Source organism: Eucalyptus grandis, chromosome 4 (assembly GCF_016545825.1).
Source record: "Eucalyptus grandis isolate ANBG69807.140 chromosome 4, ASM1654582v1, whole genome shotgun sequence".
In the NCBI taxonomy this organism is placed as follows: Eukaryota; Viridiplantae; Streptophyta; class Magnoliopsida; order Myrtales; family Myrtaceae; genus Eucalyptus; species Eucalyptus grandis.
This window is the reverse complement of record NC_052615.1, coordinates 14,397,511-14,469,025: the sequence shown is the minus strand read 5'-3', so window position 1 is coordinate 14,469,025 and position 71,515 is coordinate 14,397,511. Positions and strand designations below refer to the sequence as shown.

The 71,515-nt window shown below is 39.8% G+C and overlaps 4 protein-coding genes and 1 pseudogene across 9 annotated transcripts; all 5 read right to left on the bottom strand.

The window, feature by feature from the left end:
* Positions 1–4,096: 4,096 nt before the first annotated feature.
* On the bottom strand, positions 4,097–7,387 carry LOC104442773 (annotated as a pseudogene).
* A 4,649-nt stretch (positions 7,388–12,036) lies between these two features.
* LOC104441124 (G-type lectin S-receptor-like serine/threonine-protein kinase RKS1) lies at positions 12,037–14,255 on the bottom strand. 2 transcript variants are annotated; one of them, XM_018872580.2, is made up of 3 exons: positions 12,963–14,255; positions 12,644–12,763; positions 12,037–12,237 (listed from the first exon to the last, which is right to left on the bottom strand). In XM_018872580.2, exon 1 carries the CDS (start codon positions 14,233–14,235, stop codon positions 13,267–13,269), a length of 969 nt encoding a protein of 322 aa, XP_018728125.2. In that variant the 5' UTR covers positions 14,236–14,255; the 3' UTR covers positions 12,037–12,237; positions 12,644–12,763; positions 12,963–13,266. The 2 variants fall into 2 exon arrangements, with proteins under 2 accessions (XP_018728125.2, XP_039167304.1); XM_039311370.1 differs by having other exon boundaries at positions 12,037–12,234.
* A 1,140-nt stretch (positions 14,256–15,395) lies between these two features.
* LOC104441170 (G-type lectin S-receptor-like serine/threonine-protein kinase At4g27290) lies at positions 15,396–51,409 on the bottom strand. 4 transcript variants are annotated; one of them, XM_039311363.1, is made up of 7 exons: positions 50,007–51,407; positions 17,461–17,595; positions 16,810–16,961; positions 16,459–16,669; positions 16,134–16,371; positions 15,906–16,056; positions 15,396–15,803 (listed from the first exon to the last, which is right to left on the bottom strand). In XM_039311363.1, exons 1-7 carry the CDS (start codon positions 51,250–51,252, stop codon positions 15,495–15,497), a joined length of 2,442 nt encoding a protein of 813 aa, XP_039167297.1. In that variant the 5' UTR covers positions 51,253–51,407; the 3' UTR covers positions 15,396–15,494. The 4 variants fall into 4 exon arrangements, with proteins under 4 accessions (XP_039167297.1, XP_039167296.1, XP_039167299.1 ...); XM_039311362.1 differs by lacking the exon at positions 50,007–51,407 and adding an exon at positions 18,068–19,406; XM_039311364.1 differs by lacking the exons at positions 15,396–15,803; positions 15,906–16,056; positions 16,134–16,371; ... (1 more) ...; positions 16,810–16,961; positions 17,461–17,595 and adding exons at positions 47,326–47,797; positions 47,900–48,050; positions 48,128–48,365; ... (1 more) ...; positions 48,812–48,963; positions 49,398–49,532 and having other exon boundaries at positions 50,007–51,409.
* Positions 41,996–45,340, bottom strand: LOC104442711 (G-type lectin S-receptor-like serine/threonine-protein kinase RKS1). Its single transcript, XM_039311371.1, has 7 exons — positions 44,953–45,340; positions 44,634–44,753; positions 44,021–44,226; positions 43,294–43,504; positions 42,971–43,208; positions 42,623–42,773; positions 41,996–42,520 (listed from the first exon to the last, which is right to left on the bottom strand). Exons 1-7 carry the CDS (start codon positions 45,293–45,295, stop codon positions 42,287–42,289), a joined length of 1,503 nt encoding a protein of 500 aa, XP_039167305.1. The 5' UTR covers positions 45,296–45,340; the 3' UTR covers positions 41,996–42,286.
* A 16,307-nt stretch (positions 51,410–67,716) lies between the features above and the next one.
* Positions 67,717–69,324, bottom strand: LOC120292867 (receptor-like serine/threonine-protein kinase SD1-8). 2 transcript variants are annotated; one of them, XM_039311368.1, is made up of 5 exons: positions 69,166–69,324; positions 68,863–69,073; positions 68,524–68,761; positions 68,289–68,439; positions 67,717–68,138 (listed from the first exon to the last, which is right to left on the bottom strand). In XM_039311368.1, exons 1-5 carry the CDS (start codon positions 69,307–69,309, stop codon positions 67,830–67,832), a joined length of 1,053 nt encoding a protein of 350 aa, XP_039167302.1. In that variant the 5' UTR covers positions 69,310–69,324; the 3' UTR covers positions 67,717–67,829. The 2 variants fall into 2 exon arrangements, with proteins under 2 accessions (XP_039167302.1, XP_039167303.1); XM_039311369.1 differs by having other exon boundaries at positions 68,863–69,068; positions 69,166–69,303.
* Positions 69,325–71,515: the final 2,191 nt, after the last annotated feature.

Here is a 71,515-nt window from a genome sequence, read left to right as displayed (position 1 = left end):
GTACAATAGTAAACTTCTTTCTGAAAAAAAATAATTAAAACTCGATTAGGCTAGAGAGCCTATCCAGTCAAGTGTCGCGAAATCGAACTCAAGCTCCTATTGATAAGATACACGAGTGGCTCAAGCTGGACCTCAACTTAAAATCAAGCATTTTGATCTAGAGAATAATCGTCAAACGGAGTCCGAGCTACTCCTGAGTAGCCTCTCGGTCGCTCATTGTATGCATGAAAGTGAGTCCTTTAGTTCTCTCAAAATCAAAAATTTGTGGGTACTTTCAAAATGATATGTAACTACCGTTTTCTCAATTAATCATGAGAAATCATAAAGTATTACAGGCTTTCATTTATTCCTCTGGAAAAAAATATTTTAAAGACACCATGATCAGATGGATGGATGGATGGATGGCACTACTTAGATGGCCCCAGTTCACCACAGACCAATGATCGTTACCGCCAAAAGTAGTGAGATCTGCGACGTCAGATTGAATTTTGCTTGGTCCAACAGATAAGAATATGTCGTGTACAATTATGTGACATTCTGATAGCACCTGATTATATCTCTCTTTTTCACCGCTTGAGAAATCACAAGCATATTGTAATATACTAGTTACGTTATTAGTTATTCAAAATGAAAAGTTATATACCGTTACAGTGAAAACAATCGACTGTTGTAATTATTCCTTTTTTCGTTTGCAATTGTATTAATTCATTTAATTTTATTAGAAAATTTTACTTTTCCCTCTTCATTAGGTGATTTGACTGTCATTTCCCAAGCGAAACAAGAAGTTAACAGAACTTTTTACATTGATAAAGATATCTGACCACCCAAAAGAAAACACAGGCCAAGAGAAAACTGATTGATGGTTACTTTTATCAATCCTTGATCAATTTTTGTGGAATTCCAAGCATGCTTCACAATGTCTTGAACTTGACTCGTCGAAGCGCTTTAGTAAACATGCCTGCGATTTGATCCTTGGTTTTGCAATACTTGAGCTTGATATCTTCATTATCTTGCGCTTCTTATTTGAAGTGATATTTGAAATAGGAATGGTGGACTTGTTGTCACAAAATATTGAAATAAGTACTATGTGTGTTCCTTGTTTGCCCTTTAAAATTCATCAAAGCCATAATGCTTGACTGGTGGTAGAAGCGGCTGTGACATACTCAGGGGTTTTTTTTAGGCGATTAACTTTGCCACTAAGTCTTGTTTTCAGAATGCCCATAAACATCGCCTTATTCCAAACCCCCGCCCAAAAATATATATATATATATATCCTTTGGACTCTGATGAAGATAGCAGCCCCAGTAACATCAAAGTCAAACCTCTTGCTGCATCTTTCCTCATGAGCCACATTTGGTACTTGGTTGCACACCATGCAACTTCAAAATTGATACATTTGATGGCTCTTCCTATCCAGTTAGCACAGGTCCCTTGCAGCTCCGCAATCCCAACTCATCAATATTAGATTAACTTTAGCTCCCTGTGCCCTAAAAACTTATGTTCACAAATCCTGACTGTCACACTTCAATTCCACAAGAATAAGGGCATGACAAAGCCATCTTTTCTCCAAAGGATGCAACCTGAACATAATAAAAATTCAATTTGATATCAAAATATATACATCCATACATATATATATGTATATGTATATATATATATATTCTTATATTTTTCTTTTTTAAAAGTCATTTGGTTATAATATCAATGTTTCTATAATCCACCAACACGATATACACACATATTCAAAAAACCTAACTCAAAAGCTCTTTAGCTGCATGTAATCTATACCCAAAAGTTTCCACTATCCAAAAGTCTTCCTGCTAACAATAGTGCTCATGACCTACTAGTAGTTCGCTGAAGAACCTGAAAACAAGTAAATGAAAGGAATGAGCTACTACGACTCAGTAAATAATGCATTTCTTCTAAATGGATTGAACAATCACTATGCAATGTTATAAATCAATATCAAAACTCATCATTTCAAATTCAATATATGATATACGAAAAATATTGAAAATGTATGATAACTTTCCAATAAAACTACATATGTACAAGATTAGTCAACAAGACCTACTTAACAATAATAAACAACCATCATAGTCTAATCCATTGACTAATCTCATCAAATCACACGTTGATGGTCAATTCATTAACTAATGTAATGCTCATCATTAAACTATGGTCACGTTTAACACCGTGAAAAGGGTGACCGACTTTTGCCCCTTAGCTAGGTCACCCATATCAACCGTGGTTTGGCCTAGAAGAACATCCCAAAACACTATGCATACCCCTCAATGGGCTCTCATCACAGTGATATGATGTGAAGGGAAAAATAAGATGTTTGGTTCATAGGAGACATGGGCTGGGCTGAAGGCTTGGAGACAAAATATGTGGGCCGAATAGAAGGGCTGAGTTTGGTTTATAGGAGACATGGGCTGGGCTGAGGGCTTGGAAACAAAATTTGTGGGCTGAGGGCCCGATATTACAATTACAAATTTCACAACCAAGAAAATGTAATCTTTTTACTCAGAAAAGGAGCCACAAAAGAGACAGCATAATTTAAAACAGGATTCCGTTTCTTCAAGCTCTTCCTGATAGGCAACTTACTCAAAATGGCCAATCAGCCAATGAAACTATGTTCAGCGATATTAGAAGTGAACCACACCATTTTGCTGAGGCAGTTTCGCAGAGAATCTTGGATCTTGCTCCTAGAACTATCTGTAGTAAACTGCCCTGAAGAAGAAGCTTTCGGATGACCTTATCAGTCAACTCCAAATTAGGAGAAATGTTCCCACATAAGGCTGCTTGAACTTGTACCGGTCCTTCAGACCTTACCGCATGCCATTGCCACACTCCATTGTCAATGACATCAGCAACTTTTTCTTTGTGAGGAAATCCAATACCATAAATAATTCTGCAAGAAAAAAATCCAGAAGAGATCCTAAGGATGCAATGGATCCAGCCTTAAAACTGTCTTCTTTCCATCACGAGGGACATATCGTAGTAAAAAATGCAGGTATATCTTACCTCAAGGAAGGCTCCTGTGACATGGAAATATGGGGCTTATCACAAAAATTATGCCGGAACATATTGAAAAAAATAATAATAATACCATTCTATGAAATAATAGACTTAAAGAAAGAGATTATATTTTCATCATCATCAATCCTTGATAGGACGTGAGCACGGACCAACAGAACACATTCCCCAAAAATAAGTAGAATGCTACTAATTTTTCTTTAATGATTAATCAGTCAGATGTTGAAACTCTCTAGGGTTCCAAAAAGGTAAGGTTGACCAACAAAATTGTCAATTAGGTGCATGACTTATTCACTTATGTCTGTTACGGTGACATTATCAACTGTCCACCAAAGAAGTGATTGAAAAGGGCTAAAAGGTATGATTCTAGAAGACCCTTTGCCTGAAGGTAGTTTCAGTGTCACCCTTCGATCTCAATTCATTAATTTCCATGCTCAAGTTTGTGGATGAAGCAAGGATCCCTGTCTTCTTGAGAACAAGATCTCTATTATCAACTTGTAATGCAAACATAAGGTGAAAAAGGAAATGGTAAAGGGTCTTCTTTTTCATCTCTAGATGCAATTTGATAACTTCCTGCCGACATAGTGAACAATTAGTTGGTTGTGGGAGAAGGAGAATGCCGCAACAACAGTAAGTTACGTGTACCAGACTCTGTTTAAGAGACAGAGAATTAGCTCAATGAATGAATCAGGGAAAATTTAACGCAAGTCTATTACATCTAATCTACATATGAACTTTTCTTGTAAGCACAAAATCGACAAGTTAACTCATATACCAGACTATTAGCCTTTAGGTGTCATCTATCTACTGATACAGGAAACATCTTAATTTCTCAAGTTCAGTAGATTACACAGTTCACTTGTGGCGGCATACTTGTGATGGCATGTCACTAGCGAGCTTCAACTACAGTAGTCGTAACTACATTGACAGAACGTGTTCTGCTACATCTTGTCTAATTATCTCCATTGTAGGCACTCTCGTCGATGAACATGGGCTCTTTCGAGGATGGACGTACCACAACAGCATTCCCCAACATGAAAACCACCGTGGACATGGTCTATCCGATGCATATCTTTGCATGCACAAAACCAATTTGAATGCATCTCGATACCATTAACTCAGAATATGTCTTGTCTATTGATTTGTCAACAACGTCTATGCATTTTCCTCCTTTCCACAGCTCCCATACCTGGAAATAACACATACCAAACACTCGGATTTTGACAATGCGAATGTAGAGCCTGGTCAATTGCATAGCGTTGAATTACGTAAGAGTTTCGTACTTACATGGCCAATTAAATTGCAGAAGGGGTTCATATGATAGCACCCACTACTTCTTTGGCCTGTAATGATCTCTAATAACAAAACTCCGTAACTGTACACATCTGATTTTATTAAAAACCAGCCTTGTAGGGCATACTCTGGAGCCATGTAGCCGCTAAAGAAGCCAGATTGGAGAGAAGTAATAATCTCATTCACCGTATAAACTTCCTTGTTGAAATTTGGGACACATAACAGAAGGTTAGAACTTTAGTATGAAAAAATGAAAATAGTTGGTCCTAGTTCTTATTCTTTGTTCTGATTTCTCATTGTTTAATCAGGTGAAGCAGAATTAAATTCTCCAAAAAAAAAAAAAAAAAAAAACACTTACTATGTCCCAACCATGTGCTTCATTTGTCCTTCAATTTGGTCTCCGCCACATATCCTCATAACCCGAAATCTGAAATCTTGGGGTTCAATGCACCATCCAGTAAGACATTACTAACTTTCAAATTTCTGTGAATTATCCTCAAGGTCAAATCCTGATGTAAATACATTAGTACCCAGCTACCCCATATGCAATGTCATACCTTTTACCCCAATCTAGAAGTGATCTCTTTGTTTCATCTGGACCAAATTTGCGGGTTTCTGCAAGTTGTTATCCTAATTCTAGCTGTAGAACTGTAATTCTTGCCACTGGAAGAGAGGACATACCAAAAAGTAATGAATCCAAGCTTTTATTGGGTAAGTACTCATAAATGAATAGTTTTTCCTCTTCTTGAATGTAGCAACCTAAGATTTCCACTAGATTCCGGTGTCAAAGTTTGGCAATCAATCTGACTTCATTCTTGAACTCTTCATTTCATTGTCCAGAATATTTGAGTCTTTTAACTGCTATTTCTGTTCTGTTATTCATCACATCCTGTGAAAATGACAACATCACAATAATAAATATTAAGACCTGTTAGATGAAGCCAGTCACTTTAAAGCTGCCATGAGTAGATTTTAAGATTTATCACGTAGTTAAACTCGTCAGGAGGACGTGTCTGTTTACGCTCATTACGTGTTGTATGACCTAAAAGATAAAGAAGCAACATGACTTGTGCTGTTCTCTACTTCTCCCTCATCTTTTGTTAGTCGCTTCCGGGGTTTGTGATGACTGGAGGATCAGAATTGCTACAGAGACGCCTCCATAGAATAGTGGAAGTAGCCCGATCGCAATAGCTTTTGGAAATTCCAAAATAGAAGAAGGTGCTTCACAATAAAACTGGCTCACTTCCGAGCATTTCATTTGAGGACATCAATCCCCCTAAGTGACAGACAAATGAAGTTGGTAGAATACACATATTAATATCCAATAACCGTTTGGATTCAGTTGAATAGGGAGATTGATTACCTTATATACAGATCCAAAACCGCCTTGGCCAAGCTTATTGACAGAGGAAAGATTGCTTGCAGCTGCAGCTACAGTACCAAAATCGAAGACTGGAATTCTGTTATTTGTCTACTTTCGCTGTCAAGGTCTTCCAGACTCAGAAGTTCGTTGAAATATGTTGGACTTGTAACAACCCTAACAAGATTATTACGCCCTCTGCTATCTGCCGTCACTCAGTCAAATAAAATGCTTGATAAAGAAAAAACAAGCAACTCGGCAGCGCATTCTTTTGTTGCCATTCTGGCCAATTTGGGAAATTTTTTGTAGAGGCAGGGGCAACAAAAAATTTTCCCTTCAACAATGACCTTATTGCTCGTTCCTTAAGGTCAATTCACATAAGCTCGATTTCAAGATGAGTTACAGTACAGCTTTATTTGATTATCAAACACTGTTTGTGCAGCTTTGTTGATCAAGGTTTCCAGTATTGAAATAAACCACCCTTTAGCCTAAAATCCTGGCTAGATTAGCTCCAGTAGTCTAATCAATTTCTCATCCCTAAACATCAAAATAATTACTTACTTATAAAACAGACTGAGAAATTTTCTATACCTCTTTTCCTCTTCAGCGGAAGGTAATACATAAGGGGGCCAAAAAGCGGCAACACTACTGCAGATACCAATATAAATACCACCATTGCCTTCTTGACAAGAGTACTCCTTTTCCTAACCGAGCTGTAAAAGAAGCTCAAGGACATGTCATGCGCAAATGTTACAGAAAGGAATGTAACAAGTGCAGTTTATTATACAAACTATCAGAAGCAAAGAGTTTCATCAAGAAGAGATCAGGAAAAATTGGGATAATAATCACAACCCACAACAACAGCAAAAGTATTTGAAGTAGATATTAGCAATGAGTACATAGGTCAATTGAAACGACCTGCACATATAAATCTTGACCCAAGTCTGAAAATGATCTTGTATCCACTAAATCTCCATACCATTTGAGACATCCGCATTCCTGCATGCTTTCAATTGCATTTGAATAAGCTGTGCAACTGCAATTCCTCAAGCATTCCTGCTCACACTGCTTCAAGCTCAGGCTCAGGTCGACATGTGCTGTTGAAGTGTCTGGCAGCTTCAGCCGTTTCACCTTCACAAAACCTTCCCCACTTCGACACAATGATGCGCCTTGCCTTCTCTTGCACCCACCTGATTTGTCCCTTAGGTAACAATCACGCGGAGACTTCGGCTCAAAGCTGGGCAAGCATGTGCAGTCTAACTGATCAGCGTTGTTTGCACCACAGTAGCTACTAGGCCCACACTTGCTATAGTAGTCACACTGCTCCTTTAGAAAGTAAGGGAACTCGCTCCACTGCTGCTCTTCATCATCCCATATGAACTGTTTAACTGACTCATGCACCACAATTCTAACGTTGACCGTTTCATTGACAGTGGCATACATATTTGAAACTTCTGTCGCATTATTCACAATTGTGATATTACTAAAGGCGAAATTGTAAGCCATCTTGTGAACCCCACCATGCGGTCTCCCAATTATTGGTCCGCTCCACCAATATGGAGATCGATCCTTGTAAAGGAAGAACTGTGGGTACCCCGTCAGTTCTAACCTGAACGAACAATTGCCACCATCTTCGGATTTCCAAGATGTCAGGAACCAGTTCAAACCGATTCTTGGGTTCAACCCAAGCTTCATGGATGGAAGAAAGGTGTCTGTGGGATAATCAAAGCTCTGCCAAATAACCCCTTTGGTCAAATCACGATTCAAAACCAGATTACCTGAATACGAAAGCTGAGCAGTAGAAGAGTTTTTTGAAGTCATGGAGGAAACATTGGTTGACCAAATGGGGATGCTTCCATCGTTTGCATGGATCACTAAGTTTCCAAAATGCTCAAATGCGAGAACTCCTGAAGTATTGTTCACCGGATTTTCTCTGTTAGGAACCCAAACAATGGTTTGCCCGGTAGTGCATAGTATCAATTCCCAACATAACGAAAGCTTGAATTACCAGGACTGAAGAAACCGAGAGCAAATTTTCTTCCTTGGGAGATTAAAGATATCACCATCTTTCATGGTGTCGTTTGGGCCAAGGGTGTCCAAAGAATTAATCAAATGCAGCAGAAGGAATAAAAACAGGCTATATAATGACACTGTTCGAGTGCTCATGTTGTACTTAGATGGGGATGCAGCGTGCTTAGGTTTTTGGCGAGAAAGCAGAGATATGGCTTTTGCTTTATAACCACTAAAACGGAAACTTCTCAATGTAGTTGAGGTTTCAATTGATGAGTGGAACCACCATTCGTGGCCATCCTTATCGATTGAAAATTCACTACTAAATAATATGAAGCGGGGACTTTGACATCACTGTCCATACTTGACTCTTCTTCTTCTTCTGGGTGCTCCTTTTCTTATCAAATAGTTTACTTGCATTAATTATGCTAAAATGTGTTTCGAATTTGAACCCCTTGAATAAATACCCAGTCTAAAATTAATTAGACTGACCGCCTCTCTATACGTGGGATTGTTTTTTCGTTTATTTTCATCCGCACACGACTTTCAATTAAGGTGCCAAAGACAAGTGTGTTTTTATCGATCACGCGTGACTTTGTGATCCTAAAAGAAGGACAACATAAATGGAGACAGGGAGGGGCTGCATGCTTCCAAATGGAGCTCTCCCTTGTGCAGCAACTTGCTTGACCCCTTCATATTTGCATGCCGGAGACACAAGTGGTGGCGTGAGAAGAAGGCTATGGACATCTTGGTTGTGGAAATTAAACAAGGCAAAAGGGTACACCTGTGGCCTCCATCTTGATAAATGCAGGAGGAGCTCTGTTTAAAGGGCCAAAGACGAAGGAGTTTTAGAGTGTGCCTTGGAGCACCGAGAGCAGACAGAACTCTGAGACTACATAGAAGAGAATGAAGAAGATGTGCGGAGAGTTCTTCAATAGAGAATTCAGAGTGGTTTTCTTCTTGTAATTACACCCAAGAGATTTAACCGGGTGAGATTTCACTTAAAAATTGCAAGGGTCTAAACAGTGAATCAGTCATTAAGTGTAATTATAGTGGTTGGGAAACACCAAGAGGGTGTGTGTTTGAGTACTTGAGTGATTGTGTTATCCATTGTGTCACTTGTTTCTATAGTATAACTGTGTTCTTCTCCCTATGGACGTAGATCATACCAACCAGTAAATCTAATGTCCAATTTTATTTCCTTTCTTTTGTCCATTTTATTATTATTCGATTCGCTTGTCCTTTTGTTTACAATGAATTATTTGTTTTTCCTGCCAATGATTGAGATGCGTCATTCTTGGAGAGACACAAATTCACACAGATAAGGAACTCCTAGAGTCGGTATTTCTTGCTCCAAGAACTATTTATAGTTAACTGCTCTGAAAATGAAGCTTTCCAATGACCCTATCAGTCAACTTCATTTTAATAGATATATAACAACAGCAGGCTGCTTGAATTTGCACTAGTTCTTCGGACCTTGCAGCAGGCAAGTGTCACACTTTTATTGCCAACGGCATCAGCATCTTTGGCTTCACAAGGAAGTCCAACATCATACACAATTCCTTAAGAATAATATTCACAAGAGGTCATAAAGAATTCAGTGGATCCAGCCGTAAAAATGTCTTCTTTCCATCACCAATGACATACTGTGTTATGGTATGCAGATAAGTTTTACCAAAAGGAAGGTTGTTGTGACATGGAGTACTGGGGCTTTTCATGATTGTGTGCTGGAAGAAATTGGAAAAGGAAAAAGAAGAACAGTTAGATGACAGAACGCATTGACATAACAGATTCACCTAAAAAGAGGAAAAAGAAGAACAGAAGCACCAATTCAAAGTTCTACTAAATAAGAGGCTTAAAGAAAGAGATTGTCTTCATCAATTCTTGTTCGATAGCAGCACGCATTGACATAACAGTTTCGCCTAAAATTAGTAGACCAATGATAAATTCTCTTTATGATTAATCAGTTAGATGACAGAATGCTCGGGTTCAGATAGAGTAAGGTCAACCTACTACAGTGTCATTTAGGAACACGATTCATTTACTTATATTTGTTATGGTGACATTAAGAGCTGTTAACCAAAGAAGTGAGCGAAAAAGAGATAAAATGTATAATACTAGATGACCCTTTGCCTAGAATCAGTTTCAACTTCACACCCCTGGCTCTTAATTTATTCATTTTCATATTCAAGTTTGTGGGTGAACTGAAGGATTCCCGTTAAGCACGGTCATTGTGAACTTATAACGCAAAATTAAGGTAAATAAAGAGAAGGTTGAGGATCTTTTTCTATCTCAAGATGCAATTTGATGACTTCCTGCCAACATAAAATGAGAGCAGCAACAGTTATTTACATGTACAAGTTTCTGGTTATGAGACAATGAATGAGCCCACTTAATAAATTAAGGAAATTTTTAACAGAAGTCTATTGTATCTCATCTATTTATAAACTTTTCTCATAAGCACAAGAACAACTGCCTCATTTATGACACCATTAGCCTTTAGGTGTCATCTTTCTACTCATACAGGAAGTATCTCATTTCTCAACTTCAGTAGATTACACAGTTCCCTTATGAGGGCATGTGACTAGCGAGCTTCAACAGCACTAATTGTAACTCCGTTAACAGAACATGTTCTGTTACATGTCAACTGAATATTATTGCGGGCACTCTCGTCGATGAACGCTGGCTGTTTCGGGGATGGAAGTAACACATCAGCGTTCCCCAACATGAAAACCACTGTGGACATAGTTGGTCTATCCAATGCATATCTTTGCACGCACAAGAGACCGATTTGAATGCACCGCAATACCATTTCCTCAGAATATGCATTGTCCATTGATCTGTCAACAATGTCCGTGCATTTGCCTTCTTTCCACAGCTCCCATACCTGGGAAGAACACATACCAAGCACCTTGGATTGTGAAAATGCGAATGTAGGGGTTGGTCAATTAAATTGCAAAAGGGGCTCATATGATAGCACCCATTATTTCTCTGGCCTGTAATGATCTCCAACAACAGAACTCCATAACTGTAGACATCTGATTTTATTGAAAACCGGCCTTGCAGAGCATACTCCGGTGCCATGTACCCACTACGGAAGCCATAACAGAGAAGTAATCAACATCTCATTCACATATGAACTTCCTTGTCAAATTTTAGGGAAGATAATTCGAGGTTGAAAGTTTAGTATGAAAGAAAATAGTTGGAACTGAGCTCATCTTATTTGTTCTAATTTCTCACTGTCTAATCAAGCGAAGCAAAATTTAATGCTCAAGAAAAACACTTAATATGTCCCGACCACACGCTTCGTTTTTCCTTCAATTTGGTCTCCTCTGCATATCCTAGCCATCCCAAAATCTGAAATTTTGGGGTTCAATGCAACATCCAGTAAGACATTGCTAGCTTTCAAATCTCTATGGATTATCCTCAATGACGAATCCTAGTGTAAATACATGAGTCCTCGAGCTACCCCATATGCGATTTCGAACCTTTTTTCCCAATCCAGAAGTGATCTCCTTGTATCATCTGGAATTTGGGGATTTCCTCAAGTTATTATCCATAATACTGTGTGTAGTACTGAAACTATGGCCCACTGGAATAGAGGACTTACCAAAAAGGAATGAATCCAAGCTGTTGTTGGGCAAATACTCATAAATTAACAGTTTCTCGTCTTCTTGAATGCAGCAACCTATGATTTTCACCAGATTCCGGTGTTGGAGTTTGGCAATCAATCTGACTTCATTCTTGAACTCTTCATTTCCTTGTCCCGAATATTTTGAGAGTCTTTTAACTGCTATTTCTGTTCCGTGATTAATCACACCCTGTGAAAATGAACACATCACAAGAATAAGTATTTAAACCTGAGAAACGAAGCTGGTCGCTTGAGAGCTGTCATGAGTAGATTTCAAGATTTATTAGGCTGTTAAACTTGCCAAGAGGATGTGTCATTTACACTCACTATAAGTTTTATGACTTAGAAAAATGGAGAAGCAACATGTTACATGACCAAAGAAAATAAAGAGCAGCATGACTTGCGCTGTTTTCTACTTCTTCACCCTCGTCTTTTATTAGTCACTTCCTTCCTGGGTCTGCGATGACTGGAAGATCAGAATCGCTACAGAGACACCTCCATGGATATAGTGAAGGTAACCAGATTGCAATACCTTTAGACAATTTCAAAATACAAAAAGGTCCTTCGCAATAAGACTAGCTCATTTCTGACAAATTTATTCAAGGACATCAATCCCCATAAGCATAAGATAAATGAAGTCGGTAGACTTCATAAAGTCAATAACCATTTGGAATCAGTCAAATAGGGAGATTAATTACCTTATATACAGATCCAAAACCGCCTTGGCCAAGCTCATTGACTGAGGAAAAATTGTTTGTGGCTGCAGCTACAGTTTCAAAATCAAAGAGTGGTAGATCTTTTTTTTGTCTACCTTCACTGTTGAGGTCTTTCAGACCTGGAAGATCATTGAAATATGCTGAGCTTGTGGTACCGCTAGCAAGAGGATTACGCCCTCTTCTATCTGCTGTCATAAAGAGGAATAAAATGTTTAAGAAATTAAAGCAATAGTGTAATGCTTCTTTTTTTACTGTTCTGGCAAATTTGGGAAATTTTCTTCACAGGGACGAGCACTACAAATTTTTACTCCAACAATGTCCATATCGCTTGTTCCTCAAGATCAATGCACATAGGCTCAATTTCAAGATGAATTGCAATACAGCATTCTCCATCTATCTGCGTCTGTGCAGCTTCATTGGTCAAGGTTTGCAGTACTGAAATGAACCACCCTTTAGGATAAAATCCTGGCTAGATTAACCCCAATTTGAATTTAATTGATTTCTTAACCCTGAAGATCGAAATCAATACCTACTTGTAAAATAGACAGTTTTTAAATATAGCAGAAAAAGCTTATATTAAGGCTGATCACCCACCTCTTTTCCTCTTCAACATACGGCAGTACATAAGGGAGCCTAAGAGCAGCAACAGTAGTGCAGATACCGATAGTGCCACCATTGCCTTCTTCACAAATGTACTCTTTTTCCTATAGCGAGCTGTAGAAATAAGGCATGAGAAGTGTGCCAATGACATTGAACTAGCACATATTATCGAAATTAATGCAACAAGTGCAGTTTATAACATGAACTATCAGAAGCAAGCAGTTTCGTTAAGATGAGAAGTAGAAATTGGGACAACAATTACAACCTGAGAACAGTAGCAAAAATATTTGAAGTAGATATCCGCAACGAGTACCTAAGTCAAATTGCATCCACCCGCACATATAAATCTTGACCCAAATCTGAATATTCTCTTGTATCCATTAAATCTCCATGCCATTTAAGGCATCCGAATTCCCCCATAGTTTCATTTGCACTCGAATAAGCTGTGCAATTGCAATCACTCAAGCATTCCTGCTCACACTTGTTCAAGCTTAGGTTCATGTCGACATGGGCTGTTGAAGTGTCAGGCAACTTCACCCGTTCCACCTTCACGAAACCTTCCCCACTTCTACACAGTGACGTGTTTTGCCTCCTCTTGCACCCACCTGATCCGTCCCTTAATCGCCCGGAGACTTGGGCTCAAAGCCAGGCAGGCATGTGCAGTCGAACTGATCTGCATAGTTTGCACCACAGTTGCCATTAGGCCCACACTTGCCGTAGTAGTCACACTGCTCCTTTGGATGGGAAGAAAACTCGGTCCACCGCTGCTCTTCATCGTGCCATATGAAGTGTTTAAGGAGCCCTGACTCGTATGCCACATATCTAGGGACAACTGATGCATTGGCGATGCCATACATCAGAGAAACCTCCATCGCGTTAATCGTAATTGTGATATTATAGACCAAATCATTAGCCATCTCGGGAACAGCACCCTGCTTTTTCTCAATTATTGCTCCGCCACGCCAATACGGAGCTCGACCCTTGTAAAGGAACAACTGTGGGTACCCTGTTGGTTCAAACCTGTATGAACAACTGCCCGGTGCTGGATCACCTTCGGATTTCCAAGACGTCACGAATCGGTCCAAACCTGCTCTCCGGTCCAACCCAAGCTTCATGGACGGAAGATAGGTATCCGTGGGATAATCAAAGCTCTGCCAAACAACCATTTTGCTTAAATCATGCTTCAAAACCAGATTACCTGAATCCAAAAGCTGAGCAGTGGTAGAATTATCTAAATTCAGGGACGAAACATTGGCTGACCAAATGAGGAAGCTTCCATTGTTTGCATTGATCGCCAAGTTTCCATAGCGATCCAATGCAAGAACTCCTGAAGTACCATTCAGGGGATGCTCTCTGTTAGCAACCCAAACAACGGTTTGCTCCGGTTGTCCATAGTACCAAATCCCCAGGTAATGCGAGGTTGACTTTCCTGGGCTGAAGAAACCAAGAGCAAATTTTCTTCCTTGGGAGATTAAGACATCACCATCTTTCAAGGTATCATTTGGGGCAAGGGTGTCCGAAGAATCAGTCGAATGAAGCAGAAGAAACAAAACCAGGATGTGCAATGACACCGTTCGAGTGTTCATGCCGTACGTACATGGGGATGCAGCTTGCTTATGCTTCATAACCATCAAAACAGGAATATCTCAATGTATACCAGTGGAAAATGTGCCATGAAGCGGCGACTTCAACATCACCGGTCCAAGCTTGACTTTTCTTCATTCCACAGGAAGGTTCTCCTTTATTTATCATATAGATTACTTGCATTAGCGCACCTTTAGTTTTTTTTTAATTGCGCTAGTCAACATCTTTTTTCCTTTCACTTTTGAAAATCTCCCGAAAGGTCCAGGTTGATTAGATGCTGTTGCTCGTTGCTATTGGCTGCCGAGTATATTTAATTAAGTTCATGAAGGATGGTCAAACAGGAAACGCGGTTCGTATGTAGATGCTGGAAGAGGAGCAATTTAAAACGAGATGAAATCATTGTGAAGGAAGGTTCGATAAAATAGAGACTATATGGGATGATGATGATAATGATTGCAGAGCGAATTAAATAAATAACTATTCACTTTTTAAATTTTAACTCTTTGATTTTATAATTAGAAAAGTCTGATTTTAAAATTCAGCTAATAAAAGGGAAATTTCAACACCCTCTTTTACGTGTGAGCCGGGTCGGGTAAACGAACACATGAAATAAATTGTGGCAAAACATGATTATGATATCTTATTGGAATGTTCAATTCAAAAGCTTAAGTCAATAAATGAAGGCAATCACATGTTTATAAAAACTAAGCATATGAACCCCACGGTCAAGCGACGTGAGATATTTCAATCTTATAATAAAAAAATTACAAACTATAGAATAATCACTCATGTTATTGATTTAGGTTATCACTTTAAGGGAGCACCGGATTCTAACATGTGACATTAGAAAACGGGATCAGCTGCACGTCTTGTTTTCTGTTTTGGCTAACAATTCGCTGACAGGCATTTATACTTATAGTAGATTACTTATAGTAGATTTGTTGTTGCCCTGAGGCAGTACAGTCACGCCTCAGCTATTTCCATACTTTGAAGTGAAGGATTTAATGCCATTTCAAGTTTCAAAACTCCTAGTTGCTGAACTTTTGAGTCCTTGTTGAAGGAATAAAGCAGGCATAGCTGTTAACTTACCCAGAAGTAGTAACACTCTGCATGAATATCTAAATCTTATGAATCATTTATAACAAAAAAAACAAAAATAATATGAAGAACCTGTACACATCTGCACCCTATATACTTTTCGTGTATAAAAGTATGTATAACCTGTTACTCTTCTCGTTGCTCGAGTATTCTTATCATGCTTTCATCTGCTCTGTAGAGCTGTGATAGTTACATCATTGGAAAAGTTAGGTATTTTAACACTAGAGGATGAGTCAGTGCTCATAGCGAAGCTCTCGGCACTTAATCCCGGTTCCTTAGGCTGAGAAACATCAGAAGTCTCGCTGCCTAACATAAGCACGGCCGATGACATTGTTGGCCGGTCTTCGGGTCGCTGCTGCACGCACAAGAGTCCTACCTGGATGCACCTCAGCACTTCCTTCAAAGGAAATTCTTCCTCCATCAGGACATCTACTAGTCCAAGTGCATTCCCCTCAGTCCACAGTTTCCATGCCTGAAAATATGTTAATAACAAGTTAATACATATCATAGAACAACGGAAAGATTGAAGACCTAGCATCCAATCCGAGCCAAGCATAAGCAGGGGAATACTTACATGTCCAATGAGATTGAGGTCGTGGTCCGGGTGATAAAATCCCCAATTCTTGTGGCCGCTCACAATCTCCAGTAAAAGTACTCCAAAACTAAACATGTCTGATTTGACTGAAAAATGGCCTTTCATCGCATACTCGGGAGACATATAACCGCTGTAAGACAGAAATAGAGCATCGGTATATCCACAAATTAAAAAATATTCCTTGAAGCTAACAGTAGAAAAACTTACTATGTCCCAACTATTCTGTTGGTCATTTCTCCAGCATTTTCTACGGTAAATGTTTTTGCAATTCCAAAATCTGAGATTTTAGGATTCATCTCGCTGTCTAGTAAGATGTTGCTTGGTTTGAGGTCTCGGTGGATGATTCTCAGCCTGGAGTCTTCATGGAGATAGAGAAGTCCACGGGCAATCCCCATGATGATGCTGAAGCGTGTCTTCCAGGTCACAAGTTTCCGTTTAATTGGATCTTCACAAAATATGAGATGAGTTATTGAGGGAAAAACTGTAGAATCTCAAGCAGGTTGAAAAAGTGTAAATGGGGTGAAGGTCACACCGAAAAGGTGGTGGTCCAAGCTTTTGTTTGGCAAGTACTCGTAGATTAACATTCTTTCGTCTCCATGAATGCAGCATCCTAGGAGCTTCACAAGATTCCGGTGTTGAAGTTTGGCAATCAGTATGACCTCGTTCTTGAACTCTTTCAGGCCCTGCCCAGAGTTCAGTGAGAGCCTCTTCACGGCAACATCTTGTCCTGTAGGCAATACACCCTGGCAGATAGCATATTACATGTTAGTAAGATCGAAGTAGAAAAGAATCATAAAATCATCTTCTTGTATTTGGAACCATCTTCATGGAGTTGATACGAGAGTCATTTAACTACCTTGTATACTTAGGCCAAAAAAAGTACCTTGTATACTTCACCAAACCCACCCCGCCCAACCTTGTTTTGGAAAGAGAAATTGTTTGTGGCATCAGCAACCGAAGCAATATCAAGAAGGGGTAATTCAAGGTCTTCCTCCGGACCACCATCTCCTGAATCTCGATAAACTGAGTATGCAGCTACAACAGAGGACATAAATCAGCCATCAGCATAAACAAACGCATAATTATGCACCACAATCTCAAAAATATGACAAAAAGTCCAGCATATCCTGGGGGTTTGTTGAGCAAAGGGGAATTAAAGCAACTTTATTCGAAGCATTTGTTTCCTCAAAGTTGTTATCATTTGCTTCCTGGAAGTCATTACTATTCACTCTAACTTGCTGATCAGGAACCGAAAATAATTGTAGGAGAGTGTTCTCTCACACTGAAGCTGGATGTGATGCTAAGCTAACCAATGTTTTCTTAGGCCGTCATTAAGGATATTAATAGATTTATCAGCCTTTCAGGTATGGTTTCATTGAAGGAAATTTTAGCATGATAAGCAAGAAAGGTACATGTAAAGATATAGAGTCATGAACATACTTTCAGAAATTTCTTAATTTTCTTATTTATAATGAGAGAAGCAAGAATCACGCTGTTTGCAATGAATAGTTTTATGCCATGTTAATGACTTTACCTCTCATCCCCTCTTTCCTTCTTCGGAGAGCATGCCAGCCAATGAATGCTAGTATAAGCATTCCACATATAGTCGAGACAGATATGCCAATGGCGATTACTATACGCCTTCTCCTCTTAGCTCGAGCAATTGCATCTATTCATTGAAAAATTTCAAAATAATCATATGCTGTCATACTTAAACAGAGAGCTTAGTAACCACACGGCAATAGTTCTTATCTGTGTCACTGTGCTCTCCTCATCGCAGATTATTCAATACAGAAATGTTTCTTGTACTCGTTTTTTTATCTAACATCAAGCATATACCAATGTGTAGAACTAGGACATGCTATGTGATTTCACATACAGAAAGAAGCATTTCTTAATGAACTTCCAGGGCTTTAATGATCCTATTTAAGTGACAGATCTTAGTGCACATGACGCAAACACAACAGTGAACGAATTTGAGTCTCCTCACTGAGCATATAAACTATAACCATGTCATCACATTCACATAAAGCATTTCCAGGGAAGGACATGGATTTCCTTGGCAGCTATTCAACTGAAAACCTCTTTAAAGCTACCTAGTGATGGTGAGTGAAATCAGTAAGAGCTAGATGGATCAGTACCTATCTCTGCCTTTGCCATTCGTATATGTATGACATCTCCGCCAGAAGGATAGTTCTTCATGTCAACCAAATCCCCAAACCACAAAAGACAATCCCCACCATTCCCATGGACATCTACCCTAGTGAATGCCATACAAGAGCAATTCTTCAAACATTCCCTCTCGCATTCCTCAAGGTTCGAGCTTCTATTCCCCAACAGACGCGAATTATCTGGCAACTTCAAACCCTTGTACTTCACAAAGCCATCACCATTTCCACAACTCAAATTCCATGTCCGGGAGCACCCACCGGTCCAATCAAGGGGGTTCGAATTGTTTCTCCTGAACCCCTTCAAGCACCTGCAATTTCCAACAGTGGAATCATAGCAGGTCCCATATGCCCCGCACATGCCATAATTATCACAATAGTCCCTCTGTAGAGTAACCAAATTCGTCCATTGATTGTCCAACCAAGCAAGATATTGGATCACACCCTCCGGGGTCACGATGAATCTCGATAGGGTCGAATTATCGACCACCATGAATGTGTAATACACCTCCTCAGGGCTGGAAATGAACATCGGATTGAAGACCGGATTGGCCTTGAACTCATTACTCCCACTGAACCTCTCGCCATTCCAAGGCCCCCATCGATACTGCTTCTGGCTCCCTTTCCACAGAATCAATTGCGGAGCATCCGGCGGCTCGAGGCTAAACGTGTACTGGCCGCTCAACGGATCGGATTCTGAGGCCCATGACGTCATGTTCCGCTTCAAACCGGTCCTCAAATTCCACCCCAGTTTCATCTCCGGCAGCAGAGTGTCAGTTATGTTATCAAAGCTCTGCCAGAGATAATCCCCCGAACCATCAGAAGCACTTGCATCACTCAAAACAAGATTGCCATTGTCCAGGAGCCTCAAGAATGGCTCATTCACGGCCGCAGCTGGGGTCACAGACCAGTAATTCTTTGACCCATTTCGGAGAGACACTGATCCTTGCGAGCTCAGCGCCAACTCTGCCGATAAATTGGTGATTGGGTTGTTCCTGTTGGCAACCCAAGTGACTTGGAGAGGTATGCTCTTGTACCAAATGCCCAGATACCTGGCACTCGACTTGTTAGGACTAAAGAAGCCAAACTCAAAGACTTGCCCAGATGAAACCAAGGTCTGTCCATCTCGCAGCGGCTGGTTGGCCGACAGAGTGTCTGCGGCTTGTGCCAGCGGCGACGCTAGAAAGAAACAGAAAGCGAGAAACAGAGCAAAGATCATGGCTCTGTTGACGGCGAGAGGAGTTGGGCGATGCGTGGAGTTGCTGCCCTGCGTAGGGGGAGCGCATATCGAGAAACAGAGCAAAAATATTTACATTTTTCCAATGATATTTTACTAAAACTTAACCAAATAGGGCCACATCTTTATGACTAGACTGCTAAGTAAACAATTTTGGCTATAATCGGCAGAAAAATAGTCCGAGGGAGCTCACCTCTTGCTTAAGTTCCGGAAGTCAAAAACGAAGACCGCCTACTCAACCAAAGCCTGTTGAATTGTCTGACTGGGAGCCGACGTGTGAACAATGCATCGCCGTCCCATCAATGCCCTCGGCAAGCCTCTTTCTCTCCCTCTCTCTCAAAAGCTCACCTGCCAACATTAAATATCACGAGGACAAAATAACATTCCAGGCCCCTCGTTTAATATTTTTGTATAGTAATATTAACATATTAATATATATTTATTTCATATGACTGTATTATTACGTCAGTAATTTTCAATAAAACTAATTAGAAATGACTATATTAAAATTTCTCATTAAAATTTAGAATTAAATTGATAAAATTAAAAAAATTGAATTGAATTGACATTCATATTATAAATTTAGCATTGATTAGACAATTTGCTCGAAAAATGGATGAGTGAATGATATAAAATAATCTTGATGGTGGAAGAATGGAGAGACTATTGTAATAAGCTCATGCATCAATTTGTACGTGAATGTATTAGTGGCTTGGGAAAGTAATGTTTTTACCATAATTTTTAAGAACATCAAGGAAATGTTGGGAAAACTATGCCATGGGCTGCGAAATTCTCTAGGATTTCTTTTCAATTTTCAGCAAAAATAATTAGGTGGACAAGTAAAACGCACATCTAAGCTGTATAAATCTAATGGAATTTATGTAAAACCCAGTGGACCTGCCTCATCAAACGGTGCATAAGGGCTCATAATGTAATGCTCTAAGTCTCATATTCAGAGGGAGAGGATATTATGAAGGACAACCATCCATTAAATGGTCATCACCTCGCATTTCTTGTTCAACATCTTCTAGGCTGAATTCCACATTATTCTTATGTCCAAAGAGAACTTCTCATCCTTCCTTCCCTACGTCATGTACATGATCTCCAACTCTTATGCCCAAGAAGAATGATTCACTATATTCAACCTACCATGTATGGTGGCCATGGAATCATAAAACTGGCGGAGATCATCTTGCACACATAAGCTAATGTGGTGGTACACTCACATAGAAGAAAATCCCATTGCAATTGGGAATTAGCTGTTGGATTAGGGAGGTGTTTGTGTTGGCATTATATAAGGTGATATGAAGATTTAATAAAACATGTCAAACTATTTCAGTGCTCTCATTATTTTGGTGGCCACATTTTTAGAAATCGTGTGGGAATAGTAACTTCTTAAACGTTAGAATTTGATAACATAATTCCCATTCCTCATCAACCCAATTGCTAGTGACAATGCATCCTTCAATAGCCAAACCTAAGCCAGCCCATCAGGATCCCTAGTTCATTTAGCCTGCCAACCAATGGTTCATGCTTAGGCATGGGCCTAGTTGGCTAGGGTCGGCACAATCCAATGCCCACCCCTAACCAATGGATATGAGAGGTTGCCAACCAATGGTTCATGCTTAGGCATGGGCCTAGTTGGCTAGGGTCGGCACAATCCAATGCCCACCCCTAACCAATGGATATGAGAGGTTTGCTAGTGCTCTTTTATCCTTTTGTATAGAGAGAAGCATGACATAGATGATATGTCGGGCTATATGTGGATATGAGCATGCTCAAATGAATGACATCATTGTTTGCATTAGTTGACACCATAAGTAATTTTAATAGAAGGATTACATTGATTAAATTTTCAAATATTCAAAGATCACATCAAAAAAAAAAAAAAAAAGTTCACATTGAATATTGAGAAATGTTTAAGCACATTTTGTGTCATCATCTCTTACTTATTCAAGAGGTAGAAATATTATTTTAAAGACTTAGACAATAGGAAATCTTGTCATCATGACACATCCAGGTCGTTACGTGACTGGCATGAAGGACTTCCGATGTTGAAATTCAATAAGACAACTCCATTGCGACATTCACTAGATTCTAGAAAGACTCTTCATAAAGAATGGAAAAAGCATCCTTCGCCGCACATGTAAAATATTGCTGGTCAAAAAGTCAAAAAGTCAACTGGGTGTTGATATAATATGGTTTGTGGCAGCTAATGGCAAGCGATTATAGTATTCTTTCTAGAAGACATGAAATTTGTCGGTACGATTGACTTGTATCGGCCTACAGTTTGAATGGAAAAATCATTTATTGCAGCTCTTGATCTTATCTTCTACCTTTTTTGCATTTTATAATATGATTTTTTTCCTGCTCAATTATTATATTGAAGCCATAAATTGATATAACTATGGAAACTTTTTTATTATTTACTCCTTTCCAATTTTTCTAACCCTTCAATTATTCTTTATGGTAGCAGTAAAAGTCACTCTTCGTTTCTCCTCTTTTCAATTTTATCCTTGTCATTTTAGGTTACTAGAATAAATCTTTACCTCTTGAACTCATAACAAATCTATCGCAAGGCTAAACTCCCTCTAAAATCTATATTTTAATTACCCTTTTGCCCGTTTTAGCTTTGCGGATTTACGAAATTCGCATCAAGGTGGTATTTTGTTGAGAAAATGGCTTTTTATTTTCTATTCAAACAAAAAAAAAAAAACTTATAGATCTTTAATAAATAAAAGAAATTTTATAAAGCCTGATAAATATTTGTCCAGTTTAAAAGATAAAAGACCATAAAGGGATGGGAGAAAAGCCCACAAACAAACAAACCGGAAGAAAAAAGTAGGGACCTAATTGAAACTCGATAAAAAGAATAATCATTTTTATAAATGCTGCTAAAGAACCTCTGATAAATTTGAAATAAATTCAAAATATCGAATTCTTCTATTACATGGTATTGAAAGGGTGGATCAAATTAAAAATCTATGAAAGGTTGAGATTTATCTTGTCATTTTGCCTTCTATTTGTTCAGAACTACTTCAATAGTAGCAATTGGAGTTCTGGCAATGCATTCCACTTCTCATTCTTGGATGTTAACAATTCGCTGTCGCCGTGTTTATTCTAATGAAGCTCGTTGTTTCAGTTTCACAAGGTACGTTGTTTAGTCAACATATATGATGAGATTTTACTGTTGTTCCGTGCCTGATATACCATGGAGAATAGTTCTCATTTCTCACACTGACTGAAACATCAAGAGGGTGAAGTTAGTTGTATTGTCAACAACCCAGTCTTAAGGGTCTATTGCTACAAGTGAAGATGATGATCCTTGCTCTATATATCTTACATCTGGTTCTGTGCAACGTCCAGTTCTTAGTTTCACCTAATAAAAAAAAAAGACAAGAAATTGGTCTGAACCGGTCGAGAAATCATGATGGACAGAGCATAATCGATTACTTCAGCATTGAATTACAGTTGCAATTGCAACAATGTCTCTGGTTTCTGTGAACTTCATCACATTGCTAGAGTCACTGTTTTGAGTTGTATTGTGTCAATGTCATAGACTTTTTCTGCAGACACATATAGACCAATGAACTCATGTCTGGACCAAAATTGGCAAAACTCTCTCCTCTCTCCCCAACAACAAATACAAAAGAAATTTTTGAAAATCAAAGTATACTAAACAAAATAAAATAAAAAATTGAGCAGAAGGAAGAACTGAGAAAACATATATATGAACAGAAATCTCTGGAGTTTAAGATGTACAAATGTATTGGGTCGGGGTATGACAATGATCTCTATCTGGCATCAAGCATTGTGACTGTAACTTGGTTCACAGCACATGTCCCGTGATGCTTGCTTGATGATGAGTCCGTCTCTATAGCCCTTCCTAAGCAAAAGCCAAGATTTTTAGGGTGTGGCATCGTTGGGTTTTCGCTGCTCAGCATCAAGACCATAGACGACATGACTGGCCTATCCTCTGCATGCTCTTGGACTCACAAAAGGCCGACCTGGATGCATCTCAGTACTTCATTCATCGAGTATGCATCTCCCACTGCTAAATCGGTGAATCTAGTAGCTCCATGCCCTTCCCTTCTTTCCACAACTTCCATGACTGCAATTAACAAGACAATGTTCAGTTACATGTAGTTACAGGGAAAAAGAAACACTTCACTAGCGATGTCAATCAGATGACATATATATGAAGTTCTGTTTCGGATAACTATTCATCTTTCGATGGATGAGCATCTGTCCATACTTACATGTCCAAGAAGGTTCAGTTCGTTGTTCGCATAATAGAATCCTCTATTCTTTTTACCACTTATAATCTCCAAGACGAACACGCCAAAGCTGAACACATCAGACTTCTCTGAAAATAGTCTGTCCATGGCATATTCCGAGGCCATGTACCCACTGCAATTTTAAGCAAAATGGAATTAGTGCAATTTTCAGAAATGTGATCCTGAAATGTGTTAAATCAATGTTCCATGGTACTTACTATGTGCCAACAACTCTCTTTGTATTCGCCTTGACCTGATCTCTGCCAAAAATCCTAGCCATGCCAAAGTCTGAGATTTTGGGGTTCAACTCCCCGTTAAGCAAGATGTTGCTTGCTTTAAGATCCCTATGTCTGATTATGAATCTGGAGTCCTGATGAAGATAAAGAAGACCTCAAGCAATCCTGCAAATGATGTTTGTGACATCCCAAATTTTCAGTCCTATTTTCTATTGAATAAATCGGACATTTCATCGATGCGCCTATAGGGTTGTTCTCAGAGTTGATTACTCTCGAGATAACTAGACTATTCAAGGAAGCCAAAAGGAATTTTAATGCAATAGACTTGATAATTTGACTAGGAATCGGCTGTTCAACCATGCTCATCTGCTGAGATCATTATGACACAGTTAAAAATCGATTAGGGATCAGAGATAGGTCGGTTTGACTGAGATGAGTAGTTAAACGTGGGTGATCCCACTAAATTGCAAAATTCTCATCGACCGGCACTAGTTTGATTTTTTTGTCGTTTTGGTACCTTGTGTTCGTATTTGAGTCTTCGAGATTTTCACGACAATCGAGAATCGCCAATGCGTCAAGTGAGTTCATTGTGGCTCAAAGAAAATCGACCACGGGTCATTTGCACTAAAAATTTCTGAAAATTACCTGGTAGCCTAGCTCATGCTAAAAATACGCCTAAGTGAAATTAACTGTGAAATTGAGTTCGATTTGATTCTGTCATGTCACGATAAATTCTAGGAGTGTTGACTCAGTCTCAGAAGATTTTTCTGCAACCCGAGACTTTTTGGGAAAAAGTCGGCATAGGACCATTTTTGTTCAGAAAAAGATATGGATCATTTTTTATCGTGCAATTGAGATGCAAGATGAATCAATTGGTGAAGAAAAATACCAATTTGATCATTGAAGTTCTAATTGAAATTATGAAAGCCGAATTGAATTAAATTGTGAAACTTTAGAAGTCCAATTGAGGGAGAAGCTTGTCAAATTCGTATGCCCCCCTAGACCATTGGTTTTGGACCATTTAAAGGTTGTAGGATGGACATGTGTGGGTGAATGAGAGCCAAGAAAGGTGTGGGTGGTGTAGGATGGGTCAAGGAGACAAGCATGTGGAAAATTTGGCCATGGTGCTCCCCCTCTTGCCCCTCTCTTCCTCTCCAAGTCTGGCTAGCCAAACCCCTCTTCTCTCTCTCTCTCTCTCTCTCTCTCTCTCTCTCTCATTGCTATGCGAAGACCAAAGGAACCAGAGAAGCTACCATCCATGCCGCGCACCGCCGGAACACCACCGCCAGCCATTGCTTCCGCCCCGTCCACATGCCACGTGCGCCACCACCCAGCCGACGTCCCCTGCTCCTTCCAACAACTTGTTCCACCATCTCAACTATTGGTCGAGCCAAGCCGGAGGCTGTTTGGCCACCGTAGACCCCCGTTCGGCCGCCTAGTTGCCTTGCCAAGCCGTCAGTTGATCCATCGCCAGCTTTGCTTCACCAAACCAACCTTGTTTTCTCTGTTTTGCAGCAGAGAACAAAAGGTTTGTTGGTGGGTTTCCAGCGGCGTCTTAGGTCCGTTTTGAGGTGGTTTCAAGCCTCGAAATGTAGGCTCACTTTGAGAAGAATCGACCTCCACGACGTTCCCGTCGATTTGATTCGACCCGTTTGTTAAACAAGTGAGTTTTACTCACTAATCCCTATTTAGTAAGCTAATGATGCTTAGGGGTTGATTAGATTTAATTAAGTATGATTATGTGAATAGATTAGAGTAGAGTAATTAAATTAGTGCATTATCATTGCATGTTAGGCAAATGGTTAGTGACATTAGCAAGTAGACTCGTGTTGTTATTTATTGAACGAACCTTGGAATTTTTCTAGGTCCGTTTCGGCTTCCAATTAGGCATTACGGACCTAAATTGGATTTATTGCTATTTATTTAATATTTTCATAATTATTTAATTAATTAATTATTTTCCGGAAATTAAGATGGGATAGTCGACGACCGGAATTTTGTGCTAGTTATTGTGATGCTTTCTGTTTATTTAATTGAGCACTAGTTTGTGAGAATTGAAGGTAATTTGTGATTGGGGGATATTCTATCCTAGAATTAATTAATTTCAGTAATTAATTAGAAAATCACCGGGCGTTGGTTGACGACACCAAAAATGTTTTGGTGGACTACAGAAAATGGTGGGATTTATGGAAGTAAAATTATTATAATCTAATTAAGGCCAACCGTGTACTCACACACAGCTATTTTATCGGGTATATGATAAAAAATGAAAAATCGTTAGACGATAAGAACGTCGGCTCGATGACTTGGTATGTCATCTCGGAAAAAGACGTTATATTATGTCAGCTCGATGACTTAGGATGTCATCTTGGAAAAAAGACATTATCTTATATCGGCATGATGACTAGATCTATCACATCGGAGAATGCACATGGGCTCGGTGACTAGATAAATCACCTTAGAGAATGCACGTGGGCTCGGTGATTAGATAAATCACTTTGGAGAATGCACGTGGGCTCAATGACTAAGTATGTCATTTTGGAGAATGCACGTGGGCTCGAAGATTAGACATATCATTTTGGAGAATGCACGTGTGCTTAGTGATTAGACATATCATTTTGGAGAATGCATAGTATTGACTATAATGACCGGGGATGGTCTGATTGACATGTAATCGATTAGATTGATTGATTGGTAATCGATCTTAGCAAATGATTGGGTGAATTGATGTGGTTTGTGTATATTTGATAAGTATACATTGATTTGCAGGGTGGAACTGAGGTCAAGGTAAATCTTCTGACTTGTATTGTGCTTAGGGAGCCTTTAGGGCATATTGGCTTCCTAATCGGGTCTTAAGAGATAGAACTCGCTGAGACATTGTCTCACTGGTTATTGTGTAACCATTTTCAGGTCCGTAGGTGACGGTTGTGGAGAGCTAGAAGTCCCAAAGTTTAGGAAGGTGGAAGAAATAGAATCGGCAAACCTATCTGGCTAGTTAGTCCTATGACAGTTCCTTTTTTATTAAGCTGATATTTTTGTAAGTGGCCTGATGTTGTGAATAAACCTATTTGTTATAAAAGGTTTGTTTTGGTTTGAAAAAAATTGGCCCTAATTTCCTATCACATTGTTTTATTGTCTGGGATTATTTAAATGCTTCCGCATGCGTATTAAAATGAAAGGGTCGGCGATGCGTCCTGAGATATCGCTATTAATCGACCAAGATGAGGGATGGGCACATGCTTGGAGGATCGAGGCGTGACAATGTTAAACCGCCGGTCCCAATTTAACATGCAGCTCTTGGTTTTACCTACAGAAACTAGTCAGGGACAATCCTGAAACCGAAACTTGAACATTTCTAGTACATTTTGACAATATGAAAAATGAAGAAGAGTAATTCCAAGAACGTACTAAATAGAACTGAATCCATACTCTTATGCTCCATGTACTCGTAGATTAGGATCTTCTCGTCCATCTCGACACAATAGTCGATAAGTTGCACGATATTTCGGTGTTGAAGCTGAGCAATCAATTGTACCTCATTCTTTAATTCTTCCATTCCCTACCCAGAATTCTTCAAGAGCCTTTTGACCACCACTACTGGGCCTTCTTCAATCCTACACTGAAACACAAAGAAACAAATGAAGCTCTTGAGATGCTTCCTACATTGACATTTATCTAGGCACATTCGTCTTTTAGAAAAAGAGCACCTATGATGCAACCTGCATTTAAGACTAGCTCTCTCAACCAAGAAGATCGGCCCGCATTCAAGCTCAACAAAACCGAGAAGCCGTATTAGTATCTTGAGTCCATCCCGGAAGTTTGAAAGACACCTTGGGAGCCAGAAGACGCTTTTACTAGTTTCTAGTTTCTATGCTATTTACTATTTTCCTAGTTTCAACGCTCTGTTTTTATTTCTTTAATGATATGAGCCATCAAATTTCTAGTAGAAGACAAACGACTTTTGATGAATGAAAACTTTGCTTTGAAGCAAGTATCGTGAATCTTGTAGAGTTCATACCTTTGAAAACCTAGAAGAGTTTTCACTCCGTCTTGAAGAGTAAGAGCTTTCGAAATATGCATCCTTGAAGAGTTGCAATCAATGATCTAGAAGAATCGGTGCCCCCACAACTTCCTTAGAGGCCTAGAAGAGCAACCAACGGAGTTTCTATCTTTTCTTGTTCTATTCGTTATTTCCAACCCAAATTCGACCATCCTATAGTACTTATTTTAGAAAACCCAAAATAGAGAAATTGTAGATCCAAAAGTATTCGTTCGTTTGGCTTTAGAATCAGGTCAATTTGTGTCACGCCCCGATCCTCGGGCACGCACACATACTTCTAATTAGTCGATTTTAAAATGCGATATCCCAAGACTATGTATCACCGACCCTTTCTATTATTAAGCATATGCAGAAGCAGTTATAAATTCCACAGACAATAAAATAATGGGATAGAAAAGTAGGCCATATCTTTCATATTGAAATCCACAACCAAACCTTTATACATGACATAAAGCAGAGTACTTCACAACTATTCACATCAAAACGGAGTTCTCAAAAGAAGATGAAATTTCAGTCCTTTGGATCGTACTCAAGATCCCTCTCGGGATTATCTTCTTCTTCCAAAAATACTTCTCCTCAAGTTTCACTTATGAGTTCTCCTTCTCAAACTCTTCCTCATCAGCTCCTCAGCAGGATCCTGAAATGATTTCCCCAAACCGGGATGAGACTACGTCTCAGCGAGTTCTACCAAACTAAGACTCGATTAAGGAACCAATACACCACATGGTTGCCTAAGCACATCACGAGTTAGAGGACTTACCTTGATCTCAGATCCCACCTGCATGTTAGTATAGATCAAATAGACACCCAAACAATCACATCACAGATCGAAGCGTCGATCAAATCGACCTAGTCAATTACATGTCAATAAGACCACTCACGATCATTTCCATCCAATCAATCAATTCACAGCGTCATATCAAAGCAATGGCCAATCGACCTAATTGATTACATGACATCACGACCCATGCTCGGTCGGCATATTCAATACTATCTATAAAGTCCTATCAAATCAAGACTGCTCACCCAAAGCTGATAAATAGATAGCATAGCTTGCCCAAAGCTGATAATAAGGTATACTGCTCACCCAAAGCTAGTATATCGCCCGAAGGCCGATATAGTATACCATATGCTCACCCAAAGCTGATAGTATATTGCTCGTCCAAAGCTGATAATAAGGTATACTACTCACCCAAAGCTGACATATCACCCGTAGGTCGATATAGTATACTTGACATATCGCCTGAAGAACGATATAGTATACCATCTCCATTGTCCAATATTCTCATTATTTTTATCATACCCGATAAAATAGTCGTGTGTGAGTACACGATCAGCCTTAGCCAACATATCATAATTTTCCTTTTTCATAATTCCCACCATTCTCTAGAGCCCACCAAAACACTTTTGGTGATGTCAACCGACACCCGGTTATTTTCCAATTAATAACCAAAATCCATTAATTTATGAATAAATCCTAAAATCACTCATAAATTGATTTAGCACAAAATCAAGCTCAATTAAATAAACGGACTGTACTACGACAATCAGCACGAAATTTCGGTCGCTGGCTATCTCAGCCTTAATTTCCAAAAAATAAATAATTAATTAATTAATTTCGAAAATTAATTAATAAATATTAAAAATTCAATTTAGCTCAAAATAAAGCCCAATTAAATAAACGGGCTGCACCACGATCATCAGCATAAAATTCCGGTCACTAGCCATCCCAGTTGAATTTTCAGAAATTAAATAATTAATATTAAAAATTCAATTTAGCTCAAAATAAAACCCGATCAAATAAACGAACTTCACCACGATCATCAGCATAATATTCCGGTCCCTAGCCATCCCAGTTGAATTTTTGGAAAATAAATAATTAATTAATTTAATTCCAAAAAATAATATTTAAATGCCAAAAATTCCACTTAGGCCCAAATCATCAAATTGAAGCTCGATTAGGGGTTCGAAAATTCCCGAGCTACCTTCAATAGATAGTAGACCATGTCTACTTGCTAAATACACATTCAATTTATCTAATTCGCATCACAATTGACTAATAAACACTAATCCATACTAATCTAACCACTTAAACCTAATTAATTAAAACTAACAACCCTTAAGCATAATTAGTTCACTAAGCAAGAATTAGTGAGATTACTCACCAGATTTTAGCGCAAAACAGACCAATTTGACAGGGACGACACGAAGGTCGTTTCTTCCCAAAGCGGCTCATGGATCCGGGGCCCAGAAACGGCCCAAAAGTGGGTCCGAATTCGTTGGATACCCACTCGGTGGGTTGCGTACTTGGGCTGGCCGGAGCTACTTCGGTGGCCAAGACGACAAAGGGAGGCCGGCGGAAGGTGAGGGGGATGCCGGGGAGGTCCGGCGGGGTCGAACGACGGTCGAAGGTGGCCGGATGGGGCGGAACAGGGGCTGGACAGAGGCTGGGCAACGGCTGGATCACGCAGGGAGAGACACCAAGGCGCGAGGGGCGGCCGGCGGAACACGCGGCGTGTGCGGGCATGCGGTGCGGCGGCGGAACGGGCGGCGATAATGGCTGGTTGCTGTCTTGGCGAGCTACTGTTTTCCTCTTCCTGGTTTGTTGGTTTGTACGAAGAAGGAAGAAGAAAAAGAAGAAAAAGAAGAAGTGGGTCACGTGGGGAGAAGAGAGAAGAGAGGGGGGAGAGAGAGAATGGATAAGCTTGACTAGTCAAAGATGGAAAAGAAAGAGAGAGTAGGCGTGGGGAGGAGGTGTCCGCATGAAAGGGGAGGGAAGAGGAGAGAGAAGAGAGAGAGAAAAGAAAAGAAAAAGAATAATACCATTATCATTTTTTTCTTTTCTCTTTCCATTTCCCTTTCTAATTTCTTTTGGTCTTCGATTTTTCTTCCGATCATTTCTTTATTGAAATTTCGGACTCGTCAATAATTTGACTGACAATGAGACAATCCTAAAAATGAATTGTGACACGCTTGAATATTCGATTTCGAAACCAAATCAAATTTCATGGTTAAAATCGACCGGACGTGATTTTAGTCAAATCCAACAAATTAGGTAGCTTTTAAGGATTTTACCACGGATATATCCCTTAACGGCTTCACCTAATAGGTTAGTTAACTCATGAGTGATCAGCTCAGAGAAAAAGGACCATAGGCGCGCCGACGATATGCACATTTCATTTTATCGGAACGGGTCAAATTTCAAGATGTCACAATCTGATCTGTATCAATAAAGATACGACTATTCTCCTGAGCTCACACAGTGTTGAAATTTCGGTTCACCCTGTTTTCCTATGTGCGAGTCACTCTCCTGATCCTACTATTTGAGAAAGCCTACCCTTGGCTTGCATCATTTGGTATCAGAGCTTTGGAGGAGAGGATAATGCCTCCAAGACAAGCTAGACGTCATGGTGGCAAAACCATTCCCCTCGATGAAGTGCACTCACTCGCTGAGAATATGCAACAACAAATTGACGCAAGAAGTTTAGTGTTTGAGGGCTGAAGCAAATAATTCTCCACCCCATTCAAAGATTGAAGATTCCCATGGTGACTCTTCCTTTTCAGAGAGTGTTCAATCTATTCACGATCGAAGGCATGTTCAACATTGTTTACAACATATTCGTGAGCCAGATTGGGAAAAGGAAGTCAAGAAAGATGTTCTAGAATTTATAGGTACTAAGTCTCCCGATGAAATTGTTGATTGGCTAACACTTGTGAATGAGGTGTTTGAGCATCGAAATGTTCCGGAGAATCATCGAGTTGGGATCATTGCTATGCGATTCCGAGGTAAGACGATTGCTTGGTGGAGACGTGAAAAACAAACTTGCCAAGCCATTGGCAAAGAACCAATCACTTTGTGGAGAAAGATGGAGGGCAAGATTCAAAAATATTTTCTTTCCAAAGGATATAAGATAGAGCTCTACCAACGGCACCAAAATCTAAAATAAGGTACGTGAACAGTGGACCAATACACCAACAAATTCAATGAGTTGGTGATTCATAACAATATCTAGGACCCGGAGGAGGTGCTTATGAACAAATACTTGAACGGTCTTCAATTTTACATTCAAGACGCCTTAGAAGTCCTCGACATTTGGGACTTAGGAGATGCACACCAATGGGCACTCAAAATGGAGCGCTCTCGTTCTCGAAGACAACAATCAACTACCATGACAAGTCGGGCCACTAAGAGTACCACTAGCACTGCTAAAGTTGATGAGGCTACAATGCAATCTGCTAGTAAGCCTTCTACTCAACCCTATGTTTCGAAACAACTTGCTATATCCGAAATACGTTGCTATTCTTGTGGGGAGTTGGGTCATCGTGCTAGCAATTTTCGAATCAATAAGAATTGACTAGTCGGTAAAGCCTTCTTGGTGGATAATGATTATGATGAGAATGCTGAGGATCCACTTGAAGAGGAGTTGAACAATGATGAAGAAGCTACTGATGATGAACAAATAGTGCATGCTAACACTAGCGAACTTCTTATGGTGAGGAAAATTTTTCTTACTCCTCGAGATGACACTTAAGATAGGTGGCTGTTTACCAATTTTTTTCATTCTGCTTGCACAATCATGGGAAAGGTGTGTCAATTAATTATTGACTTTGGTTGTTGTGAGAATATAATTTCTGAAGTAGTAGCAAACAAGCTGAAGTTGGAATTAAAAATGCACCCTACCCCTTATAAGATGTCGTGGTTGAAGAAAGGTGTTGAGGTAATTGTTTCAAAACGATGTCTTGTTAATTTGTCCATTGGTTCTGTTTATAATGACAAGATATGGTGTGATGTTTTGCCAATGGATGCTAGTCATATTATTCTTGGTCGACCATGGCAATTCGATATGAGGACTACACATGATGGTTGTCGAAATACATATTCTTTTGAATTTGGAGGCAAGAAGATTACGTTGGCACCTAGTAGGGAACCTTTGAAAACTTCTGTAGTTGAGAATTCCTTCTCCCCTACGTTGTTTATAATGAATGATATGAAGAATGCTTTGAAAGGAGTTCGTGTCTAATTAAAATTAACCACAGATTTGAATCAAATTTCAGAAATTGAAGATTCTGTCATGTCACAATAAATTCTAGAAACGTCGACTCAGTCTTAGAAGATTGTTCTGCAACCCGAGCATTTTTGTTCAGAAAAAAGGGCGGGCCATTTTTTATCACAAAATTGGAAAGCAAATAAGATGTATTGGTGAGGAAGAATACCAATTTGATTATTGACTCGATAACAGAATTTATTGAGACTAAATTGAATTGATTCAAGAATGAAACTAAGTCCAATTAAGGGAGAAATGTTTGAATTTCGTATGCCCTTTTCCCCTATGGTTTTGGACTACTTCAAAGGTTGCAAGAAGGGCATGGGTGGCTGAATTGTAGCCATAGAAGCCATACTTGGTTAGGGATGGGTCAAGGGAACATTTGGTTGGAAAATTTGGCCATGGTGGCCCCCTCTTGCCTCTCTCTCCCTCCAAGGCTGTCGTCCACTCCTAGTGCAGCCTTCATTATGCCTTGCAAACTTCCAGCTGAAGTAAGGAAGCCAACTAGCTACCCTAGAGCCGCTTGCACGTCGCCGAAGTCGCTTTTGGCCGCCGCGCCTCGTCCGCGCACTCTGCTGCCAGCCAGGCTGCCTTGTCGCGCCGTCACGCCATCCTAGCTACATCTTAGGACTGTCCCGAGCAGCTTAGGCAGCCGTTGGAGCCCCTGCCACTACCATAAGCTGCTGCCATCGCACGCCAAACATCCCTGCTACTTCCGTCCACTTTGCCTCACCAAACCAACCTTTGTTTTCTGGTTTTGCAGCCCAAAATAAAGACCAGGAGAGTGGGTTTCCAGAGGTGATCTAGGCTCGTTTTGAGATAGTCCCAAGCTTCGGTTGCTAGGCCCACCTTGAGGAAAGTCGAGCCTTGCGACATTCCTGTTATTTTGCACCGACCCACGCGTTAAACAAGTGAGTTTTACTCACTAAACCCCGCTTAGTAGGTTAATGATGCTTAGGGGTTATTTAGATTTAATTAAGTGTGATTATGTGGATAGAATAGAGTAGATCGATTAAATTAGTGCCTTATCAATACATGTTAAGCAATTGGTTAGTACATTTAGTTAGTATGCGTGCTTTATTATTTATTGAACGAACCTTGGAATTTTTCCAGGTCCATTTCGGCGTCCAATTATGCATTATGGGCCTAAGTTGGATTTATTGCATTTATTTAATAATTTCCGTATTTATTTATTTATTTATTTATTTATTTATTTATTTTCCAAAAATTAGGTTGGGATAGTCGATGACCAGAATTTTATGCTGGTTATTGTGGTGTAGTCTGTTTATTTATTTGAACGTTAATTTGTGCTGAATTGATTTAATTATGATTTTAGGATTTTATTCCTAAAATAATTAAATTTTGGTAATTAATGAGAAAATTACTGGGCGTCGGTTTATAGCACTAAAAATATATTATGAATTGTTGAAACTAGTGGGATGTTCAAAAAGTGAAATTATGATATTTTGGTTAAGGCCAATTGTGTATCCACACACAGCTATTTTTATCGGGTATGATAAAAATGAAAAATTGACTGAATGGTCTGGATGGTATACTATATCAACCTACGGACGATATATCAGCTTAGATTGCGAGTAGTATACCGGTATGCTATATCAACCTACATGCTCTGATATGTCAGCTTAGTGAGAGCAGTATACCTAATCAGCTTAGTAAGAGCAATATGATCGGCTTAGAGAAAGCATTATTAGTGTATTATATTAGCCTATGAGTGATATGTCAACTTAGTGAGAGCAGTACACTATTTATCAGCTTAACGAGAGTTATACTATCTATTTATCAGCTTAAAGTGAGCAGTCCTATTATGGGTGGACTTATAGATAGTATGAGATGAGCCGACCTAGAAAGCGTCATGATGACATGTAATCGACTAGGTCGATTGATTAATGATTTGATTTGATGTTATGAATTGATGTGATTTGCAATATCTGTAAATGATATTGATTTGCAGGGTGGAATTGAGGCCAAGGTAAGTCATCTGACTCGTGTTATGCTTAAGCAGCCCTAAGATATATTGGCTTCCTAATCGAGTCTTAGGAATGTAGAACTTGCTGAGACGTAGTCTCACCCTATTATGGGATAACATTTCAGGTCCCTAGATAGAAGCACCTCTCCCTCCTCCTGTGCATTCTGGTATACCGAAGGAAGTCACAGAAGTAGGTTATCATATCCTAATACACTCTCACCTTGAAAAATTGGAGTATGTGATGATAAAATCCACTATCTGAGTCGATGTGGGTGAACTTGAGAAGGTACCTTATAGGTACTGGTCATGGTATCGTCACTATCATGACAGGCGAAGGGAGGGTCATGTGTTGGAATCTGATATGCCTCGGTATGTTTTATAGGCTGCGCTTGGGAAGGGCACAGCGGATCCTGAGGGTGGATCAGTAGTGGATGTCAAGGATCCCAATCTTGAAGGTAGTTTTGATTCTCCGTTGTACTCAGTTGAGGCCACCAACTGGAGCGAGGAAGAAGGGGAGATCGAAGAGGTTAAGGAGGTGGAACATGAAGAATTTAGCGATGATGACTAGTTGTGGTCGTTAAACCCTCGCCCCCTGTTTGAGAACCTACTATGGTGTTGTTGACACCTAAATTTTGGTGACCCGTTTATTCATTAAAAAATTAAGGACCGAACTTTAACCCCTAAACAAAAATAGTAAATCGCAGCATATAGTTTTAAGGGTGTTTTTATTTATTTATTTTATCGCATTTGCATGGACCGGTGAAAAATAAGCTTTAATTTGACAAGTTGGGAGATGGGTACATTTCGGAAAAGATTTGTATTATTATTCCAATATTCAACGATATCACGGTGGATTGCGAGCTCATCTTTGCAAGACTTGGAATTTGAGAGGATTCTATTACAATAGCCTAATGTTTGACCAATTTGCGGGCAATTATTTGGTCGAAGAATATTCAATCTGCACAAGGACATAAAATGATATCTTCCAAGAAAAAAGATGAAAGCGTGCGGACAAAGATTTGGCCACAAGAGAGACCATCTTGAGCACCCATGAAATTGAGTCAATATTCTCAAAATCCTTAGACAATTCTGTTGACCATAATGCAAGGAGGAGGATCAGCTTCGTACAAAGGAAATCAACGAAAAAAGGAAAGTGGGGTGTAGTCTTCACGTATCCATCAATGTGGGCAGAAAGAAAAGTTGCAAGAATAAGAAAGAAATCTTCATGGATGTTGATTTGAAAAGGAAATTGAAACCCTAATCTTTGGCCTATAAAAACGTTGTTCGCGTAGGGTTTTAAGGGGGCCACACATATTGACATACATGGCCATTGAGAGAGCAAAGAAGCCGAGAGGGAGAGAGAGACATAGGAAGCCTTCGTAGACGACAAAAGGGGAGGCCAATCCTTCATCAGTATTGCATATTTGCATCCCACTATCGTTCTTTTCCTATTTTTTAAGGGTTATGCCAATTTCACTTTATCGAAACGGGGTTGAATTTCAGGATGTCACATCAAAGACTAGAGAGCAAAACTAAATCCTATAAAACGGGCATTGACAAGCGGCGGCGTGAAGTTAGCTTTGAACCTGGAGATTTTGTTTGGGCTTATTTGCCATAGGAATGGCATCCCGTCAGAAGTTATAACAAGCTTAGTGATCGAAAGCTTGGACCTCTCGAAGTTCTTGAGCACATCAATCCTAATGCGTATCGATTAAATCTTCCTTCTCATTTGAAGATTCATGACGTTTTCAACGTTCAACATTTAACACCTTATGTGGGAGATTCTTCTGATGATGATGGCGACAATTCGAGGACGAATTCTTTTTTTAAAGATGGGGAGGATGATGCAGCCCACATTGAAGACCAACTCTCTCGACCAAGAAGATCGGCCCGCATTCAAGCTCGACGAAACCGAGAAGCCGTATCGATATCTTGAGTCCATCCCGGAAGTTTCAAAGACACCTTGGGAGCCATGAAGACTCTTTTACTAGTTTCTAGTTTCTATTCTATTTACTATTTTCCTAGTTTCAATGCTCTGTTTGTATTTCTTTGATGATATAAGCCATCCAATTTCTAGTAGAAGACGAACGACTTTTGATGAATGAAAACTTTGCTTTGAAGCAAGTATCGTGAATCTTGTAGAGTTCATACCCTTGAAAACCTATAAGAGTTTTCACTCCATCCTTGAAGAGTCGGAGCTTTCGAAATCTACATCCTTGAAGAGTTGCAGTCATTGATCTAGAAGAATCGGTGCCCCCTCAACTTCCTTGGAGGCCTAGAAGAGCAACCAACGGAGTTTCTATCTTTTCCTATTTTGTTCATTATTTCCAACCCAAATTCGACCATCCTACAATGCTTATTTTAGAAAACCCAAAACAGAGAAATTGTAGGACTAGAAGTTTTCGTTCATTTGGCTTTGAAATCAGGTCGATCTAATCTGTATTAATAAAGATACGACTGTTCTCTTGAGCTCGTGCAGTGCTGAAATTTCTGTTCATCCTGTTTTTCCGTGTGCGAGTCACTCTCTCGATCCTACATTTTGAGAAAGCCTACCCTTGGCTTGCATCAACTTACCTCGTAAACACAGCCAAAACTATCTTGCCCAAGCTTGTTTTCGTGGCTGAAGTTCTTGGTTGCCAAAGAAATCACGTTGAAAGCGAACAATGGTAACTCTAGCTCCTTCGACTTGTTTTCCCCCGAATAGTCTCTCTTACTTGAGATGACTATTTCATTTAATAGAAAATCTTGGCTTCTCTCACGAGCTCCTGGTCATGCGAAGAAGCAGTCATCATCATCAAAATAGTAATTTCTACTACACTCCGATTCATCTAATACAAGTTATTGGTAAGTGAGACACTAGACACGAGAGGAGACAGAACTCTGAGACTACACAGAAGAGAATGAAGATGTGTGGAGAGTTCTTCAATAGAGAATTCAGATTGGTTTTATTGTTGTAATTCACCCAAGAGATTTAACCAAGTGAGATTTCACTAAAAATTGCAAGGGTCTAAATAGTGAATCAGTCACTAAGTGTAATTATAGGGGCTGGGAAACACTAAGAGGGTGTGTGTTTGAGTACTTGAGTGATTGTGTTATCCATTGTGTCACTTGTTTCTATAGTAAAAATGTGTTCTTCTCCCTATGCACGTAGATCACACCAACTAGTAAATCTAATGTTCAATTTCATTTCCTTCCTTTTGTCCATTTCATTATTATTTGATTCGCTTGTCCTTTTGTTTACAATGAATTATTTGTTTTGCCTGACAATGATTAAGATGCGTCATTCTTGGAGGGACACAAATTCACACGGATAAGGTACTCCTAGAGTCAGTACTTCTTGCTCCAAGAACTATTTATAGTTAACTGCCCTAAAAATGAAGCTTTCCAATGACCTTTTCAGTCAACTTCATTTTAATAGATATATAACCACAGTAGGCTGCTTGAATTTGCACTAGTTCTTTGGACCTTGCAGCATGCAACTGTCACACTTTTATTGCCAACGGCATCAACACCCAAATTTTGGACAACCCATTTAGTTATTTATGGCACAAAAATTAGAGATTAATTTTTAACCCTTATATAGCATATAATTTTATGTGCATTTATTTTTAATTTGCATTTACATTGGATCGGTTCGAATTGGTGGTTCTAAGTTTTAAATTGATAGATCGGGCTAAGTTCACGAAGCGAGCAAATTGGCCCAAGCCTTTTTTTTTTTTTAATGAGTGAAGATTATCTTATGAAAAATAGAGATTTTACATTTTTTCTGGGATATGTTTGGATAGGGCAAGTGTGAGCAAATATTGCGTTTGAAAAAGTAAATATTGCGTTTGGAAAAAATATCTTCGTAGATATCAATTTGAAAAAAATTAAAATCTTAATTCTTGACCTATAAATAAATTATTCGCGTATGATTTAAGGAGGGCCACACAGTAGAAATACACGGCCACAACTTGGGGTTTTTCTTCGGATCACTAGGCAAAGGGGGCTTTCTTCGTTCTTCTAAGAACACAACACAGAAACAAAAGAGAAAAAGCTTTAGAGGAAAAAGTCAAAAGGAAAAGCTGTGCAGCAGCAACTGCAGAAGGAGACGGATAGAAAGTGACGTGAGAGAGGGACGCGAGAGGTGAAATAAAAAGAAAAAGAAAAAAAAAATGAACAGCACAGAGCAGCACTGTTCTTCTTCTTCGGGCAGCCTCCTCGTCGTCGTCGACACCTCCGCCTCCGCGCCCCTGCAGCGACCCGCGACGCCAGCACTCGCACCGCCCCAGCGCCGGTCACCGCGCTAGCGCCAGCCACCTCGCCGATCACCGCCGCGCTGCCGGCCCGCGCCTGCCTCTCCGCCCGAGCGCCGACGCTCGCTCGTCCCCCCGCGTCTGCTGTCGCTGCACTACAGTAGTACCCCGACGCCGTTGCTCCTGCGCCGCCCGCAACCTCGAGATCCCGCGCCTCTGCCTGCGCCTCCGCCTCGTCTGCAGTCTGCAGATCTCGTGACCCAGCACTGACGCCCGCCGCTGCTGCTCGCGACCCCGTCCACCTCGCCGCCGCTACAACCTGAGGCCAGAAGCCACCGCTCGTGTCCGCTGTCCGCCGCTTGCAGTGCCTCTGCTCCGCCCGTGACCTGCAGCAGCTGAGCCCCCCGCTCGCCGTCTCCGAGCACCACCGCTGCTGCGACCCGACGCTAGAAGTCGCCGCACCACCGTAACATCTCCGGCTGATCCCAAGCATCCCCGCAGCACCACGAATTGCTGAGCCAAGCCCCGAGGATTACTACTCTCTGTTTTTGCAGGTTTACCGGTGCCTTTGTCTACGTCCAGCAACAAAACCGTGGCGTCTCACGTGTTCGGAAAAGAGGGATAAAGTTGCCGCAGTTGGAAAAAGAACACGATTTGGTCAAATAAGTGCACGCGGTGAATTTGTCTTCTGTTGAGTTTTGTCTCGTAGACAGCTTGTGGGTTTTATGATTTCACTTCATGCAAGAAGAAGATTAATTTTAGGCCAGGAGCTCGTGAAGAATTTAGACGTGTGGAGATATTCTTTAGTGGAAGAATAGAGAACAGACTTCGGGTCTCCGCACCGCGAGTACACCGCTGGCCAACCTTGGCTTGGGCCGGGAAGCCGGCTTCATCGTCGTTGGCCACAAATTAGATAGATTTTATTTTATTTTTTAGTTTTTATTTTTTTTTTCATATTTTACTTCTAATTATTCCTTGGTGCATCTTATTGAAAATCCCCGATTGATATTGAAATTCAAGAAGCCTTTTAAATTAGGGATTAACAATCGATTTTCGCGCTCGAAATCCAACTCACAATCACTTGGAAGATCACAAATCTAATCTCACGTTATTTAAAATTGATCAATCCGATCTCATGCGCGAAATATGATTTGTCGACTTTTGAATATCAATCTTATCTTGCTTTGATTTGCCGTCGTATGATTTGAGTTAATTTTGTTTTTGTAAAAAGGAAAAAATAAAAAAATATATATATTTGAGATAGATTAGGTTCATTTTAGAATATTCATCATCTTAGAGTTATCTTGCATATTTAGAATAGGAATTTTATTTTGAATTTCTAAAATAAAAAATAAGAAATGCATTCATTTAGGATGTTAGTTTTTTTGAATTGCACGTTTAATTATTTGGCAATTTTAGTTTCGAATTTCATAAAAGAAAAAGGAAAAACTAAAATTAGGGCGTCATTGCATATTATGATATATTGCATTTTTTTTTAAGAGAATAGAAATATCATGTGCATATCATATAGAATTAGATTCATAAAATGCATGTCATTTAGTGATTGTTGCTAGGTCCCAATTAGTTAAAATTGTCCATCATTAGAATTAGGTCGTTTGGTTGCATTGCATATAGATAAGATTTTATTAAACAAGAGAAAAAAATTTCAAAAAGAAATTGTGTGTTAATTAAAAATCATATCTAGAATTGTAGATATGAATTTTGATATAATATTGCAGATGCTTTTGATGCCATGAGATATGACCTACAATTTATTCACTGCTTTTTTTTTTTTTAATGTTAAATTGATGATTTGCGCACCTGCATGAACACCTGATATGTTAGGATAATGAATTAAAATAAATTCAAACTGCTTGCAAAACATTTTTTTTTCAAAATAAAAGATAAAGGTACCGAAATGGTATTAGAAAAATCTAGCGTAATCAAGTCTCGAGTTCTTGAACTCATTCGTAGGAGTAAAGTAAATCTCCCGTTACTTTATTTGAGTTTCTAATCGACCCACCAAAAATAGATTAGTGACGACTACTGATTAAAAATTAATTGCATGTTAAGAATTTGAACTTAAATTGCGAATTGGTATGGCCTAGTTTAGTTTAGACTCAGCAGTCCATTAGCCTAATTCTAGGTGATTCACCCAAAATTTAGGTTGCGAAACTGTATTATGGTATGCAGATAACTTTTACCAAAAGGAAGGTTGTGGTGACATGGAGTAGTGGGGCTTTTCATGATTGTGTGCCGGAAGAAATTGGAAAGGGAAAAAGAAGAACAGTATTCTACTAAATAAGAGGCTTAAATAAAGAGATTGTCTTCTAATTATGACCAATTCTTGTTAGGATAGCAGCACGCATTGACATAACAGATTCCCCTAAAATTAGAAGACCAATGATAAATTCTCTTTTATGATTAATCAGTTAGATGACAGAACGCTCGGGTTCAGACAGAATAAGGTCAACCTACTACAGTGTCATTTAGGAACACGATTAATTTACTTATATTTGTTATGGTGACATTAAGAGCTGTTCACCAAAGAAGTGAGCGAAAAGAGATAAAATGTATAATACTAGAGGACCATTTGCCTAGAATCGGTTTCAACGTCACCCTGGCTCTTAATTTATTCATTTTCATATTCAAGTTTGTGGGTGAACTAAAGGATTCCCGTTAAGCACGGTCAATGTGAATTTGTAACGCAAAATTAAGGTAAATAAAGAGAAGGTTGAGGATCTTTTTCTGTCTCAAGATGCAATTTGATGACTTCCTGCCAACATAAAATGAAAGCAGCAACAGTTATTCACATGTACATCTTTCTGGTTATGAGACAATGAATGAGCCCACTTAATAAATTAAGGAAATTTTTAACAGAAGTCTATTGTATCTCATCTATTTATAAACTTTTCTCATAAGCACAGGAACACTTGCCTCATATATGACACCATTAGCCTTTAGGTGTCATCTTTCTACTCATACAGGAAGTATCTCATTTCTCAACTTCAGTAGATTACACAGTTCCCTTATGAGGGCATGCGACTAGCGAGCTTCAACAACACTAATTGTAACTCCGTTAACAGAACATGTTCTGTTACATGTCAACTGAATATTATTGCCGGGCACTCTCGTCGATGAACGCTGGCTGTTTCGGGGATGGAAGTAACACATCAGCGTTCCCCAACATGAAAACCACTGTGGACATAGTTGGTCTATCCAATGCATATCTTTGCACGCACAAGAGACCGATTTGAATGCACCGCAATACCATTTCCTCAGAATATGCATTGTCCATTGATCTGTCAACAATGTCCGTGCATTTGCCTTCTTTCCACAGCTCCCATACCTGGGAAGAACACGTACCAAGCACCTTGGATTGTGAAAATGCGAATGTAGGGGTTGGTCAAATTGTGCATTGCATTGAATAATATGACACTTTCATACTTACATGGCCAATTAAATTGCAAAAGGGGCTCATATGATAGCACCCATTATTTCTTTGGCCTGTAATGATCTCCAACAACAGAACTCCATAACTGTAGACATCTGATTTTATTGAAAACCGGCCTTGCAGAGCATACTCTGGTGCCATGTACCCACTATGGAAGCCACAACAGAGAAGTAATCAACATCTCATTCACCATATGAACTTCCTTGTCAAATTTTAGGGAAGATAATTCAAGGTTGAAATCTTAGTATGAAAGAAAATAGTTGGAACCAAGCTCATCTTATTTGTTCTAATTTCTCACTATCTAATCGAGCAAAGCAGAATTTAATGCTCAAGAAAAACACTTACTATGTCCCGACCACACGCTTCGTTTTTCCTTCAATTTGGTCTCCTCCACATATCCTAGCCATCCCAAAATCTGAAATTTTGGGGTTCAATGCAACATCCAGTAAGACATTGCTAGCTTTCAAATCTCTATGGATTATCCTCAATGACGAATCCTGGTGTAAATACATGAGTCCTCGAGCTACCCCATACGCAATTTCAAACCTTTTTTCCCAATTCAGAAGTGATCTCCTTGTATCATCTGGAATTTGGGGATTTCCTCAAGTTATTATCCATAATACTCTGTGTAGTACTGAAATTATGGCCCACTGGAAGAGAGAACTTACCAAAAAGGAATGAATCCAAGCTGTTGTTGGGCAAATACTCATAAATTAACAGTTCCTCGTCTTCTTGAATGCAGCAACCTATGATTTTCACCAGATTCCGGTGTTGGAGTTTGGCAATCAATCGGACTTCATTCTTGAACTCTTCATTTCCTTGTCCCGAATATTTCGAGAGTCTTTTAACTGCTATTTCTGTTCCGTGATTCATCACACCCTGTGAAAATGAACACATCACAAGAATAAGTATTTAAACCTGAGAAACGAAGCTGGTCGCTTGAAAGCTGTCATGAGTAGATTTCAAGATTTATTAGGCTGTTAAACTTGCCAAGAGGATGTGTCATTTGCACTCACTATAAGTTTTTATGACTTACAAAAATGGAGAAGCAACATGTTACATGACCAAAGAAAATAAAGAGCAGCATGACTTGTGCTGTTTTCTACTTCTTCGCACTCGTCTTTTATTAGTCACTTCCATCCTGGGTCTGCGATGACTGGAAGATCAGAATCACTACAGAGACACCTCCATGGATTTAGTGAAGGTAACCAGATTGCAATACCTTTAGACAATTTCAAAATACAAAAAGGTCCTTCGCAATAAAACTAGCTCATTTCTGACAAATTTCTTCGAGGACATCAATCCCCATAAACATAAGATAAATGAAGTTGGTAGACTTCATAAAGTTAATACTCAATAACCATTTGGAATCAGTCAAATAGGGAGATTAATTACCTTATATACAGATCCAAAACCGCCTTGGCCAAGCTCATTGACTGAGGAAAAATTGTTTGTGGCTGCAGCTACAGTTTTAAAATCAAAGAGTGGTAGATCATTTTTTTGTCTACCTTCACTGTTGAGGTCTTTCAGACCTGGAAGATCATTGAAATATGCTGAGCTTGTGGTAACGCTAGCAAGAGGATTACGCCCTCTTCTATCTGCTGTCATAAAGAGGAATAAAATGTTTAAGAAATTAAAGCAATAGTGTAATGCTTCTTTTTTTTCACTGTTCTGGCAAATTTGGGAAATTTTCTTTACAGGGACGAGCACTACAAATTTTTAATCCAACAATGTCCATATCGCTGGTTCCTCAAGATCAATGCACATAGGCTCAATTTCAAGATGAATTGCAATACAGCATTCTCCATCTATCTGCGTCTGTGCAGCTTTATTGGTCGAGGTTTGCAGTACTGAAATGAACCACCCTTTAAGATAAAATCCTGGCTAGATTAACCCCAATTTAAATTTAATTGATTTCTTAACCCTGAAGATCGAAATCAATACCTACTTGTAAAATAGACAATTTTAAATATAGCAGAAAAAGCTTCTATTAAGGCTGATCACCCACCTCTTTTCCTCTTCAACATACGGCAGTACATAAGGGAGCCTAAGAGCAGCAACAGTAGTGCAGATACCGATAGTGCCACCATTGCCTTCTTCACAAATGTACTCTTTTTCCTATAGCGAGCTGTAGAAATAAGGCATGAGAAGTGTGCCAATGACATTGAACTAGCACATATTATCGAAATTAATGCAGCAAGTGCAGTTTATAACATGAACTATCAGAAGCAAGCAGTTTCGTTAAGATGAGAAGTAGAAATTGGGACAACAATTACAACCCGAGAACAGTAGCAAAAATATTTGAAGTAGATATCCGCAACGAGTACCTAAGTCAATTGCATCCACCCGCACATATAAATCTTGACCCAAATCTGAATATTCTCTTGTAACCATTAAATCTCCATACCATTTAAGGCATCCGAATTCCCCCATAGTTTCATTTGCACTCGAATAAGCTGTGCAATTGCAATCACTCAAGCATTCCTGCTCACACTTGTTCAAGCTTAGGTTCATGTCGACATGGGCTGTTGAAGTGTCAGGCAACTTCACTCGTTCCACCTTCACGAAACCTTCCCCACTTCTACACAGTGACGCCCGGAGACTTGGGCTCAAAGCCAGGCAGGCATGTGCAGTCGAACTGATCTGCATAGTTTGCACCACAGTTGCCATTAGGCCCACACTTGCCGTAGTAGTCACACTGCTCCTTTGGTTGGGAAGAAAACTCGGTCCACCGCTGCTCTTCATCGTGCCATATGAAGTGTTTAAGGAGCCCTGACTCGTATGCCACATATCTAGGGACAACTGATGCATTGGCGATGCCATACATCAGAGAAACCTCCATCGCGTTAATCGTAATTGTGATATTATAGACCAAATCATTAGCCATCTCGGGAACAGCACCCTGCTTTTTCTCAATTATTGCTCCGCCACGCCAATACGGAGCTCGACCCTTGTAAAGGAACAACTGTGGGTACCCTGTTGGTTCAAACCTGTATGAACAACTGCCCGGTGCTGGATCATCTTCGGATTTCCAAGACGTCACGAATCGGTCCAAACCTGCTCTCCGGTCCAACCCAAGCTTCATGGACGGAAGATAGGTATCCGTGGGATAATCAAAGCTCTGCCAAACAACCATTTTGCTTAAATCATGCTTCAAAACCAGATTACCTGAATCCAAAAGCTGAGCAGTGGTAGAATTATCTAAATTCATTGACGAAACATTGGTTGACCAAATGAGGAAGCTTCCATTGTTTGCATTGATCGCCAAGTTTCCATAGCGATCCAATGCAAGAACTCCTGAAGTATCATTCAGGGGATGCTCTCTGTTAGCAACCCAAACAACGGTTTGCTCCGGTTGTCCATAGTACCAAATCCCCAGGTAATGAGAGGTTGACTTTCCTGGGCTGAAGAAACCAAGAGCAAATTTTCTTCCTTGGGAGATTAAGACATCACCATCTTTCAAGGTATCATTTGGGGCAAGGGTGTCCGAAGAATCAGTCGAATGAAGCAGAAGAAACAAAACCAGGATGTGCAATGACACCGTTCGAGTGTTCATGCCGTACGTACATGGGGATGCAGCTTGCTTATGCTTCATAACCATCAAAACAGGAATATCTCAATGTATACCAGTGGAAAATGTGCCATGAAGCGGCGACTTCAACATCACCGGTCCAAGCTTGACTTTTCTTCATTCCACAGGAAGGTTCTCCTTTATTTATCATATAGATTACTTGCATTAGCGCACCTTTAGTTTTTTTTAATGCCTGCTGTTGATTCAAGATGCATCATTACACAGGAAGGTACTCCCAGTCCCGGGAACCCGAGGGAACGCCATTAATTGCGCTAGTCAACATCTTTTTTCCTTTCATTTTTGAAAATCTCCCGAAAGGTCCAGGTTGATTAGATGCTGTTGCTCGTTGCTATTGGCTGCCGAGTATATTTAATTAAGTTCATGAAGGATGGTCAAACAGGAAACGCGGTTCAATAAAATAGAGATGAAATCATTGTGAAGGAAGGTTCGATAAAATAGAGACTATATGTGATGATGATGATAATGATTGCAGAGCGAATTAAATAAATAACTATTCACTTTTTAAATTTTAACTCTTTGATTTTATAATTAGAAAGTCTGATTTTAAAATTCAGCTAATAAAAGGGAAATTTCAACACCCTCTTTTACGTGTGAGCCGGGTCGGGTGATCGAACACATGAAATAAATTGTGGCAAGACATGATTATGATATCTTATTGGAATGTTCAATTCAAAAGCTTAAGTCAATAAATGAAGGCAATCACATGTTTATAAAAACTAAGCATATGAACCCCACGGTCAAGCGACGTGAGATATTTCAATCTTATAATAAAAAAATTACAAACTATAGAATAATCACTCATGTTATTGATTTAGGTTATCACTTTAAGGGAGCACCGGATTCTAACATGTGACATTAGAAAACGGGATCAGCTGCACGTCTTGTTTTCTGTTTTGGCTAACAATTCGCTGACAGGCATTTATACTTATAGTAGATTACTTATAGTAGATTTGTTGTTGCCCTGAGGCAGTACAGTCACGCCTCAGCTATTTCCATACTTTGAAGTGAAGGATTTAATGCCATTTCAAGTTTCAAAACTCCTAGTTGCTGAACTTTTGAGTCCTTGTTGAAGGAATAAAGCAGGCATAGCTGTTAACTTACCCAGAAGTAGTAACACTCTGCATGAATATCTAAATCTTATGAATCATTTATAACAAAAAACAAAAATAATATGAAGAACCTGTACACATCTGCACCCTATATACTTTTCGTGTATAAAAGTATGTATAACCTGTTACTCTTCTCGTTGCTCGAGTATTCTTATCATGCTTTCATCTGCTCTGTAGAGCTGTGATAGTTACATCATTGGAAAAGTTAGGTATTTTAACACTAGAGGATGAGTCAGTGCTCATAGCGAAGCTCTCGGCACTTAATCCCGGTTCCTTAGGCTGAGAAACATCAGAAGTCTCGCTGCCTAACATAAGCACGGCCGATGACATTGTTGGCCGGTCTTCGGGTCGCTGCTGCACGCACAAGAGTCCTACCTGGATGCACCTCAGCACTTCCTTCAAAGGAAATTCTTCCTCCATCAGGACATCTACTAGTCCAAATGCATTCCCCTCGGTCCATAGTTTCCATGCCTGAAAATACGTTCATAACAAGTTAATACATATCATAGAACAACAGAAAGATTGAAGACCAAGCATCCAATCCGAGCCAAGCACAAGCAGGGGAATACTTACATGTCCAACGAGATTGAGGTTGTGGTCTGGGTGATAAAATCCCCAATTCTTGTGGCCGCTCACAATCTCCAGTAACAGTACTCCAAAACTAAACACGTCTGATTTTACTGAAAAATGGCCTTTCATCGCATACTCGGGAGACATATAACCGCTGTAAGACAGAAATAGAGCATCAGAATATCCACAAATTAAAAAATATTCCTTGAAGCTAACAGTAGAAAAACTTACTATGTCCCAACTATTCTGTTGGTCATTTCTCCAGCATTTTCTACGGTAAATGTTTTTGCAATTCCAAAATCTGAGATTTTAGGATCCATCTCGCTGTCTAGTAAGATGTTGCTTGGTTTGAGGTCTCGGTGGATGATTCTCAGCCTGGAGTCTTCATGGAGATAGAGAAGTCCACGGGCAATTCCCATGATGATGCTGAAGCGTGTCTTCCAGGTCACAAGTTTCCGTTTAATTGGATCTTCACAAAATATGAGATGAGTTATTGAGGGAAAAACTGTAGAATCTCAAGCAGGTTGAAAAAGTGCAAATGGGGTGAAGGTCGCACTGAAAAGGTGGTGGTCCAAGCTTTGGTTCGGCAAGTACTCGTAGATTAACATTCTTTCGTCTCCATGAATGCAGCATCCTAGGAGCTTCACAAGATTCCGGTGTTGAAGTTTGGCAATCAGTATAACCTCGTTCTTGAACTCTTTCAGGCCCTGCCCAGAGTTCAGTGAGAGCCTCTTCACAGCAACATCTTGCCCGGTGGGCAATATGCCCTGGCAGATAGCGCATTACGTGTTAGTAAGAGCAAAGTAGAAAAGAATTATAAAATCATCTTCTCATATTCAAAACCATCTTCATTGAGTTAATATGAGAAAAATGTGACTTTTTAACTTCCTAGTATACTTTGGCCAAAAAAAGTACCTTGTATACTTCACCGAACCCACCCTGCCCAACCTTGTTTTGGAAAGAGAAATTGTTTGTGGCATCAGCAACTGCAACGATATCAAGAAGGGGTAATTCAAGGTCTTCCTCCGGACCACCATCTCCTGAATCTCGATAAACTGAGTATGTAGCTACAACAGAGGATATAAATCAGCCATCAGCATAAACAAACGCGTAATTATGCACCACAATCTCAAAAATATGACAAAGTCCAGCATATCCTGGGGGTTTGTTGAGCAAAGGGAATTAAAGCAACTTTATGAAGCATTTGTTTCCTGAAAGTGGTTATCATCACAGAGAGTGTTCTCTCACACTGAAGCTGGATGTGATGCTACGCTAACCAATGTTTTCTTAGGCCCTCATTAAGGATGTTAATAGATTTATAGGCCTTTCAGGTATGGTTTCATTGAAGGAAATTTTAGCATAATAAGCAAGAAAGGAACATGTAAAGATAAAGAGTCATGAACACACTTTCATCAATTTCTTACTTTTCTTATTCATAATGAGAGAAGCAAGAAGCATGCTGTTTGCAACAAATAGTTTTATGCCGTGATAATGACTTTACCTCTCCTTCTCTCTTTCCTTCTCCGGAGAGCATACTGGCCAAAGAACGTTAGTATAAGCATTCCACATACCGTTGAGACAGATATGCCAATGGCGATTACTATACGCCTTCTCCTCTTAGCTCGAGCATTTGCATCTACTCATTGAAAAATTTCAAAATAATCATATGCTGTCATACTCAAACAGAGAGCTTAGTAACCACACGGCAAAAGTTCTTATCTGTGCCACTGTGCTCTCCTCATCACAGAATATTCAATACAGACAAGTTTCTTGTACTTGTTTTTTTTATCTAACATCAAGCATAAATCAATGTGTATAACTAGGACATGCTATGTGATTTCACATACAGAAAGAAGCATTTCTTAATGAACTTCCAGGGCTTTAATGATCCTATGTAAGTGACAGATCTTAGTGCACATGACGCAAACACAACAGTGAACGAATTTGAGTCTCCTCAATGAGCATATTAACTATAACCATGTCATCACATTCACATAAAGCATTTCCAGGCAAGGACATGGATTTCCTTGGCAGCTATTCAACCAAAAACCTTTTTAAAGCTACCTAGTGATGGCGAGTGAAAATCAGTAAGAGCTAGATGGATCAGTACCTATCTCCGCCTTTGCCATTCGTATATATATGACATCTCCGCCTGAAGGATAGTTCTTCATGTCAACCAAATCCCCAAACCACAAAAGACAATCCCCGCCATTTCCATGGACATCTACCCTAGTGAATGCCATACAAGAGCAATTCTTCAAACATTCCGTCTTGCATTCCTCAAGGTTCAAGCTGCTATTCCCATACAGACGTGAAGTATCTGGCAGCTTCAAATCCTTGTACTTCACAAAGCCGTCACCATTTCCACAACTCAAATTCCATACCCGGGAGCACCCACTGGTCCAATCAAGGGGGCTCGAATTGTTTTTCCTGAACCCCTTCAAGCACCTGCAATTTCCATCATAGGAATCATAGCAAGTCCCATATGGCCCGCAGATGCCATAAGTATCACAATAATCCCTCTGTAAAGTAACCAAATTTGTCCATTGATTGTTCATCCAAGCGAGATATTGAATCGCACCCTCTGGGGTCACAATGAATCTCGATAGGGTCGAATTTTCGACCACCGTGTATGTGTAATACACCTCTTCAGGGCTGGAAATGAACATTGGATTGAACACCTCATTGGCCTTGAGCTCATTACTCCCACTGAACCTCTCGCCATTCCAAGGCCCCCATCGATACTGCTTCTGGCTCCCTTTCCACAGAATCAATTGCGGAGCCTCCGGCGGCTCGAGGCTAAACGTGTACTGGCCGCTCAAGGGATCGGATTCTGAGGCCCATGACGTCATGTTCCGCTTCAAACCGGTCCTCAAATTCCACCCCAGTTTCATCTCCGGCAGCAGAGTGTCAGTTATGTTATCAAAGCTCTGCCAGAGATAATCACCTGAACCATCAGAAGCACTTGCATCACTCAAAACAAGATTGCCATTGTCCAGGAGCCTCAAGAATGGCTCATTCACGGCCCCAGCTGGGGTCACAGACCAGTAACTCATTGACCCATTTCGGAGAGACACTGATCCTTGCGAGCTCAGCGCCAACTCTGCCGAGACATTGGTGATTGGGTTGTTCCTGTTGGCCACCCAAGTGACTTGGAGAGGGATGTTCTTGTACCAAATGCCCAGATACCTGGCACTCGACTTGTTAGGACTAAAGAAGCCAAACTCAAAGACTTGCCCAGATGAAACCAAGGTCTGTCCATCTCGCAGCGTCTGGTTGGCCGACAGAGTGTCTGCGGCTTGCGCCAGCGGCGATGCTAGAAAGAAACAGAAAGCGAGAAACAGCGCAAAGATCATGGCTCTGTTGACAGCGAGAGGAGGTGGACGATGCGTGGAGTTGCTGCCCTGCGAAGGGGGAGCGCATATCGAGGTCTTTTCTGTTGCGGGGAGAGGGGAGAGGGATCGCCATTCACGGTGTGATGCTTTGAATAGTCAGAGAGGTGGATCTAATCGTCGCGGGCACGCAGGGACAACATCATGCGGACGCCTAAGCTTGGAACGGTCAAAGGCGGCGGCGAGCGTGTGGGTGCGCAGATGAAATTTATCAAACTCGTCGAAAATAGATGAACACGAGGAGCACCTCGCGTCTTCATTCGTCACAGCGAACTCGTCTCTCGCTTTGGTTCCAGAAGTCAAAAGGGATGACCCACCTGATCGACCGGCCTGTTAAAATAGTCTGACTCGAGGTCATCGTTCAGACAGTGCATCCTCGTTCCTCATTCAAGGACCAGGAAAAATCACATTCCAAGTCCCTCATTTGATATTTTCGTAGAGTAATACTAATGTACTAAGGTATATACGCCTTCATTTGGTTTGGCATTTTAAATGAGCTTTGAGACTCTAAAATTCCTTAATCAAATGCAAATAGTTTTTGTTCATTTTTTGCTTGGTTTTGGGGAAATACAATTGCATTTCCCATAGGATTTTAAAGGCCTTTAACCCAAAGTAGGTCATGAATCTTTTTGGAAGTTATATTATCGAAATACAAGTTTTAGCGCCGTCACTACTCATCACTATTCATCTTCTCCGAAGAAGCCGAATAGAGGCCGGTGAACATCATCCAAAGGGTAGCGTGCGGTGGTGATCACCACTTGAGGGGTTGCGTGACCCTAGCAATTGTCGCGTGGAGGTCGCGACCACCTAGCGATCGTCGCTTGGGTGGCCATGACCAGGGGGTTGCTTAAGGTCACGTGTCCCCTAGGTTGCGTGACTCAAACAATGATCACCTAGGTCTCATGACTCAAGTGACGCTTGGATCATGTGACTCAAGCAACTCTTGAGGTCGCACAACCTTAAGTGAGACTGTTTGGTGACGGCTGATCTTTACCAAGCAAAATGTAATTTTTACCAAACCGCATTTATTTCCAATGCACTTTAAATTGCATTTCGAAAAATCTCCTTTAACTCAAAAATATTTACATTTTTCTAAGGATATTTTACTAAAGCCAAACTAAATAAGGCCACATCTTTATGACTAGGCTGCTACGTAAACAATTTTGGCTATAATAGGTAGAAAAGTAGTCCGAGGGAGCTCACCTCTTGCTTAAGTTCCAGAAGTCAAAAACGAAGACCGCCTACTCTACCAAAGCCTGTTGAATTGTCTGACTGGGAGCCGACGTGTGAACAATGCATCGCCGTCCCATCAATGCCCTCGGTAAGCCTCTTTCTCTCCCTCTCTCTCAAAAGGTCACCTGCCAACATTAAATATCACGAGGACAAAATAACATTCCAAGCCCCTCGTTTAATATTTTTGTAGAGTAATACTAACATATTAATATATATTTATTTCATATGACTGTATTATTACGTCAGTAATTTTCAATAAAACTAATTAGAAATGATTATACTGAAATTTCTTATTAAGATTTAGAATTAAATTGATAAAATTAAAAAAATTTAAAATTGAATTGACATTCATATTATAAATTTAGCATTAATTAAACAATTTGCTCGAGGTATGGACAAGTGGATGATATAAAATAATCTTGATGGCAGAAGAATGGAGAGACTATTGTAATAAGCCCATGCATCAATTTGTACGTAAATGTCTTGGTGGCTTGGGAAAGTAATGTTTTTACTAGAATTTTTAGGAACATCAAGGATATGTCAAGGATTTGTTTTCAATTTTCGGCAAAAATAATTAGGTGGACAGGTAAAACGCACATCTAAGCTGTATAAATCTAATGGAATTTATGTAAAACCTAGTGGACCTGCCTCATCAAATGGTGCACATGGGCTCATAATGTGATACTCTAAGTCTCAAATTCAGAGGGAGAGGATATTATGAAGGACAACCGTCCCTTAAATGGTCATCACCTCGCATTTCTTCTTCAACATCTTCTATCTTAGTAGCCAGAGGAAAAGAAAGCAAAAGCGATTCTGACAGGGAATTCCAATGAGATCTCGTGAGAGCTTTGACCTTCGAACCAAAACCCCCAACTAGAGATGAAATTTCCTATAGCATTCGCAAAAAAAATCATTGCTAGTAAGACCTGTGTTGACACCTAAATTTTGGCGACCCGCTTAGTCATTTATTGCATTAAAAAATTAGGGTTAATTTTATTCGGAAAAAAAAAATAGTTAATTGCATAGCATATAGTTTTAGGTGCATTTGTTTCTTAATTTGCATTTACATTGGGTCGGTGACAAATGGGTTTGATTTAGTAGTTCTAAGCTTTAATTTGGCAGGTCGGACTAAGCCCACGAAGCAAGTAAATTGGCCCGAGCCCATTTTCTTTTAATGACAATAATTACCTAAATTGAGATTTGAAATAATATTACGGTGGATTTTTGGAATTTAAGAAAATCGGGATGCAATCTTATCTTTAGGTGATAAAATCAGGAGATGTGGAAAATAAAGAAAAGTGATATTGCGTGCGAAAAAGAAATCTTCGCGGATGCTGATTTGAAAGGAAAATAAAACCCTAATCTTCAGCCTATAAAAAGGTTTTCGCGTAGGGTTTCAGTAGAGGCACACATTGATACATACGGCACACAGAGAGAGGTCGGCAGACTTTATTCTCAAGAGCACAAAGAGATACACGTGAGTCAAGAAACAAAGAGGAGAAGTCCTACACATGGACCAAGAGAAATCGTGAGTGCAGAACTTGAATAATACTCACGGCCAAAACAGGGAGAACACATGTGTTCTGCCACAAAGATGATGGCCACTTTCTGATCACGTGGAGAGGGAGAAGAAAAGGCTCGGGGAATTTCACCACAAATCTTCCTCGGTCTTAATCTCTTGTGGCGTGTCCAACGAAGTTCCAGCGGTGAACTATCACACATTGAGAATCCAGTCCAGTGTTGACGAGATCCAGAGCCACCTCGTGAACTATCACAGCTCGCCATCGCAGGGTTAACCCGCAAGTCCACTAACCGTTGCTCGCCATCCCGAAGAACCTGTTACCACTTGACACCATCCCGACGAGTTGTTGCTGCCCACGCTCGCTATCCCACAACATCAACAACGCAAAGAGCTGCCGTGTCCCTCCTCGCGAAGTCCGATCAGATCTAAGCCCCATTGACGAAGCCTGGATTTCCTTGAGACAAACCAAGCACATTGGCGCCAGCAATTTTCCCCCGAGACGCTTGCAGCTTCCTGATGAACCCCCGCTCAGCACAGAGACGTGAAGGGAACACGACACATGCAGGACGGGATATTTGATTCATGCCTTGGCTTCTTCTTTGATTAAAATCTTGCCATGTGTCTTTTATCTATTTATTTATTTATTTAAGCATAGTCTCATGAATGATCCCATATTCTGATCATCACCATATTGACGTCTTCCCCCATTTTTGCATTCTGCAACACACGGACACATATTTGTGGACGTAGCAGAGGGTCTTAGTGGACAAGAGACGGCCGTGAAGAGGATTACACGGAAAAAGGCTCGCGGACGATCGTGAGGGCTTCGGGCACACCAACAAAAATCCAGCCTTATCTCACCGAATTCTCACCGCAAGCCCCTCCGTGGACGACTGCCATCCACCGCACTGTTGCCCCGATTGCAATCCCTATCCGATTGCGCAAAGTCCAAATTTGGAAGGCAATATTCGGATTAGGTAAAAGAATTGTCTATTTTGATTTCGAAAATTTCGTTTCCTTATTTGATATATTCATTGGTGCGCATGGTGGAAATTCCCGATATGCCATGATATTCACAACTCGAGTAGCCTCCTAAATTAGGAAATCTTCCTAATTCCGCAACGTGCATATGATTGATGGTCCGATTTCATGCTCGAAATACGACCCGCAATCGCACGGAAAAATCACCAATCCGATCTCACGTTCGAGATACGATTCGTGATTTTTATTTAAAAATTGGCCGATCCGATCTCATGCGCGAGATACGACTCGTCAATTTATTTCCAAAATTAAATGGACATGGATGATATCTTGCTTGATTTGTTGCTGTGCTGTTCTCGATGCCTTTATTTGATTGCTCCCGTAAAGTAAAAACCCAAAAAAAAATAATAATAATTGAGTTAGGTTAAATGCATGTTAGGATGTTACTGGTTTTAATGTTATGTTGCATGTTTAGGATAGGAAATTTATTTCGAATTTCTTAAATAAAAAGACCAAAAACATTAATTTAGGATATCATATTTTCTTCTCGTTAATTTAAATTGCACGTTTAATTATTTGGCAATTTTAAGTTTCGAATTTCATAAAAAATTTAGAATTAGAGCATTCTTTACACGTCATTGCATATTATGATAGATTGCATGCTTATTAGGAAAATAAAAATCATGTGCACGTCATATAGAATTAGGTTTATACAATGCACGTCATTTAGTGATTTTTGTTAGGTTCATTTAATTAGAAATTGCCCGTCATTAGAAGTAGGTCATTAGATTAATTTAGATTGCATATTTAAGTGTTGCATTTCTTTAACTTCGAATCTCATGGAAAATACAAAAAAAAAAAATTATTTTTAGAATAAATCCATCTCATTTCATGATAGACTACATGCTTATTTATGTCATATCGCTTAGGTCATATAGCTAAGTCATGTCGCCATGTCATATCATTTCATGTTAAATTAGTGGCATGCATTGCATAAAGCATGATTTTCATTAATTAAGTGAAAACAAAACAAAAATTGCGTGTTAATTAGAAATCATATCTAGGACTGCTAATGTGAATTCTAAACTAACAACGCAGATGCTTTCGTTGCTACGAGGTAAGTCCTGCAATTTATTCATTGCTTTCTTGGATGTTAAATTGGTGGTTTGCGCACCCGCATGATCGCCTCACATGTTAGGAGAATAATTTTAAAATCAATTCAAGCTGCCTGCCAAACATTTTTCGAAATAAAAGAGAAAGGTACCGAAAGGGCGTTAGAGAAATCTAGCGTAACCAAGTCCCCCGAACTCATAAATCTCTGGTTCATAGGAGTAAAGTAAATCTCCCGTTACTTTGCTTGGGTTTCTAATCGACCCACCAAAAATAGATTAGTGGCGACTCCTAGATATTAATCATTTGCATGTTATAAACTTGAACCTAAGTCGTGAATTGGTATGGGCTTGGGAGAGCCCGAGTTAAGTCTAGGCTTAACAATCCATTAGCCAAACCTTAGGTGGTTCACACCCACCGAAAAAATTGGGTCGCGACAGCTTGGCGACTCCGCTGGGGACTTGAATTAAAACTCTTAGTGGACTTAGGCCAATTTTTTCTTTTCTTTTGAAAGAATTTTTGTTTGGCAGCGAGGATTCCAGGTACGTCCCTAACATTTAAGGTGTTAAATGTTCTTGCAGGATGGGAGGTATAAGGGAAGTGTTTGCTGACCTTTGTTTTGCAGGGAGATGTAGGAATGTATGGTTTATTTTCATACACGAAGTGTTGCTTGATATAAACTGTTGTGCATGCCTTGCATTTGCACTACACTATTGCACACACAACCTGCCGCCGGACTCCGGGGCCGCATTAGAATCATCTAGGATGGTATTGAGATGTTTGCCACTCCGACCGCATGCTCGCGGTGCGAGTCGCCCATCTCAATCCCGAAGTTTCTTTCATGGTGTCAAGAGTACCCACCTCGGTCCGCATGCTCGCGACCCGGGTCGGCTCTTTGACCAAGCCGGAGTCATGAGGACCCGACATAGTCCACAAGCTCGTGGCTAGTCCGATCATCCTTGTGGCTCCACCTTGATAAGCCTTATAGAGTAGAAATCGAGCCACTTATCATGCGCATGTCTATGTGATTGCCATTGATTTTCCTTGGTGAAGTAAGTCTTCTATCCCTATACTATGCAATTTACTTTTGGTCCATCCATGACAATCTAGATTAGTCGTTTGATCTAATTCATTTGTCAATTAGAAATGAAATGAGGAAATTGCTATGCAATGAATCATTTGCCAAAAAGAAGCTTTGGAGAATTTGTTTTCAATTCATGTTTAGGAAATTTGGTCTTGTTAGGGTGTCTATCTTTATTTTCCTAGTCCATTTTAGGAAATGCCCTTCTTGTAAGAACTTTTCATGAATAAATGAAAAAAATGGAAAAATCGATTAGATCATTGTCATGGATCGACTTTTTATTTATCCTCATGCTTTACATGTTCCGTTCATTTGAATTAGGTGATTATGGAACGATCCCGCTCACCCATTTGTTCATGATCGAGAGCTAAAATGACGAATCAAAAAGAGCTAATCTCATCAAGCAAAAGTGTTGCGATCTATCTTCGATGAGAAATTGTGACTCTAAGGAGAGAGCCAAGAAGACTTTTTGAACCGTATGATTTTCCTGAGGTAGCCAAATTTGATGCCATCATGAAGAGACCAGTGACATATATAGAGAGAAAAATATCTGACCTGAAGGGTTCGCCTCACAAGATCAAGAAGGGTGAAGAATTCAAGTACACATGATTCATGATCCTAAGTTGTTCCATTTCCTCATTTAATTAGGGGCATGCACCTTCCCTGCATGGAAATTCTTATTGCTTTTAGGGATTGATTTCAATTTCTTCTGTGCTTGAGCATCACATTCCAATAAATGTAATTTGATTGATGAATATCAATAGAATTACAAGTTTTGTTTTGAGGACATGATGGGGTACACCAAACTAGCTCGGTGACGATATCCAACAATGAAAAGAAAATATCATCCAAGGAGAATTCTGAGAACTGGGCTTCTTCATGCTTCCTCATCCAAAAAATTTCCAAAAGAAAAAAAAGATCATTTTCAAGCATTTTCCAAAAGCATGCATTAGATTAGCCTTGTTTAATTTTCTGACTCATTTACTTCATGTTTCAGAGCATTACTTTCTTGACCCGATAAGAAAGCATCTGAAAAAGGCACATCAGGTTGCAATTGGTTCAATTGTTACTCAACAAGTTTCTAAAGAGTTAATGTCGGTCACATCTCGATACTACTTGAAATATCCATCTTGAAGGGCCAAACAAAGTGTGTTCCATTTCCATGCTTGACGGAATTTTCATTCTCGCCCATTAAATGAGGGGCAAGTTAAAAGAAGATCATCCATCTTTGATGAAAGAGGTACATCTCGTCTTTAAACATAAATAATTTTGGGAGATGACGCTTTGTTCTTTTCCTTGCAGATGACGAATTGGGGGCGCTACAAATTCTAGTAGTGACATGACTGAGACAAAATCTCGATCCAAGCCAAAATGGTTGTGCAATTTGAATTTACTTTGAGTTGCATAGTATCCTATTCATGCACGTTCTCTTGTACAGGGGCAAAAGCAAGAACGAAGTATTCATCAAATCAAAAGCGGATTTTCAATCCAAGGACATCCATTGCTGAGACAGTCCCTTCGTAGGACATTTCATTGAATGAATGCTTGCAATCATGTTTTCATACTTATAAGAGAATTTTTTTTAGTATGGTAAACTGTTTGTTTGAAGCCACAAAAGCTTTTCATGCTTAAAGTTGCTGAAGAAAATTTTCATTTAGCTCACCAATTTCATGTGGAGATTTATCAAGATAGACAACTCAATGGAGTGACATTAATGTTTAAGAATACTAAATGAGACGTATCAGGATGATGAAAGGCAAGCCCTATCCTATACACAGTCCCTTACTTATACACTTGATACACTTGTGAGATGAATGTAGGAAGTTCCATATCTGTGAGGTAAAGAGTTCTCTCGAAAGGTACGATAACCGAAATGATGAGAGGCAATTCATTTCTCTATCCCAAACACTACATATAATCCATTGCTTAACCCCTTTGAGCTCCATACACTTGTGGAAATTCTTTCAAATTATCCCTGTCAAGAACCACCCCACATTGGGGCAAATTGGAGGGTAAGATAGCACCATAAAGTGAAGAAAATGGATTGAAATTTTCTTGCTTTCACTTACATCAATTTTCAAGTCGTGCTATTACAATGAATTCATATGGTAATTTAAGTGCCTTAGGATGACGAAGAGCATTTTTTTTCTCTATCCTACATGCTTATATCCTTTGCATAGCCCACTTGAGCCTACAATTTCATTTCTTTTTAAACCCAGTTGGTGATTATCCCCACCTTTGGGGCAAGGCAAAAGGCATATGAAGACCCTTGAAAGTTCAAGTGTCATTATTTTACGCATGCATAGAAATCAAAATAGAACTAAGGGGCATGAAAAAGCAGTGTGCCTGGTAAAAGCAAGGCCAATGCCCATGAAAAAAGTGAAGAAAAAATGAACAAGAACTAGGGGCATGAAAAAACAGTGTGCTTGATAAAAGCAAGGTCGATGATGCCCATAGATGAAAAAGATAGTCAAGATAAAGACTATCTGTTGTAAAAAGATTGTATCTCCAATGGAGCAATACTCAAAGAACTCAAAAGTTGAGTTTTACAATCAATGGGGCATTTCATGAAGACAATCCCCGATGATGAAAAAGAAAACTGGTGGCAATGCCAAGATGATCACCAACTTTCACCCTTTATACACATTTTGAGCATGATGATCCTTTCATTTCTCAACCCATGAACCTAACCTACGTTACGTCCCTCACAAAGTCTCTTCAGATTATGGCACTTAAATTAACGTAGGAGTTCATATGTTTATAAGCATCGCTCGAAGAAGTGCGAGCAAGATTATTTCTTTCTCATTTTGCAGGGTTCTTGACTTGTAAACCCGGAGATAATTATAGAATTGTTCTTTTAATTGCCTTGACTCGAAGAGTCCCTTTGTTAAGCCATTGACCAAGCCCACATTATGGTCCCTATTAAAGACCTCTCAGATTGGTAAGATCGTACCGCTTGCGAGAATACTTGGATCCTTGTTGATATGATGATGAGATTAGGTGATTCTCACAAAATAGCTATTCTAAACGAGAGTGAGTGAAAGTCCTTTTTAACTAAAAGTCTCTCATTTAGCATTTTTAAGAAATCCATGTCGTTGTCTTGAACGACAATTCTCTCCAGTGGAAATTTGGGTGATGCAAAGGTCATTATGCATGAACCCCGATTGAGTTGATAAAAATCTCACTGAATTTTGAAATATGCATTCTAGACTAGCTCAGTTTGTCTATCTCTTTGATGAATGCATATCAGTTTTTGCTCTAAACTATGTCTGACAGGTAATTCAAGTTCCTTTCAGAATGTTTCATGATATTAGAAGCCTCCACCATGAAGTGGAAGACCTCCACATGATATCTAAATTTCAAAAGTCATATCCCCAGGAATCAGAGATATCACCAGGTAAGTATATCTCTATCCATACCTTGAATATTTGTCATTGCACAGGTATTCCCTTTTAAGCATACCGACACTCAATTGAGTTGTTCCCCAAAGATTTTTCCTCCAGATTCAATCGATTAAGGCGACCGAAGAATGGTTCGGGTCTGGTTAGATGATTTCTGTCGCAAGGTTGGGCGACCGAAGAATGGTTCGGGTCCTAGCCAAGCAAAACCTCAATCTAGGCGACCGTAGAATGGTACGGGTCCTAGACAACATTTATTGCTCTAACAGCGACCGTAGAATGGTACGGGTCCTGGAAAAGCAATTTCTTCATTCAGGCGACCGTAGAATGGTACGGGTCCTGGAAAAATAATTTTCTTCGTTGAGGCGACCGTAGAATGGTACGGGTCCTTGACAACACCTATTCCTTATTCAGGCGACCGTAGAATGGTACGGGTCCTGGAAAATGAATCCCGTTTAGGCGACCGTAGAATGGTACGGGTCCTAGACAAAACCTTTCTGCTGTACTAGGCGACCGTAGAATGGTACGGGTCTGGGAAAACAGTTCCTTACAAAACATTTCTGCCGTCTTTGGGCGACCGTAGAATGGTACGGGTCCTGGGAAAGCATTTCCTTACAAAACATTTCTGCCGTCTTGGGCGACCGTAGAATGGTACGGGTCCTAGGAAAGCAGTTCTTTACAAAACTTTTCTGCTGTATTGGGCGACCGTAGTAGAATGGTACGGGTCCGAGAAAGCAGCTCCTTTCTGCCATACTTTGGGCGACCGTAGAATGGTACGGGTCCTGGGAAAGCAGCATCTTCACAAAGTCATGTTACTATTCTAGGCGACCGTAGAATGGTACGGGTCTGGACAAGTAACACCCACTACCTCGAGTTACTCTATCCTCCTCGAAGGTAAGTTATTTCAGGTAGGTTCATCTATCATTTGCATTAGCATTTCCATGCATCATATAATTTGCATTAAAAAATGGAATTCATTTTCCAAGAAAAAATCATTCATTGCATGTGCATGACCAAAATTTAGGTCTCAATTTGTCTTTGAAGGCAATCTCTTCGAGCTCACCTTCAAAGAGGGGCAGCTGTTGACACCTAAATTTTGGCGACCCGCTTAGTCATTTATTGCATTAAAAAATTAGGGTTAATTTTATTCCGGAAAAAATAGTTAATTGCATAGCATATAGTTTTAGGTGCATTTGTTTCTTAATTTGCATTTACATTGGGTCGGTGACAAATGGGTTTGATTTAGTAGTTCTAAGCTTTAATTTGGCAGGTCGGACTAAGCCCACGAAGCAAGTAAATTGGCCCGAGCCCATTTTCTTTTAATGACAATAATTACCTAAATTGAGATTTGAAATAATATTACGGTGGATTTTTGGAATTTAAGAAAATCGGGATGCAATCTTATCTTTAGGTGATAAAATCAGGAGATGTGGAAAATAAAAGAAAAGTGATATTGCGTGCGAAAAAGAAATCTTCGCGGATGCTGATTTGAAAAGGAAAATAAAACCCTAATCTTCAGCCTATAAAAAGGTTTTCGCGTAGGGTTTCAGTAGAGGCCACACATTGATACATACGGCACACAGAGAGAGGTCGGCAGACTTTATTCTCAAGAGCACAAAGAGATACACGTGAGTCAAGAAACAAAGAGGAGAAGTCCTACACATGGACCAAGAGAAATCGTGAGTGCAGAACTTGAATAATACTCACGGCCAAAACAGGAGAACACATGTGTTCTGCCACAAAGATGATGGCCACTTTCTGATCACGTGGAGAGGGAGAAGAAAAGGCTCGGGGAATTTCACCACAAATCTTCCTCGGTCTTAATCTCTTGTGGCGTGTCCAACGAAGTTCCAGCGGTGAACTATCACACATTGAGAATCCAGTCCAGTGTTGACGAGATCCAGAGCCACCTCGTGAACTATCACAGCTCGCCATCGCAGGGTTAACCCGCAAGTCCACTAACCGTTGCTCGCCATCCCGAAGAACCTGTTACCACTTGACACCATCCCGACGAGTTGTTGCTGCCCACGCTCGCTATCCCACAACATCAACAACGCAAAGAGCTGCCGTGTCCCTCCTCGGCGAAGTCCGATCAGATCTAAGCCCCATTGACGAAGCCTGGATTTCCTTGAGACAAACCAAGCACATTGGCGCCAGCAATTTTCCCCCGAGACGCTTGCAGCTTCCTGATGAACCCCCGCTCAGCACAGAGACGTGAAGGGAACACGACACATGCAGGACGGGATATTTGATTCATGCCTTGGCTTCTTCTTTGATTAAAATCTTGCCATGTGTCTTTTATCTATTTATTTATTTATTTAAGCATAGTCTCATGAATGATCCCATATTCTGATCATCACCATATTGACGTCTTCCCCCATTTTTGCATTCTGCAACACACGGACACATATTTGTGGACGTAGCAGAGGGTCTTAGTGGACAAGAGACGGCCGTGAAGAGGATTACACGGAAAAGGCTCGCGGACGATCGTGAGGGCTTCGGGCACACCAACAAAAATCCAGCCTTATCTCACCGAATTCTCACCGCAAGCCCCTCCGTGGACGACTGCCATCCACCGCACTGTTGCCCCGATTGCAATCCCTATCCGATTGTGCAAAGTCCAAATTTGGAAGGCAATATTCGGATTAGGTAAAAGAATTGTCTATTTTGATTTCCGAAAATTTCGTTTCCTTATTTGATATATTCATTGGTGCGCATGGTGGAAATTCCCGATATGCCATGATATTCACAACTCGAGTAGCCTCCTAAATTAGGAAATCTTCCTAATTCCGCAACGTGCATATGATTGATGGTCCGATTTCATGCTCGAAATACGACCCGCATCGCACGGAAAAATCACCAATCCGATCTCACGTTCGAGATACGATTCGTGATTTTTATTTAAAAATTGGCCGATCCGATCTCATGCGCGAGATACGACTCGTCAATTTATTTCCAAAATTAAATGGACATGGATGATATCTTGCTTGATTTGTTGCTGTGCTGTTCTCGATGCCTTTATTTGATTGCTCCCGTAAAGTAAAAACCCAAAAAAATAATAATAATTGAGTTAGGTTAAATGCATGTTAGGATGTTACTGGTTTTAATGTTATGTTGCATGTTTAGGATAGGAAATTTATTTCGAATTTCTTAAATAAAAAGACCAAAAACATTAATTTAGGATATCATATTTTCTTCTCGTTAATTTAAATTGCACGTTTAATTATTTGGCAATTTTAAGTTTCGAATTTCATAAAAAATTTAGAATTAGAGCATTCTTTACACGTCATTGCATATTATGATAGATTGCATGCTTATTAGGAAAATAAAAATCATGTGCACGTCATATAGAATTAGGTTTATACAATGCACGTCATTTAGTGATTTTTGTTAGGTTCATTTAATTAGAAATTGCCCGTCATTAGAAGTAGGTCATTAGATTAATTTAGATTGCATATTTAAGTGTTGCATTTCTTTAACTTCGAATCTCATGGAAAATACAAAAAAATTATTTTTAGAATAAATCCATCTCATTTCATGATAGACTACATGCTTATTTATGTCATATCGCTTAGGTCATATAGCTAAGTCATGTCGCCATGTCATATCATTTCATGTTAAATTAGTGGCATGCATTGCATAAAGCATGATTTTCATTAATTAAGTGAAAACAAAACAAAAATTGCGTGTTAATTAGAAATCATATCTAGGACTGCTAATGTGAATTCTAAACTAACAACGCAGATGCTTTCGTTGCTACGAGGTAAGTCCTGCAATTTATTCATTGCTTTCTTGGATGTTAAATTGGTGGTTTGCGCACCCGCATGATCGCCTCACATGTTAGGAGAATAATTTTAAAATCAATTCAAGCTGCCTGCCAAACATTTTCGAAATAAAAGAGAAAGGTACCGAAAGGGCGTTAGAGAAATCTAGCGTAACCAAGTCCCCGAACTCATAAATCTCTGGTTCATAGGAGTAAAGTAAATCTCCCGTTACTTTGCTTGGGTTTCTAATCGACCCACCAAAAATAGATTAGTGGCGACTCCTAGATATTAATCATTTGCATGTTATAAACTTGAACCTAAGTCGTGAATTGGTATGGGCTTGGGAGAGCCCGAGTTAAGTCTAGGCTTAACAATCCATTAGCCAAACCTTAGGTGGTTCACACCCACCGAAAAAATTGGGTCGCGACAACCTGGACCTATGGAAGTCGGGGCTACCCCGTCCCCTGGGCAAGGCTCCTACCACGGAATCGTGCTATCAAAGAAAATCTTGTCGACATGGGCCATAGCCCTATACTCAGCTTCGAGGCACGGCTGTAGATAACTGTTGATGGAGCAGTTGGGGCCCCTTCCCACGTATGCGTCTTTATTTATATTCTAGGCTGAATTCCACATTATTCTTATGTCTAAAGAGAACTTCTCATCTTTCCTTCCCTGCGTCATGTACATGATCTCCAGCTCTTATGCCTGCGAAGAATGATTCACTATATTCAAACGACCAAGTTCGATGGCCATGGAATCATAAAACTAGCAGAGACCATCTCGCACACATAAGTAAATGTGGTGGTACACTCACATAGAAGAAAATCCCATCGCAATTAGGAATTATCTGTTGGATTAGGGAGGTGTTCATGTTGGCATTATATAAGGTGATATGAAGATTTAATAAAAAAAATGTCAAACTAATTCACTGCTCTCATTATTTTGGTGGCCACATTTTTAGAAATCATGTGGGAATAGCAACTTCTTAAACGTTAGAATTCGATAACATAATTCCCATTTCTCATCAACCCAATCGCTAGTGACAATGCATCCTTCAATAGCCAAGCCTAGGCTAGCCCATCAGGATCCCTAGATCATTTAGCCTGCCAACCAATGGTTCGTGCTTAGGCATGGGCCTAGTTGGCTAGGGTCAGCATGATCCAATGCCCACCCCTAACCAATTGGTATGAGAGGTTTGCTAGTGCTCTTTATCCTTTTGTATAGAGAGAAGCGTGACATAGACGATATGTCGAGCTATATGTGGATGCAAGCATACTCAAACGAATGACATCATTGTTTGCATTAGTTGACACCATAAAGAATTTTAACGGAAGGATTACATTGAGTAAAAAAAAAAAAAATCAAAGTTCACATTGAATATTGAGAAGATGTTTAAGCACATTTTGTGTCGTCATCTCTTACTTATTCAAGAGGTAGAAATATTATTTTAAAGGCCTCGACAATAGGAAATCTTGTCTTCATGACACATCCAGGTCGTTACATGATTGAAATTCAATAAGACAACTCCATTACGACATTCACTAGATTCTAGGAAAAACTGTTCATAAAGAATGGAAAAGGCATCCTTCGCCGCACATGTAAAATATTTCTGGTCAAAAAGTCAAAAAATCAACTGTTTTTTGCTATAATATGGTTTGTGGCAGGTAACGGCGAGTGATTATAGTATTCTTTCTAGAAGAAATGAAATTTGTCGGTACGATTGACTTGTATCGGCCTGCAGTTTGAATGGAAAAATCATTTCTCGCGGTTCCTGATCTTATCTTCTACCTTTTTTGCATTTTATATTGTGTTTTTTTTCCTGCTCAATTATTATATTGAAGCCATAGAATTTTTTTTTTTTTAATATCCAGGATCCGCTGGAACCCCCTTCTGCTTACGCTATTCGGATTCACACGACTCACTAATGCTCGCTGCCTTGCCACATGCCGCTATTTAAATGTCAGTACCTGGAGAGGGCTAGCCTAGAACCCCAATACCAGGGCCTTCACTTAAGACACTTTAGCAACAAGAAGGTTCGAACTCTCGACCTTGGCGATAAGAGAGAGAACGCACACTAATTGCGCTGCCCGTGGTTGGGTTTGAAGCCATAAGTTGATATAACCATGGGAACTTTTTTATTATTTACTCCTTTCCAATTTTTCTAACCCTTCAATTATTTTTTATGGTAGCGATAAAAGTCACTCTTCGTTTCTCCTCTTTTCAATTTTATCCTCGTCATTTTAGGTTACTAGAATAAATCCTTACCTCTTGAAACTCATAACAAATCTATCACAAGGCTAAACTCCCTCTAAAATCTATATTTTAATTACCCTTTTGCCCGTTTTAGCTTTGCGGATTTACGAAATTCGCATCAAGGCGGTATTTTTGTTGAGAAAAAAGGCTTTTTATTTTCTATTCAAACAAAAAAACTTATAGATCTTTAATAAATAAAAGAACTTTTATAAAGCCTGATAAATATTTGTTCGGTTTAAAAGATAAAAGACCATAAAGGGATTGAAGAAAAGCCCACAAACAAACTGGAAAAAAGAAGAAGTAGGGACCTAATTGAAACTCGATAAAAAGAATAATCATTTTTATAAATGCTGCTAAAAAACCTCTGATAGATTTGAAATAAATTCGAAATATCGATTTCTTCTGTTACATGGGATTGAAAGGGTGGATTAAATTAAAAAATCTTTGAAAGGTTGAGATTTATTCTGTCATTTTACCTTCTATTTATTCTGAACTGCTTCAAATTCTAATGAAACTCGCTGTTTCAGTTTCGCAAGGTACGTTGTTCAGTCGACAAATATGCTGAGACTTTACTGCTGTTCTGTGCCTGATTTACCATGGAGAATAGTTCTCATTTCTCACGCTGACTGAAACATCAAGAGGGTGAAGTTAGTTGTATTGTCAACAACCCAGTCTTAAGGGTCTATTGCTACAAATGAAGATGATGATCCTTGCTCTATATATCTTATGTCTGGTTCTGTGCAACGTCCAGTTCTTAGTTTCACCTAATAATTTAAAAAAAAAAGAAAAAAAAGACAAGAAATTGGTCTGAGCCGGTTGAGAAATCATGATGGACAGAGCATAAGCGATTACTTCAGCATTGAATTACAGTTGCAATTGCAACAATGTCTCTGGTTTCTGTGAACTTCATCACATTGCTAGAGTCACTGTTTTGAGTTGTATTGGATCAATGTCAAAGACTTTTTCTTCGGACACATATAGACCAATGAACTTCATGTCTGGACCAAAATTGGCAAAACCCCCTCCTATCTCCCCAACAACAAATACAAAAGAAATTTTTGAAAATCAAAGTATACTAAATAAAATAAAATAAAATAAAAAATTGAGCAGAAGGAAGGACTGAGAAAACATATATATGAACAGAAATCTCTGGAGTTTCAGATGTACAAATGTATTGGATCGGGGTATGACAATGATCTCTATCTGGCATCAAGCATTGTGACTGTAACTTGGTTCACAGTGCATGTCCTGTCATGCTTGTTTGATGATGAATCCGTCTCTATAGCCCTTCCTAAGCAAAAGCCGGGATTTTTAGGGTGTGGCATCGTTGGGTTTTCGCTGCTCAGCATCAAGACCACAGACGACATGACCGGCCTATCATCTGCATGCTCTTGGACGCACAAAAGGCCGACCTGGATGCATCTCAGTACTTCATTCATCGAGTATGCATCTCCCACTGCTGAATCCAGTAGCTCCAAGCCCTTCCCTTCTTTCCACAACTTCCATGACTGCAATTAACAAGACAACGTTCAGTTATATCTAGTTACAGGACAAAAAAGAAACACTTCACTAGCAATGTCAATCAGATGGCATATATATGAAGTTCTGTTTCGGATAATTATTCATCTTTTGATGGATGAGCATCTGTCCATACTTACATGTCCAAGAAGGTTCAGTTCGTTGTTCGCATAATAGAATCCCCTGTTCTTTTTACCACTTATAATCTCCAAGACCAACACGCCAAAGCTGAACACATCAGACTTCTCTGAAAATTGTCCGTCCATGGCATATTCTGGGACCATGTACCCACTGCAGTTTTAAGCAAAATGGAATTAGTGCAATTTCAGAAATGTGATCCTGGAATGTGTTAAATCAATGTTCCATGGTACTTACTATGTGCCAACAACTCTCTTCGTATTCACCTCGACCTGATCTCTACCAAAAATCCTAGCCATGCCAAAGTCCGAGATTTTGCGGTTCAATTCCCCGTCGAGCAAGATGTTGCTTGCTTTGAGATCCCTATGTATGATTCTGAATCTGGAGTCCTGATGAAGATAAAGAAGACCTCGAGCGATCCCGCAAATGATGTTAAACCGCCGCTCCCAATTTAACATGGAGCTCTTGGTTTTACCTGCAGAGACTAGTCAGTGATGATCCTGAAACCAAAACTTGAACATTTCCGGTCCATTTTGACAACATGAAAAGTGAAGAAGAGTAATTCCAGGAACGTACTAAATAGAACCGAATCCAGACTCTTATGCTCCATGTACTCGTAGATTAGGATCTTCTCGTCCATCTCGACATAGCAGCTGATAAGTCGCACGAGATTTCGGTGTTGAAGCCGAGCAATCAATTGAACCTCGTTCTTGAATTCTTCCATTCCCTGCCCGGAATTCTTCGAGAGCCTTTTGACCGCCACTACTGGGCCTTCTTCAATCCTACACTGAAACACAAAGAAACAAATGAAGCTCTCGAGATGCTTCCTACATTGACATTTATCTAGCCACATTTGGCTTTTGGAAAAGGAGCACTCACCTCGTAAACACAGCCAAAACCGCCTTGCCCAAGCTTGTTTTCGTCGCTGAAGTTCTTGGTTGCCAAAGCAATCGCGTTGAAAGCGAACAATGGTAACTCTAGCTCCTCCGGCTTGTTTTCCCTCGAATAGTCTCTCTTACTCATGTTCAATTGACATTTCCGATTTTCTTCAAAATCCACAGGTGCGGCACAATTATTTTCTCAGGATTTCATTATCCTATTTTAGATGGGGGGACTTCTATGTTGTCATTTGGCATTTTCACATTGGAGCTTGTATAATACGATGGCTTTGAAATTTTGAAGGCCCTAAAATGTGCTTTAGAATTAAAGATCATCCAAAGGAATAGGTTTAAAAGCCAATTAACGATCACGTGGATGGGAATGGTTGAAGCATTTCTACGTTATCAGTCTGGTTAATATGTTTTGTTGTGTCGGTAGGCTCATGAGGCTTTGACATCCATGACAGGTAAACAGAGAGCTAATGGGTGTGATAGAATCACTTCAGAGCCAGGCTCTTGAGGAGGAGGAGGAAGAAGAGGAGGAGGATGAAAACTCCGAGTCAAGTGAGGAAGCTGATGGTGCTCAGAATAATTTGGAAAATGATGCTGAAGATCGTGAAATGCTGAAGATATCGAAAATGATGATGCTGAAGGTGAAATTTCTGAGGAAACTGAGGTACTGCTGAAACCAGAGGCTGAAACTGAAAAGCAGGAAGCCTGCAAGCAGAAGGCTGAAAATCCTGGCAATTGCCTTTCAGATCTCGTCCGATCTGACACTGCAGATGCTGAACTTCCGGTTGACCTCAATAATCAAGAAGATGCTGAAGATGAAGAGGCAAATATGGCTGTGCCAGAGAGCAATGCCAGGCAGCTCCAGAAACGAAAGAACTGCAATGATTTCATTCGTCAGGTTTTTTAAGCTTGGATTGTGGAGGATCTCAGAGTTTCTTTGACGAGATTGGGCTTTATTGGACTCCAGATAATCAATTCACCGTTGGAGAAAGAGCTAACGTTTCTCTCGCGAATGAGACGAGCAAAATATACGACATTGAGATACTTCCCAGCTGATGACAGGCTCTTCACTTTCTGCACCAAAATTAATCCGGGCAGAGGTACTGAGATAAAACTGGTTTTCAAAGCCAGTGAAGTACATCGAAGCACCGATCTGATGAAGCTCAAGGGTAGATATGAATGGGTTGCCCATGGTAGCATTAGATAAGCACACACTTATGGTAGGATCTGAGGCCAGAAATATGAGCTCTCGCACTTCTATAGTACTGGCATCAGAAATGACAATCTTGGACCAAAAAGTAGGTCCCAAGGAGATCTCAAAGTTTGGGTAGACGTTATTGCTGTCAAAGTTCCCATACAAGAATGTCGCCCTTATTAAGTATCTTGTCCTAGTGGTCACGTTTAAAGTGTAACAGTACTTTCTGTCATCGGCTGGGAAGTATCTCAATGTCGTATATTGTGCTCTTGTCTCATTCGCGAGAGAAATGTTAGCTCTTTCTCCAACGGTGAATTGATCATCTGGAGTCCAATAAAGCCCAATCTCGTCAAAGAAACTCTGAGATCCTCCACAATCCAAGCTTAAAAAACCTGACGAATGAAATCATGCATATCAGTTGGCCAACCCAAAAAAGTGATGTGTATCAGCAAATCGTGAAGCAGATGCGTGAAATCTGTGTCTCATCAATAAGGGACTTCAAAAAAGCAGCAATGTTGTCTCCAGTTACAGATTCTGAACGCATGTCTCAAAGAAGTTAACGGTTCTTTACCTGAAATATGTTATGAAATTAACAGAAGTAGGTTTAAGGTTGTGATGCTCTTAATGTCGATATATCAGAAAAATACAAATCACAGGCTATACAAATTACCAGCAAATTGACGAGGGCAACGAGGTAACAATCTTGATATACAGTGAAGAAGGTCTTTAATTCTTCAATTCACTCACTCGAAACATCGAAATAAAAAAGAACACCTTCATCTGCCTTCATCTGTCCATAACAGAATGTGCTATGAACTTCCATATAGATGCTAAATAGGATTTTTAACGAGACAGGAAGGCCAAACATTTTTCCTTTATCCGGGTGGGGCCAAAGTGTTGTGGCAAGACATTTGCCTCCCGAGAAGAGAGGGAGGGCTAGGGATTCGGACGCTCAGGGAGAATAATCTAGCCCTTATGCTCAAGCACATATGGAAGCTATTCTCTGATAAAGAATCTCTTTGGTGTAAATGGGTTCATGCCGTCTTCTTATCGAGGAAGAACTTCTGGATATCCCCGACCCCCACCTACTGTTCTTGGGCCTGGAAAAGGCTCCTCCGCCATCGTGGCATGTATCAACAACATT

What these genes read in the sequence shown, in the direction of transcription:
- LOC104441124 (XM_018872580.2), bottom strand. Translation starts at nt 14,235, where the DNA reads ATGAACACTCGAACGGTGTCATTGCACATCCTGGTTTTGTTTCTTCTG.
- LOC104442711 (XM_039311371.1), bottom strand. Translation starts at nt 45,295, where the DNA reads ATGGCAACTGTGGTGCAAACTATGCAGATCAGTTCGACTGCACATGCC. An exon ending in TATGTTGAAGAGGAAAAGAG is followed by an intron (nt 44,227 to 44,633) that starts GTGGGTGATCAG and finishes TCTTTATGACAG; the next exon opens with CAGATAGAAGAGGGCGTAAT. An exon ending in GTTTTGGATCTGTATATAAG is followed by an intron (nt 43,505 to 44,020) that starts GTAATTAATCTC and finishes TCATTTTCACAG; the next exon opens with GGTGTGATGAATCACGGAAC.
- LOC104441170 (XM_039311364.1), bottom strand. Translation starts at nt 51,252, where the DNA reads ATGATCTTTGCGCTGTTTCTCGCTTTCTGTTTCTTTCTAGCATCGCCG. An exon ending in AACAGAATAGTTGGGACATA is followed by an intron (nt 48,051 to 48,127) that starts GTAAGTTTTTCT and finishes TCTGTCTTACAG; the next exon opens with CGGTTATATGTCTCCCGAGT. An exon ending in ACCTCAATCTCGTTGGACAT is followed by an intron (nt 47,798 to 47,899) that starts GTAAGTATTCCC and finishes ACGTATTTTCAG; the next exon opens with GCATGGAAACTATGGACCGA.
- LOC120292867 (XM_039311368.1), bottom strand. Translation starts at nt 69,309, where the DNA reads ATGAGTAAGAGAGACTATTCGAGGGAAAACAAGCCGGAGGAGCTAGAG. An exon ending in AAGAGAGTTGTTGGCACATA is followed by an intron (nt 68,440 to 68,523) that starts GTAAGTACCATG and finishes TTAAAACTGCAG; the next exon opens with TGGGTACATGGTCCCAGAAT. An exon ending in AACTGAACCTTCTTGGACAT is followed by an intron (nt 68,139 to 68,288) that starts GTAAGTATGGAC and finishes TGTTAATTGCAG; the next exon opens with TCATGGAAGTTGTGGAAAGA.